This window comes from Capsicum annuum, chromosome 11 (assembly GCF_002878395.1).
Source record: "Capsicum annuum cultivar UCD-10X-F1 chromosome 11, UCD10Xv1.1, whole genome shotgun sequence".
Taxonomy (NCBI): domain Eukaryota; kingdom Viridiplantae; phylum Streptophyta; class Magnoliopsida; order Solanales; family Solanaceae; genus Capsicum; species Capsicum annuum.
The window spans coordinates 21,291,064-21,363,152 of record NC_061121.1 but is presented as its reverse complement, the minus strand read 5'-3'; positions in this window follow the sequence as shown (position 1 = coordinate 21,363,152).

Sequence of the window (72,089 nt, the reverse complement as noted above, 5' to 3'; positions counted from 1 at the left end):
CTTTTTTTTTATTAACCCTTATCTTTGAAGGTTCTTTAATTTTCTTAGATTCCATATCAATATGAAGAAAGTTATCAAAAAATTATGTTTCCCATGACAAAATTGCAATAAATTTAGGTAAATGAAAGAAAATCTTGCTGGAATAAAATATTTTACCTTTCAAGTTTCTTTTTTTTGCTGGACTTAATATGGAAAAAGAAAGTAAAACGTCTTACAAATTTTCCCAAGACATATTTTTCCTTTCAAGTTTCTTTTTTTTTGCTGGACTTAATATGGAAAAAGAAAGTAAAAGTGTTACAAATTTTCCCAAAACTTTCTTGTCGTGAAACACATAAAAAGAGATTATTATTTTTTTAACCAATTTTAGATACTTACCTTTTCTTTCATTTCAAACAAATAGTACCTTACTGATATATTAATTCATTTTTTAGTTAACTAGAATTAGTACCCGCGCAATGCACGGTCGATATTAAATGAAATTAATTATAGAAATTATTATTTTATTAATTTTCTATAATAAAAAAATTATTCAATATCGTTCACATATTTAAAATTAATAAATTTATGACATACAAAAAATAACTATTAAAATATTGAACTTAATATCATTAATTATATAAAATTTAAAAAAAAAATCGAAAGTTAGTATCCGCATGCAAATAATATTATATTATAATATAATTATTTGAGAATATTAGATAATATTGTGATCTAAATTGATTTATTTTGTAAAAAAATCATATAATTACAAAAAAAATGCATATTTAACATAATTATTATTAGTTAAGTGACTTCAAAATTCAGTTAGAAAAACAAAGAACTAATGAAAGATATGTTTTAGAGTTATGCACATGAGGCTTCTCTATAAAATTTTAACTTGAAATTTAAATTCTTTTATATTAAATATTTTAATTTGCACCCTCTTATCAAAAGGAAGAAAGGAGTTTCCCCTTCTCTTTTCTTGTCTTAATAGATTTTTCCTTCAAAGTAAATTTGTATTCCTTTGCATGATCTTAGTCATAGTATATTTTTTATAAATTTAAAACATTACGTTAAGGCAAATATTTTGAGCAAAATCTCCATAATAGTCAATTTTCCCTCTCTCATATTTTCTTATTACGATTTTTTCAACAAATAACTTATAACATTATCTAAAGTCCTAACATGTTTGCACGATTTCACTATGTTCACTTATTCTCTTATGATAATGGACCAACAAATATTAATGAATCGTATTGTATATTATTTTTTTGAATAAATGATTTAGTCCTCCAGAGGTTTGAATATTCACTTTTCAACTCTATTTTCGATCAACCCTATCATACTTTCTCAATTTACTCAATTTGAATGAAATTATAAATATTAATCACTATCGAAATTGAATTTCCTCCCATCTTAGAACATTCAACATATATTTAACCCCTCATGTTCATCAGTACAATAAGATATTAATCCGTTATATTGTACAAAGTAGATCAAAATAATTATTGCACCAAAAGATCTACAATATTCTAAAATTAGAGTTACAAATTTAAATATAAACATGATTGAACTCGTTGTTTGTTTATATCAACTAAAATAAAAAAATAAGAAAGTTTGTAGCATAATGTTTACAAATAACAAATGATAAAAACTTTCTCATTAGTACAATATGCTACGTAAAAGTACAATAATATTTGCAGTAAGAATTTAAATATAATGAATTTAAGAAAATTAATATTCATAAGTATTTGATTTATTGAATTTGAGCATTGCCCATTGAGTATCATCCACGAGATACTCACCCAAATTTTGATCTTCGATATATAGCTTTTGAGATAGTAATCGTAGTGTCGGGTAAATTTCATAGATAGTTATACAACTATCATTTTTTTACTAAGGTCACTTAACTATCATTCCTAATACAATATCATAAAATTTTTAATATATTATTAAAATCGCACATTTAATTTATAAATTAATTGTTAATCATAACATATAGAAATATAGTATAGACAAATCAAGTGTTTATTCTAATATATAGAAATATAATGGATTAGTAATTTAGTATCATAGTTTATTAATTTTTGAAATCATATTATTATCTCACTAAAATCTAAAGCAACAATATTTGCAATGCAAAAAAATCAACTATCTAATATCAATATTAGTTTCTTCATATTTAATGTATAACTTGTAAATTTTTATGTTATTGCTAAACTTCTCCTTGCACATTTTGACCAAGATAAAATTTTATATATTTTTAAAAATGTATGACATATTAAAAGATCACTAACTTAAATTTTCAAAGAGTACAAATTATATTTTTTATAAAACATAAAGTACATGAATACTGGCTTATAAAATTTTCACCAAACATGTAGAAGATAAAATGAATATGCAACATAGCCTGTATATTTAGTTGACTTGATAAATCAAGAAAAATCTATTCTAAAACAATACTCACGGTAAATTGAGATTCTAGCGATTATCACGACAAGATAAGTTATGGCAGAAATCAATTGCACAATTCATCTTCTCCAACATGTTATGACAGATATTAATTAGCTTTTACTGAATGTAGCCTTATTATATAGTGAAAAATCGTTATGACATTAAAACTTCTAGATTAGTTGCAATTGGTAAAATATCCTTTTCCATATATATGTATAGAATTGTTAATTGATTATTCATTTTCTATTTATATTTCTCAATCAATTTTGTCATGCTTCCTTAATTGACTTACATTGAATGAAATCATAAATACTTTTTGTCATATAAATATTCATTTTATAGTAATACTTTAATTGCATATATTCTAATTTATTAGTAACTCGCACCTATATTTCATCATATAAAACTTATCATAAAATTTTATTGATATTTTTATTATTAAGAAATATTTATTTCTAACTCATTTTATTGATCTACACATTTAAATTTTTATATAAGATAATTTAATTTTTTTAATTAATTTTTATTCATCAAAATTAGGTATCTTTTTCAAATTCAATTATTTTAAAATCCAAAATTATTCTTACAGACATATATAAGATTATATAACTGATCAATAATTTTGTAAAGCAAAATTTTATTTGACTTCGAATATTAATATGGACTATACAATTTTAGTAGTTATTTTTTATAAACATTATGCAATCTTTTATGTATAGTTATATTCATTTTAATTTTTTTTAATATTTATTTATTTTCAATCTACCCTCTTTTTAAATTCAAGATTATCATTTATTCATTTCCTAATATAGAATGATAGTGTAATTACTCATTGATAGTTATTCTTAATTATGAAAATCCTTTCATTAAATATGAATACATATTGTTTTAAACATAGATTACTTAAAATATATCGAATGAAAATTCTTTCAATAAATATGAATGGATATTTTTTAAACAAAATTTCTTGAAATATATTGAAATTAAATCTCTTCCATTTTCAAAGTTACCATTTAAGTGATTATATCTTTTTCATAATATTTTTAATTTTGAAATAACTCTTTGATTATTATATTTTTTTCCATATAAATTCTTTGGTTCCTAATTGGTTATTCTCTTAATTGATATTTCTTGATTTAGTCAATTGTAATCAAATCATAAATGTTTTTTTTATATAGTATTGTTACTTAAATTAATTAAATACACATTTTGAGTGATGACATCTTTTTCATAATATTTTTAATTTTGGGAGGACTCATTTATCATAATAATCTTTTTTATATAAGTTACTTGATTATTAATTAGTTATTATCTAATTGATTTTTTTTGTAATACTTTCTTGATTTACTAAATTGTAGTAAACTCATAAATATTTTTTAAATAATATTATTATTTAAATTAATTTTGTATATTTTTTGACGGGTAACTTTTTTTTCATAATTTTTTTTTATTTTGAAATGACTTTTTGATTATTATAATCTTATTCATATAAATTACATGATTACTATTTACTAATTGACTTTTTGTAATAGTTTCTTGATTTACTCAATTGTGGTAAAATCATAAATATTTACTTTTTATAATATTATTATTTATGTTGTTTAAATTAATTGTTCACATATTTTAAGGAATGACATCTCTATTGAAATATTTTTTATTTTGGAATGACTTGTTGGTCATAGTAATTTTTTTCATATAAGTTGCTTGATTACTAATTGATTATTCACCAAAATAAATTTTATTGCCAACAAAATAGATTCTTGTTGTCAAATATCAAGTAGCTAGTTTTTAAATGCCACTTGGCATAATTCTAGGTTAGACTATTTTGCTTTATTATATATATAGATAGATTGTTTCATCATTATAAATATTATGATATTTGTTGAAGTCATTTAGTTCTTTTTTGTAAGTTTATTTTAACATTTATATTTTTAAAAGAATTCTATTTGAACTTTTACTAAGGCATATATACCTTTGTTTTTAATTAATTCTAAACTAAATAAAAATGAAACATGCATATTCAAAGAATAGTATAGTTACTCCACCTTTATATTTCTTTAATAATCATATAAAATTTCTATTATTGACACAATCATAGATTCATACACCAAATAAATTTGTATAAATAAATGAAAACTCAATTATACTGATAATTTTCTCAAATTCATGTCTGTTTCCTGCACTTTTTCTATTATTTATTGTAAATGGAAATGATAATATACAATATTGCTATCAAAATTCAAGCTCATAAGGAGTTAGTATTAGAAATATTCAACTCGTCAAGATTTACGTTAGAGAGCATTAATACTTTAGTTGCAACTCAAGACATTTGTTCATGTTTGAACTATTTCATTCAAACTGAAAACACATTATCAGTAATCAGCTCTTACTTTATATTTTTTCTATGCGCTTTTTAGTGTCACTTGATAGATAATGAAAGCATCTCAAATCAAGCTCCAAATTCTCATGGATAATTTACTGATTTCTATTATTTTACCCTTAGCACTAAATACGATTGATTATTTAATACATTTTTCAAAGCATTAAATTTATTATATTCAAAGGAAAATATGGTAAAAGCATTAAATTTATTATATTCAAATGATAATATGGTAAAAATATCTCTATCATTTACTTTTTCTTAATCTCTATGCCAATAGAATGGACGAACAAGTAACGATGGAGGAAGAAAGTATACTCTATCAAATTCCAAAATATAAACTCTTGATTTTAGATGAGCACTTTTTTTTTATTTAGTTCTCTTCAAATGTGAGTATATTTGCTATTTTTTTTATATGGATAATTTTCATCAATTTTAGGAATTTGTTAAATATTTGTAAGATATTAAAGATGTTATTTTTGACAAGCTTAAAAGACCAAGACAGTGTAGAAATATATATTTAAGAGACTATTTCGATCCTACTCTAACATAAGAAATCAGTTTTTTTTTTTCAAAATAAACTGACATATATAGTTGCCTATTAAAATAATAGTCAACAAATATATATTTTTTATAGATTAATGAAAGATATATAAAATATACTTTTTTTTATATATATAAAATAGTACTCCTATCATACATTTTCTGTATATTTAACTTATGTAATTAATTGAGAAAATGCACTATTTTCATCCTAAACTATAAACGAAATTGTTGAGACACACTCCAACATAAAGAGGGTCTTATTACCCCTGAACTAATTAAAATTATATTTTTGGCAACCAGAAGGCCTACGTGGCACACTGCGTGAATCAACATACTGAAGGTCCACGTAGGCACACATATGTGCTGCGTAGGCACTTAAGGTTGCTAAAATATGGTTTTAATTAGTCCAGGGGTTAATAGGACCCCCTTTAAATTGGGGAGTGTCTCAGCAATTTCATTTATAGTTCAGGATGGAAACAATACATTTGCTATAATTAATTTTTAGCGAATAGATAATAACTTGCCCTTTTCTCAAACCATTATCCTACCAATTGAAGCTTCACTAAGTAAATAAATCTCACTCTTTTCGATCTTTTTTTTTATTAACCCTTATCTTTGAAGGTTCTCTAATTTTCTTAGATTCCATATCAATATGAAGAAAGTTACCTAAAAATTTTGTTTCCCACGTCAAAATTGTTAGGTAAATGAAAGAAAATCTTGCTGGAATAAAATATTTTTCCTTTCAAGTTTCTTTTTTTTGCTGGACTTAATATGGAAAAAGAAAGTAAAACGTCTTACAAATTTTCCCAAAACTTTCTTGCTGTGAAACACATAAAAAGAGATTATTATTTTTTTAACCAATTTTAGATACTTACCTTTTCTTTCATTTCAAACAAATAGAACCTTTCTGACATATCAATTCATTTTTTACTTAATATATTTGCTATTTGTGATATGATAGTGAATGCATGAGGTAAAGAAAAGATTACCTAATAAATTCGTTACATGTTAACTAATTAGAGATCTCGAACGTAAGTCTTGAAAATGAAATTCTTTTTGGTAGAGGATATTTTACATCTAGGACTTTTTGATTAGAGATCAAATTCATTGTTTATCTTCTAGTAGAAGCAGAGTCGGAATCTGAATGTTGTGAACCAAGTTGACTTTGAATTGGGATATGAATTAGAAGTGGTGAATTGGGCTGATTCAGTTGAGATTATTGGACCTATTGAAATGTTGGAGAGTTTTGTTTGGGATCCAGGCCCAATTGTCAATTGATTAAATAGGACTTAGCATTCAACAGAACATTATGCGTATTATGTGAAGCCTTGGCTTGTCTGTTGTTCTCTCATCTCCATTCTATGTCTAGTATCTAATCTCCTTCTTATTACTTACTCACTATGTTATCCCATCTTAGTTAGCGTGACTATTACTTCTTGTTCGGATTCTAAGTTGTAATTTGTGTTGAGTGATTATAAATACATTTCGTGTTTGTGTTAAAAATTGGGATCGTTACACTAAAACTTAGGAATTCTAAATTCTAATCTTTTAACTATTGAAATGTAAATTAATAATTTAAGACTAGTACAATTGAATCAAATCTAGTAGGTTAGGTTCGTTTGAACCCGTAGCGGACATTCTAACTTTGTTCTTGTCTTTCAGGCGCGATTTTCACATACACGGCTAAATTAGTCGTTTATCTCTAAGGTGAAATTTTCCGACAAGTTCAAAGAATCATTTAGCCTTTTAAGTAAACTTTTCAGCGAATTTGAATTAATTTAATCTAAAAGTGGTTACCGACTTATCGTGAAATGTTAACACAAACAAAATATTACGTGTCAGTGTCATGCCATTGAGTGGTGCAAAATGTACAACAAAGATGATGCATTAGGAAACCGCCCCCGTGACCCCATCTATCTTTGCCCCAAATAAAAAGCCATTGGCATGCTTGTGACATGCATAAATTTGTAACGGAAAAACGGCATGAATAGAAACAACAAGTACTTACATATGCTCATGTCTTACATTTTCACTTAAAAAACTAATTGATACCATTTAATTCTGAAAATATTATTTCCCTCTATCAATTTGTAAGTGGTTATAAGAAATCTGAAAATGTGATTTTCTTTGATTCAATTGGCGAATGACTATAAGAGATCCTTTTCACTTAGAATGATCATTAAAATAGAGGGTCAAATTGATGGGTTGAACTTAACATATTTTCATAGAATTTTCAATTTGTTCAAAAGGAATTGTTAAATCGTGATCTAAATGATCTATAAATTGTTAGAAAAATAAAACAAGGGTCATTTAAATCCAAGTAATCGTTTGGCAGATTAGACTTTACTAGTGGTGAATCAGGATTTAGGGGTCGTGGGCACTTAGGAGGTTTGAACACACATATTGACACCCAAAACTTTAAAATTCCTTTTGGAAATCAAAACATTCATCTATCTTCTTGGTTTCAAAGATACTTTATTATATCTTATACCAATTTTTATATATTTCTTATATAATTATACCTAATCTGTGTTGGATTTATAAGTGTCGGAGTACCACAAATTCGTACATAGTTCTGCCCGTGAACTTTACAAATAAAGCATGAGGATTGGCATTCCACGATCCACGACTCATTTTTTTTTTATAATGACCTCTCATTTATTAACTAAGTCCATTTTAACTTTTTTAAGTTCAATTAACTCGTCTATTTGACGCCTCAATCATAGCGGTGACCGCATAAACTAGTTACCCTCCCCCCCCCCTCATTTTTTGGCACTTTCTTTTTTACCATCACTAAGTAAATAGATCTTTAGTAATGCGCTACTCCACGTCTCTATATCGTATGGAATTTGGAGTCGAAACTGATACTTTTTCAACTCAATATATTAAAACAGATAGTCCGCAACATATGTAATAAAACGGGTAGTTTGCCCATTTTGGGCGAACTGTGTGTTTCTTTTGTTAACGAATGTTTGCTTATTTAAAAAATAAAATAGAACTTTAGGGGTTCGCCCAAAAATTGGCGAATCCCATTTCGATTTTTTTATTCAATAGGAGAACTTTGAAAAATAGAATTTAGGAGGGGTTCACCCATTTAGGGGCTAACTCCATTCCTTAAAAAAATTATTCAATAAGAACTACAAAATAAAAAATTGAGGGAGTCCGCCCATTTGTGGCTAAATTGTGGCAACTAATTTTTATTAATCACAAAGTAAGGAATTACAAACTGCAGAAAATTTAGACTCAACCTGCTACTACTCAACTATGCCAACTTTATACTGCCTAGGAACATAAAACCACACTGTTTGCTAAGACTTTCAGCCTAGGTGGTGCCCTAACACAACAAGAATACACAACATCTCTGACCACTTGATCGCTCGTTCTTATCTTTTTCTCGAAGACTCTTTCATTGCCCTCCAAACACACACAACATACAGACTTAGTAAAGTTATCTTGAAAAGGGGCGCTTGAACTATTTTCCCTTTTGCTTCCTTGATAATCCACTCGTGATGCATGGTCCATGTTGCCAACATAGGTTCTTTCATCTGCAGCCAAACTAGAATGCTGGTCCATATGGTCTTGACACAACAACAGGTGTTGAACAAATGAAAGTTAATCTCATTTTCTTGCTAGCAAATACATATTTCTTATCAACTTCAACACCCCATTTAGCTAGCCTGTCATTAGTTAACTATCACGATCCGAACTAGGGTCTGGCCGTGACGGACATCCCGAACCAAGAAGGCCCGGGCGTCCTACTCTATCTGGTAATCATGCACAACATTCACATAATAAAAGAAGATGCAGAAATATAATCTGATACGGAAACATGGTCATACTCTGGATTAAGTTTAACAATAAGGAATGAAATTCGAAAATCACTAACAACATCTGAAACAGTCTGCGAAATCTCTACTACATGAAAATCTGACAACTATCTGAAAACTGGGACAAGGTCCCTAGTAGACTAAAACTGTAATAGATGACAAAGTCTGAAAGGGGAAGGCCTTTTGGAATAGAAAAGGCTCACCACTGCACAATCTGATTTGCTGTCTGAATTACCTACTGCTTATCTAGACCCCTGGACTGAGCCTCAGAGCCTGAGATGGTAGGGGAGGGGGGTTAATACAGATGTACTGGTACACAGAGTAAATCCAAAATAATAATTTATATTCAACATATATGAGAGCAATTTAAAGCAATTCATAAACATATCATATAGTAAGAAATCACATGGGCATTTTAAAAGACTCTGCGAAAACATCTGAAATCTGTGACACTCTTTGTCTTACTTCTGCACTAGGTAGTGTACCATACAATCTGTAATCCCACGGGCTATATGGGATCTGCCATTAACTCGGCAGCCAAGCCCCCAACCCAAGTGTGCCGCAAGGGTCGGAGTCTCTGAATCTACTACGCCACACAGTCGTCGCCCGCATACAATAATAATCTACCCGTATCGGCAAATACGGTTTCAGGCTAAGAGTTTTTTGAACTCATGCCTTATTCGGGTAACCACCTAACCTTCTTTATGCCCATTTTTAGTTCTTTAAACATGTATGCTCTGAAAACATACTCTGAAATCTTTAACTCTGTCATGGCATATACACACATATATGGTATCGTCATACCATTGACTTGCAAGTCACATTCTCTGAGCCATTTATAGCAATTCATATCTCTGTTTTTAGATCATGAAGTTTAGGACCACCATATCAACAATTCTTTCAAGAATCTCATGTAAAATCATGCAGTTAATTCTCTTTATTAATGATTCAGTAAACAAAGGCGGTCATGTTAAAAGTCTCAATCTCATGCAATTCTTTCTCTTTAACATCACATAGTTGTATGAAGAAACATCCTCTCAACAATTTGAAATCATATTCAAGTACAAGGACATTGAGAAAACATCTTTCAAATCATAAAACATGTATTTCAACTCTGTTCCAACAAAACCATAAGCTTTAATTCAATACAAGAGAGGGAGTTCATAATTTATGCTCTCAAACAATCTTAAATTTCAAATTCCATACATATACGTATACATGTAAATCAATTTGGGGATAGGACCACAAGGTCAAAACAATAGTAACATTAAAACATTCGGAGTACGTAATTTAGAACATAGTTTCCAAAACCCCTTTGAAATTCAAGCATAAAATCTTAAAAATCATGCTCTAATGGTTTTAAGCCCATGTAGTTTTTTAGGATAAATCTCATGTACCTCTATTTAGGAAATTAAATGATGATTCTTGATGTCCACGGCTTGGGGATTCCAAATATTCAATCAATTTCAAAAACCCACGGTTGAATCTTGAGTTGTTTGAGTTTTCTTGTTTGAAACCCTAAGGAGTGTTCTTGATGGTTTTTGATGAACATATCAATAATGAGGTCATTTGGGATTAAAATCCCGTGTTTAAGCTGATAAGAGGGTGGAAAATACCTAATGTACCCTTAATGAGAAGGAATAAAAATATAACTGGGAGCCCAATTTTATGGGTCACCGCGATGTGCCACAATCTCGGTGGCTCACTGGAAATTGACGAATGGGATTCTTAGGGTCACCGCGACGCGGAGCCATCGCGTTGTCTCACTGGTTGGGAACTGGAGCTTCAGTGCGACGCACCATAATCGTGCTAGGCTACTGGAATTTGACAATTGCTAAATAGACCCACTCCGCAATGCGCCAAGTACCAAAATGATGGTGTTTTACGATTAGGACTTAAATTAGCCATAACTTCTTGTCCGGGTATCGGATTTGGGCGAATCTTATATCGAAGGAAAGCTTATTCAATTTCCCACATGATAAAAAGTCGAAATTAGGGAAATTATATATATGGTTTAAACTTTACTCATTTTGGAAGCCGAAAATAAGGTTAAGTCTCTTTGACACTATTCTAGTCATTTAACTCTAAGAGCATATTACCACGAGCTAACGCATGGATGATTTTGGGGGTGTTACATTAACAACCTTTCTTGTACATATAACCAAAAGGTAAAGATAGTTTTTGGTCTAGCATGTTTTTCGTCTAGCATGATTATGGAACATCAGTCCCTTCTAGCTCACTCTATTTTTGTTCTCCAGCATCAAGTAGTATAATTGTCTTGGGATCTTTTTCTTAGGGTTCAACCTCTCTGAAATGCTAGTTTATTACCCTTCGTATCAACGATTTGCCTGACTAACCAAGCTGCTAGCTTAGGTGTAGCAACCTGGTGGAAAAGAGCTCCGTTAATGTAATACGTATATACCCGTTTGATCCACAAAGTGTTTTTCTTGGTGTCCAGATCCCAACATAGCTTAGTAATTACAACTTTGTTCCACTTAGCCATGTTAAGGACGTTGAGACCCCCTACATATTTTGGAGAACAAATCTTATCCCAAGCTATTAAGGCTTTTTTGGTGACTAAATTAACCGCTGACCAAAGGTAACTTCTACAATAGCTTTCAATGACTAAGAACTTTTGAGGGTATAGTGAAGAGTTGAGCCCAATATGATTTAATACCAAACAAGACAAATTGAATTAGTTTTAGTCTTCCTGCATATGATAAATATTTTGTTGTCCATGAAGAGATTTTTGCAAGAATCTTATTAATCAAGGGGCACCACTGGACTAATGACATCTTCTTAGTAGAGAGGGGTATACCAAGGTACTTAAATGGGAGTTCACCTTTGGAATAGCCTAACATCGGCAAGATCTGGTCTTATTATTGTTGAGCAACTCCTCCAAAATACACAAAGCTCTTCCCAAGATTTGCTTTTAATTCAGAGGCTTGAGAGAATTTCCTGTTGTAGCCTCTGAGAAAGTTATGTGCCATGATAATACTATTACCAATCTTTCTACCAGGGCTAAAACTAGATTGTTCCTCATTTATAATGTTAGCATGACATGTCAAAGTCTACTATTTAGTATCTTAGCTATCAGTTTGTAAACAATAGAGCAGCAAGTAATAGGTTTATAGTCTTTAACTGTGCTAGGAGCTTGAATTTTTGGTACTACTGTCACAACTGCACAATTAAGAGGCTTGAACAACTTACCAATATCAAAAAAGTGCTTCACTCTGGATATGACCTCATGCTTGATAATATGCCAAGACTTCTTAAAAAATACTACATTATAGTCATCTAAACCAGGTGCTTTCTCATCTCGTATGGCTTTCAGACTTTAAATTTTAGTTTCAGTAATAGCCTCACATAGCCATAGCTTTTGCCTCTGCTGCAATCTAGGGCCTTCCTTCATAATTGAGGTGACAATTTGTAATACCCCGTATTTCCTTAGCTTAAGATTAATTCTCAGTCAATGAGTGATTCAATATAAATTTTTTGAAAAATTTTCAGTTTAGAGCCTGCCATTGTGTAGGAAATTGAATTAGCTTTCCAACGATATAAAATTTTCCTAAATCCGATAACCAGATAGGAAGTTATGGCTATGTAAGTTTTAGTCGTTAAACACCATTATTCAGGCCAATAGCGCATCGCGGAGTATGCTAAAATGGCAATTGTCAGTCTCCAGTGAGGTACCGCGATATTGACGCATCGTGTCAAGGACCCAATCCATAATTGTCAATTTCCAGTAAAGCAACGCGATTGTACCGCGTCGCGCCAAGCTTCCAGGTCCCATCCAGTATTGCAACGGGATTCCAATGCGTCGCGTCACTAACCACATCATTTTCCAGTGGCTTGGCGCGATAGTGGCACGTCGCGCCAGGTGCCCAAATTGAAAAATTTTCAGGAACGATTTTAAATCATTCCCAGGGGTAATTGGGTATTTTTCATGACCCAAGTCAGCCTTTAAAATGTAAATTACCCCAAATTAACCTAGTTACATCATTATTATTCAATTTTAACCAATAATCAAAGCATTCTCTCTCAAGAAAACAAACCCTAGCTTTAAGAATCAAGCTCAAAACTCAAGAATTTCTTCAAACACCTTCAAGAATTAACTTTTCAAGGTATGTTAGGTGTTCATCTATGGGTTCCTTTCACCCATAGAGTCCACGAATCTATTTTCAAACTTCAAGATTTATGATTTATAATTTTCATGCTTGAAATTGAATGTATTCATGTTCATGATAGTAATTGGGATCCAATGCATATTTAATTATAAGTTTCCATGAAATTAAGATAGTTATGTGGTGAATTATATGAATTGCATGCTTAACCCTTGAATTTGAAATTGAATGTTGTATTCATGATTACATGTGTTGACCATGATTATGCGAAATACTCCATGCTCCCCAAGTGTTTACTAAAATGTCTATGTGGAGTAGATAGTGGAATCTTGACATGTCATTATGTGGTCCCAATTATGTACAAGCTTATGCCTTACAAGTGTTGGATAAAATGCCTTTATGAATGAATTATGGACAAGTGTAAATTGTTGTGTATCTCAAGATCATGCTTTGTTTATTTTACATGCTATCGAGTCCTGGGGGTATTTAATACCCAACAATTTAGCTGTTTGCCTTAAGCCAGTGTCAGTTACAGAATAGGCTCAGGCTTGTCACGATCAGTAGTACTCTCAGTCAGTTACAGAATTCAGTAGAACCCAGTCAGTTACAAAACTCAAGAAAATTCAGTAAGCTCAGTATCATTTCAGTCCAGTTCAGTATACTCAGTTCAGTGTCTTTTAGTTGGGAGTAGGATTCAGCACCGAGTGAACCTAAGGATGGGGGCTCACCTGCCAGTAGAGACTGTGATCCTTAGAAGCAATCCTTGCATTCTGAAACTACGTAGCCAGCATAAGTTGATACATCAAACCTGCCAGTTGAAGGTTGATGAGGTGTTTTAACCTGTCAGATGAAGGTTCCACTATTCTTGTTAAAGTACCTACCAGATGAGGGTAACTCTCATCTTGTCCTTACCCGTGACACGGTATTGACACCCTTCTAATTGGGGTTATATATTGGTCCCTAACTCAGTTATCTTATTTAGGGCATGCCGATTAGATGATTACCTCCCACGGTCTTAGTTTCAGTCTTTAGAATAGAAATTAATTCAGTTCTATAGAATCAGGACTGTCAAAAATAGTCAACCAGTATCAGTAACTTCAGATGTCAGTTACTCAGTATCAGAACTCAGGACTTAACTTTAGATAAGCTTAGTCACAGTATTTATTTATATGTACAGTTGTGCATACTCAGTAGTTACAGCAGTATCAGATTAGCCGTATACTCTCATGTTCAGTTTCTCTATATTATTCAGTCAGTTATTGCTTATGCATATAAACCCTTGCATTCAGTCTTACCTCATCTAGCATACCAGTACATTCCACGTACTAACACATACTCTTTCTTTGCGCTATGATATCTCATATCATAGGTTCAGAAGTTTAGGTTCCTGACCACGCATAGACAGATTAAGATTCAGCCAACAATATCAGAGTTAGTTGTGAGTCCATACCTATTGAGGATGTTTTATTATTTCAGTTTCTCAGTAGATGCAGTATTTTAGTAGATAGGGTTAGTTGGGGAATTATTCCATCAACTCCATTTTCAGACAGTTCAGTTAGAGGCTTTTCAGACTAGTTTTCAGACAGTGTTTAGTTTTATAGATTTATATTTTAGTTGATACACTTTATTAGTATTTACAGATTTTGAACCTTATGGTATTTCAGCATATTTTTCCACATTTATTACAGTATCATGTTTTAGTGCTCACAGCAAATATCAGTCACAGGTTAGCTTGTGGTCCTTCGGGGTCGTAAGCAGTGTGTAGCGTTCCGGGTATAAACTCAAGGCGTTACAAACTTGGTATCAGAGCCTAAGGTTCAGCAGTATCCTAGGAAGTCTGAAAGTCACATCTAGTAGATTCTTGTGCATAGGTGTGTAGTGCACCACACTTATGGACAAGAGGCTATGAGATATTTTAGGAAATAATTTACCTTATTTCAGTATTCATGTCGTGCGAGTGAGTATGAGCTCAAGTTAAAACTCTTAGTCTAATTTGCTTCTTCCTTTTGTTTACAGAATATGCCTCCCAAAAAGACTAACAAAATAAGAACCAAAAATCAATCAACACCTCAGCCCGTTTAGGAAGATCCTCTAGACGAGTATATCTCCTATGCAGAATTCAGAGCTGCATTCACTACTCTAGCCAATTTCATATCAGCTTAAAATGAACGACCAATTGCTGTTCAGGATAACCCAGTGGCCAATACTGGTGCAGCCAGGATTCGGGACTTCACCCGAATAAATCCTTCCCTATTCTCAGGATCTAAGCTAGAAGAGGATCCACAGGAGTTTCTCGATCAGGTTCAGAAAGTCACAGATATTATGGGAGTGACTTCCAGTGAGAGTGTCGAGTTAACTGCCTATCAGCTATAAGATATAGCTCATATATGGTTTAAGCAGTGAAAGGTAGAAAGGGGCACAAATGTAGTGCCTATAGAGTGGAAAGAGTTTGCTACTGCTTTCTTAGAGAGATTATTTCCCTTAGAGGTAAGAGAAGCCAAGGTATTAGAGTTCATCAACCTCAGGCAAGGTAGTATGAGCATGAAAAAGTATTCCTCAAGTTTAATCAGTTATCCAGGTATGCTCCCTATGTAGTGGCAGACAGTAGGTCCAAAATGAGCAAGTTTGTAGCGGGGGTATCAGATAGTATGGTTAAGAAGTACAGAACAACAATGTTGATTAAGGAGATGGACATATTCTGGCTCATGGTCCATGCTCAGTAGATAGAAGAGGCTAAGATCAAAGAGAAAGAGACATAAACAAGAAAGCTAGAATAGGTAGCTTTAATTTCAATTAACCTAAGTCTGAGGGCAGTAACCGTTCCCAGTTTTACCCAAAGTCTTCGATTCCAACTCCGTCCTCAGCCAATGCTCTATTTCCTAAGTTCAAAAATGGTAACTAAAATAGAGAACCAGGCTCTAAGTCTCAGGGTAGTGTCAGCAGTGTTCGAACAAATCCTCTATGTCAGCAATGTGGCAAGAACCACAAAGGTATCTGCAGAGCTGGCAGTGATGTTTGTTTTGGGTGTGGCAAGCCAGGCCACAGAGTCAGAGTTTGTCCTTAGTCAGGTTCTCAGGGCCAGTATAATCGTCATTCAGCTCAGTTTGATCGGCCGAATCAGCAGGGTGCCGCTTCCAGTGCCACCAGTGAGCAACGCCCAAATAGGATCTATACACTTCAGTCCCGACAAGATCAGGAAAATTCTCCTGATGTGTTCACTGGTACATTATAGATCTTCTATTCACATGTTTATGCCTTGTTAGATCCAGGGGCTTCTTTTTCTTTTGTAACTCCTTATATAGCCGTTAACTTCGGAGTCAGTCTAGAAATCCTAGCAGAGCCTTTCTCAGTTTCTACCCCAGTGGGTAAATATATCATAGCTTAACGGGTATACAGGAACTATCCGGTTATGATATCTCAGAAAATTACTTCGGTAGACTTAGTAGAGCTAGAGATGGCAGATTTTAATGTCATTCTTGGCATAGATTGGCTTCACTCATGTTATGCCTCAATTGATTATAGAAATAGAATAGTTCATTTTTAGTTTCCAAATGAACCAATCCTTGAATAGAGGGGTAGCATTATATCGCTTAAGGGTCAATTGATTTCATACCTTAGAGCGAGAAAAAATGACATCCAAGGGGTGCATCTATCATTTTGTGTGAGTCAAGGACTCTAATGTAAAAACTCCCAGTCTTGAGTCAATTTCAGTAGTAAATGAATTATCAGATGTATTTCCTGAAGATCTTCCTAGAGTTCCTCCCGAAAGGGAAATAGACTTCAGAATAGACCTTCTTCTAGTTACTCAGCCCATATCTATTCCGCTATACAGAATGGCCCCAATAGAACTTAGAGAGTTAAAGGAACTCCTAGATAAGGAATTCATCAGGCCCAGTATTTCCCCGTAGGGCACATCAGTTTTATTCGTGCATAAAAAAGATGGTTCTCTCAGAATGTGTATACACTATCGTCAGTTGAACAAAGTCACAGTCAAGAACAGACACTTCCTAGAATCGATGACTTGTTTGACCAACTTCAGGGTGCTAGTTACTTTTCTAAGATAGACCTCAGATCAAGCTATCATTAGCTCGTAGTTAGAGAATATGACATTCTAAAGACAGCTTTTTGAACCCAGTATGGTCACTTCGAGTTCCTAGTCATATCCTTTGGTCTTACTAATGCCCCAGTAACTTTCATAGACTTAATGAATCGTGTGTTCAAATAGTACTTGGACATGTTTGTTATAGTCTTCATCGATGACATTCTTTTCTATTCTTGTAGTGAGAATAATCACGCAGATCACCTTAAAATGGTACTTTAGACTCTCAGAACTCATCAGTTGTTAGCAAAATTCAGTAAGTGCGAATTTTGGCTAAGGTCGGAAGAATTCCTAGGTCATATTATTTCTGATGATGGCATTAGAGTTGATCCTCAAAAAATCAAAATGGTGAGAAACTGGCCTAGACTTATCTCTCTATTAGATATTAGGAGATTCCTGGGTTTATGGCTATTACCGTTGGTTTGTTGAAGGATTTTCATCTATTGCATCCCTCATGTCTAGATTGACTCAGAAAAAAGTCCAATTTCAGTGGTCAGATTCTTGTGAGAAGAGTTTTCAGAAGCTAAAGACTCGACTCACCTCAACCCCAGTTTTGATTCTACCAGATAGTTTATATAGGTGTATTGTGTACTGTGATGTATCCATATTAGGTTTGGGTTGTGTCCTCATGCATAGAGGTAAGGTCATAGCCTATGCCTCTAGACAACTTAAGCCCAATGAGAAGAATTATCCGATTCATGATCTTGAGTTAACAACTGTAGTGTTTGCCTTAAAGATTTGGAGGCACTATTTATATGGGTGCATATCGATGTGTTCACAGATCACAAGAGCTTTTAGTGTGTCTTTTATCAAAAAGATTTAAATTTGCGCCAAAGAAGGTTGTATGAGCTATTGAAAGATTATGACATGAGTGTTCTTTATCAACCGGACGAGGCCAATGTAGTGGCTGGTGCTCTCAGTAGATTGTCTATGGGTAGTGTTGCTCATGTTGAGAACGATAAAAAATAAGTTAGTTCAGGAAGTTCACCAGCTTGCCCGACTAGGTGTTTGCTTAGTCGATTCAGCAGAGGGCAGTGTGTGGATACAAAATAGTTTTGAATCCTCTCTAGTTTCTGAAGTGACGGAAAAGTAGGATAGAGATCCTAGTCTAGTTAAGTTGAAAGAGTCAGTCAGAGATCAGAAAATAGAGGTTTTCTCCCAAGGGGGAGATGGTATTTTGTGTTGCCAGGGTCGGCTATGTGTGCCAAGAGTAGATGATTGAGGCAATGAATTCTTACAGAAGCACATAGTGCGCGTTACCCTATTCATCTAGGAGCCACTAAAGTGTATCATGATTTGTGGGAGATCTATTGATGGAGTGGGATGAAGAGGGATATTACCAAATTTATAGCTAAATATTTTACATGTCAGCAAGTTAAGATTGAGCACCAGAAGCCTAGTGGGTCCATGCATAAGTTTAGTATTCCCACATGGAAATGGGAAGAAGTGAACATGGACTTTGTGATAGGTTTGCCTCGTACTCGAAATTAGTATGATTCTATATGGGTTATCATAGACAAGATGACCAAATCTGCTCATTTCTTGCCTGTCCATACCTCCTATACAGCCAAGGACTATGCCAAACTCTATATCAGAGAGTTGGTCAGGTTACATGGAGTCCCAGTATCTATTATCTTAGATAGAGGTACCTATTTTACCTCTTATTTCTGGAAGGCATTCCAAAAGGGTCTTGGGACCCAAGTTCATCTCAGTACAGCCTTCCACCCTCAGACAGATGGTCAAGCAGAAAGGATCGTTTAGACTCTAAAAAATATGCTAAGAGCATGCGTTGTCAATTTTAAGGGTAGTTGGGATGACCACTTGCCTTTGATCGAGTTTGCAGACAATAACAACTATCATTCCAGTATTCAGATGGCTCCATTTGAAACTCTATAAAGTAGAAATGCAGATCTCCAATTAGTTGGTTTGAGGAAGGTGAGGCGACAGTAGTAGGGCCTAACCTAGTGTTTGATGACTTAGAGAAGGTTCAGTTGATCAGAGAAAGACTTAGGGCTGCCTAGAGCCGACAAAAATTGTATGCAGATATGAGGAGAAAGGATCTCGAGTTTGAGATCGATAATTTTGTGTACTTGAAGGTCTCTTCCATGAAAGGAGTAAAGAGGTTTGGCAAGAAGGTAAAGCTCAGTCCTCGATATGTCGATCCTTACAAGATTCTCAGTTATTTTGGAAAGGTAGCTTATGAGCTTGAGTTGCCTTCGGATCTAGCTTCAGTACATCCAGTATTCCATGTCTCCTTGCTAAAGAAATGCATTGGTGACCCAGTAGTCAAAGTTCCCTTAGAGGGCGTAGATATTCCGAATGATCTCTCTTTCAAATAGGTTCCAGTCTAGATCCTCGATCATCAGATTTGCAGACTGAGAAAAAAACAAGTTCTCTTAGTCAAAGTTCTTTGGAAGAATTATTCAGTAGAGGGAGGCTACTTGGAAAGCAGAAGTAGATATACGGACCAAGTATCCTCATCTCTTCTCTAAAACCTCAGATCTAGCTTAAGTAACAGTCTTCCTTAGCTTTACTCAGTTCCATGTTCAGTTACAGTTATAAACTTGGTATCCATTACCATTGCATATTCAGGCATTCATTCATGAATCAATCCAGTCATGTACTCATGCATCAAATATGCATGTTCAGTATGAAGACCCAGCTTATCAGTAGCTTTAGTCATGTATTCCATGTATCAGATATGCATGTTCAGTGTAAAAGCTCAGTTTGTCAGTAGTTCAGTCATATAGTCATGCATCAGATATGTATGTTCAGTGTGTAAACTCAGTCTATCAATGTCTCATCTTAATCAGTCTTGTTCGGGGATGAATGTTTTCAAGGGGGAGATATTGTAATACCTTGTATTTACTTAGATTAAGATTAACTCTTAGTCTATTATTTATCCACTATAAAATTTTTGAAATACTTAGTATTTTTTTAGTTTAGATCCTGGCATTACGTGGGAAATTGAATTAGCTTTCCAACGATACAAAATTTGCCTAAATACGATAATCAGGTAAGAAGTTATGACTATTTTAAGTTTCAGTCGTTAAACACCGTTATTTAGGCCAGTAGTGCATCATGGAGTATGTCAAAATGACAATTGTCAGTTTTCAGTGAGGTACCCGATATTAACGCATCGAGTCAAGGACCCAATCCACAAATGTCAATTTCCAGTAAAGCAACGCTGTTGTACCGCATTGCGCCAAACTTTCAGGTCCCATCCAGTATTGCAACGCGATTCCACTGCGTTGCGCCATCCACCACATTCCCAGTTGTCATTTTCCAGTGGCTTGGAGTATAGTGGCGTGTCGCGCTAGGTGCTCAAATCGGGAATTTTTTAGTAACGATTTTAAATCATTCCCAGGGGTAATTAGGTATTTTTTTGTGACCCAAGTCAGCCTTTAAAATGTAAATTACCCCAAATTAACCTAGTTACATCATTATTATTCAATTTTAACCAATAATCAAAGCATTCTCTCTCAAGAAAACAAACCCTAGCTTTAAGAATCAAGCTCAAAACTCAAGAATTTCTTCAAACACCTTCAAGAATTAACTTTTCAAGTTATGTTAGGTGTTCATCTATGGGTTCCTTTCACCCATAGAGTCCACGAATCTGCTTTCAAACTTCAAGATTTATGATGTATAATTTCCATTCTTGGAATTGAATGTATTCATGTTCATGATAGTAATTGGGATCCAATGCATATTTAATTATAAGTTTTCATGAAATTAAGATTGCTACGTGGTGAATTATATGAATTGCATGCTTAACCCTTGAATTTGAAATTGAATGTTGTATTCATGATTACATGTGTTGACCATCATCATGTGAAATACTCCATGCTCCCTAAGTGTTTACTAAAATGTCTATGTGAAGTAGATAGGGGAATCTTGACATGTCATTATGTGGTCCCAATTATGTACAAGCTTATGCCTTACAAGTGTTGGATGAAATTCCTTTATGAATGAATTATGGACAAATGTACATTATTGTGTATCTCAAGATCATGCTATGCTTTATTTTACATGCTATCGAGTCCTGGGAGTATTTAATACCCAAAAATTTAGTTGTTTTCCTAGAGCCTATGTTAGTTACAGAGTAGTCTCAATCATGTCACGATTAGTAGTACTCTCAGTTAGTTACAGAATTTAGTAGAACTCAGTCAGTTACAAAACTCAGGAAAATTTAGTAAATTCAGTATCAGTTCAGTCCAGTTCAGTATACTCAGTTCAGTGTCTTTCAGTTGGGAGTAGGATTCAGCACCGAGTGAACCCAAGGATGAGGGCTTGCCTGCCAGTAGAAGGTGTGATCCTTAGAAGCAATCCTTGCGTTCTAGAACTACATAGCCAACATAGATTGAGACATCATACCTGCTAGTTGAGGGTTGATGAGGTGTTTTAACCTGTCAGATGAGGCTTCCACCGTTCTCGTTAGAGTACCTGCCAGATAAGGGTAACTCTTAGCTTGTCCTTACCCATGGCACGGTATTGACACCCTTCTAATTGGGGTTATATATTGGTCCCTAACTCAGTTATCTTATTTAGGGCATATCGGTTAGATGATTACCTTTCACAGTCTCAGTTTCAGTCTTCAGAATAGAACTCAGTTAAGTTCTACAGAATTAGGACTGTCAGATACAGTCAACTAGTAACAGTAACTTCAGATGTCAGTTACTCAGTATCAGAACTCAGGACTTAACTTCAGATAAGCTTAGTCACAGTATTTATTTATATGCATAGCAGTGCATATTCAGTATTTACGATAGTATCAGATTATTCGTGTACTCTCATATTCAGTTTCTCTATATCATTTAGTCAGTTATTGTTCATGCATATGAATCCTTGCATTTAGACTTACCTCATCTAGCATACCAGTACATTCCACGTACTGACGCATACTCTTTCTTTGCGCTATGATGTCTTATATCATAGGTTCGGACGCTCAGGTTCCCGACTGCGCATAGACAAATTCAAATTCAGCCAACAGTGTTAGAGTTAGTTGTGAGTCCTCATCTATCGAAGATGTTATATTATTTCAGTTTCTCAGTAGATGCAGTATTTCAGTAGATGGAGTTAGTTGGGGGATTGCCCCATCAACTTCGTTTTACGATAGTTCAGTTAGAGGCTTTTCAGACTAGGTTTCAGACAGTGTTCCATTTTACAGATTGATATTTTAGTTGATACACTTTATCAGTATTTACAAATTTTGAACCTTATGGCGTTTCAGCCTATTTTCAACATTTATTACAGTATCATATTTCAGTGCTCACAGCAGATATCAGTCATGGGTTAACTTGTGGTCCTTCGGGGTCGTAAGCACCGTGTAGCGTCCGGGATACAGACTCGGGCGTTACATAATTGCAGGCAGTGAATGAGCAACAAAACCTATAAGGACCTTATAAAAGGAGATAATCTCCTATTTAATGGCCTTAGGAACGGTTAATAATTCTCCAGTATATGTTTTTTTTAGCTGTCTTTAACAACTGGTGAAAAATACTTTATATTTGAGTCTCCTAATTTAATCCACTGTGCCCTAGACTTCTGCTTCTTAAGACTCTTCTTTACTGAAGACTATTTTTCAAGAGTTTGTAAAGTTATTTTCTCTTGAGATTGGAGGGTATCAGATGGACAATGTAGCATATTTTCTTTTATGATAATTAGATCAATCCTAGGTTGTTCAATCCTCTAAGTTGTGGCTTTGAATTCCATATTACTGAGAGTCTTCAAGTCTGCATATAAAGCTTTCAGTTTCATCCATAAGTTTTTTTCAATGTTGTGGTCCTTTGTACATTGCCAGTTATGCTCAACAATCTGTAAGAAATCTTTACGTTCTACCTAAATATTGATGAACTTAAAATATATTTTGATATTCAGTTGTGAACTAGTAAGGGTAATAAATATTGGAGAGTGATCTGATATATATGCGACATTCGCCATTGCACAAAGTTCTATATATTGTGCTTCTAGTTCTATCTGCCCCAAGTTGTTTGTTGGACCAAGTATAATAGTTTTCTTTCTAAAGCATCACATAAAGTGAACAATCATGGAGGCATTTAGCAAAATCTTTCAGCTTACTGTATTGCACTGGATTTTCTACATATCTGTCCTGAGGGTACAATAATACACTAAAGTCACCACTGATCATTCAAGGTAACTGATTACCTTGAGCAGTTCTTCTCTTTATAGGTATTGTTTGGAAGCTAGTCTCACTGGTTGTGCAGGTTGTGAAAATATAGGGACATTAGGCTCAAGTGTTGCGTTCTGCACATCTACTATGTCATTCATGCTCCAATGGCTCTATGATACCAAACGGTATCTAAAAGAGCTCAAAACAGTCCACAATTTCACAAAATAGTCCACACGTACAAGACACCAAACGGAAACAACAAACACAAACTAACTTAAGAGATAAAGGATAAATAACTTGACATTGAGAGAACATGTAAGGTAAGAACTAGAGAGTATATTAAACTCTAAAACCCCTACAAACATGTAAACTAACACCAAGTTCTTACGTAAACCCAAGAGGAACTCGGTTCACTCAAGAACTCACGTTTCTAGCCAATACACAACACAAGAACCTTCACTTGTGATGTTAGGTTCGGGTGGTCTACTCTCTCTTGAGAGGATAATGTTTCAAGATATTACAACTTTAAAAATGAACTAACTACCAACAAAAGACTAAGAGAATCCTTTATATAGTCTAGTACAAAAAGTAATGCAAAAGACTCCTCCACCCTTAATGAGGAGTGGCGGGTTTGGAGTGCAACTTGGGCAGCCTTGGGTGTATTTTAGAGCACCTAAGGCAAGCCCTCACATGTCAATGCATATACTCCTTTGGGCAGGTTCACAACATGCTCAAAAACATCCATTTTCATAAACGTGCTTTGAAGGCTTTGTAGTTCCTGAGCTTGGCTCCTAGCGATTGGTCTAGAGCCCATGATACCCGTATTATCCTCTCCATCTTGAGAGGAGTTTGACCTCAAACTCACGGGTTCTTCATCTTCAATAGCATCAATCCGTGAGATATTACACACGTTGAGCGTGTTATGCACTTGGTATTCTCGAGGTAAGTCTATCTTGTAAGCATTATCATTGATCCTTTCAAGCATTTGTAATGGACATAACTCTCGGCAGCAACTTGACCTTTCTTTTGGTGGGAAATTGATCTTTTCTAAGGTGTACCCACATCCAATCTCCCGGCTCAAGCATAAGCTTTCTCCTCCCTTTGTTGAGTCTTTTAGAAACCTCTTGCTTTTACTTCTCAAATCGAAACCTCACCTTCTCATGCAATCTTTTCATAGATTTGGCCCTCTTGTTTCTATCTAAGCTGACAATAACATCACTTGGAAAAAGAGTTAGATCCAAGTGGGTTAGGGGATTGAAGTCGTATACACATTTAAAGGGTGTTATGCCAGTGCTTGAATGGATCCCTCGATTGTAAGAAAACTCAATTAGAGGTAGGTGATCTTCCCAAGATGACAACTTAATTTTAACCATGAAACGTAGCATAGAACCCAAGGTCCTATTCACTACTTCCGTTTGGCCATCGGTTTGTGGGTGGCAAGACGTGGAAAACAACTTGGTACCAAGCCTACCCCACATTGACTTCCAAATGTGAATAAGAAACTTGGAGTCCCTACCACTCACAATGGTTCTTGGGATGCCATGCAACTTAACAACATTTTCAATAAACAAAGAAGCTACCTTAGTTGCATCTTCACTATTGGAGCAAGGAATGAAGTATGTCATTTTGGAGAAATGGTCAACAACAACATAGATACTATCCCTACCTCTTTTAGTCCTTGGCATCCCCAACACAAAATCCATAGAATATGAAACCAAGGACATAAAAGAGTGGGAATTGGGGTGTACAACCCGTGAGGAAGGAGCCTAGACTTAGCACTATACAATCCATGTATTGGCCGAAAACTTTTACAACATCCTTGCGCATTCTTGGCCAATAGAATTGTTCCTCCAATATCCCTAGGGCATTGTCAACTCCAAAATGACCCATGAGACCGCCATCATGTACCTCCCTCACAAATAACTCTTTCCATGAGTTAGAGGGTATATACAACTGTCTTCCCCGAAACAAGTAACTATCAAACTTAGTATAGGAATTAGAATCCCTAGACAAATGCCACCTCTCCCTATCCAAAGCATCACTTTACCTATAGATAGGAGAGAAGCAAGGGTTCTCGAGATACAATGATTTTAAGCTCTCAAAACCCATCAATTTTGAAGATAAAGTAGATACAAGAACATGTTTTCTAGACAAAACATCGGCTACCACATTATCCTTACCCTTTTTATATTGAATAACATAAGGGAAGGTTTCAAGAAACTCAATCCATTAGGCATGCCATTTTTTAAGTTTTTCTTGTGCCCGAAGGTGCTTCAAGGATTCATGGTCCATTCGGATCACGAATTCTTTGGGTCGCAAATAGTGTTTCCAATTGCCCAATGCTCTAATCAAGGCATACAACTCTAAATCATACATGGAGTAGTTTAGAGTGGCACCTTTGAGCTTTTCACTAAAATAAGCAATGGGTTTTGAATCTTGCATCAAAACAGACCTTATGCCTACTTTACTAGCATCACATTTAATTTCGAATATCTTATCAAAATTAGGCAATTGCAACAAAGGTGCCGAGACGAGCATAGCTTTTAAGGCCTCAAAAGCCTTAGCTTGTTCATCACCCTATTAGAAGGGTTGGTCCTTTCGGATTATCTTGGTCAAGGGGGCGGTAATGGTTCTAAACCTTTTGACAAACCTCCTATACAAACTTGCCAACCTATGGAATCTTTGTACTTCACCAACAGTTTGAGGGGTTGGCCAATTTTAATGTTAGTTATGTTGGAGTCATCAACCTCTACCTTTGAAATTACAACAAATCCCAAAAACACAACTTTATCAATACCAAAAGAGAATTTTTCAATATTAGCATATAACTTCTCTTTCCTAAGTACTTCAAACACACTCTTTAGATGCAATACATATTCGTTAAGGGACTTACTATAAACCAAAACATCATCGAAGTACATAACTACAAACTTTCTAATAAACAACTTCATCATATAATTCATTAGCCACATAAAGATACTAGGAGCGTTGGTAAGACCGAATGGCATGACCATCCATTCATATAAACCGAACTTGGTCTTGAATGTGGTATTCCATTCATCACCCGATTGCATTTGGATTTGGTGATAACCACTCCTAAGATCAAACTTAGAAAATACACAAGAGCCATTTAATTCATCAAGCATATCATCTAATCTAGGGATAGGATGATGATACTTTACCGTAATCTTATTTATGGCTCAACAATCCATACATATACGCCATGTTCCATCCTTTTTCGGAACTAGAAACATCAGAACCGCGCATAGACTCATGCTTTTCTTGATATACCCTTTGTTGAGAAGATCCTCAACTTGCCGTTACAGTTCTTTTGTATCTGTGGGGTTGCTCCTATAAGCCGGCTTGTTTAGTAATATAGACCCTGGAATAAAGTCTATTTGGTGCTCAATACCTTAAAGTGGAGGTAGTCCTTGCGGCAACTCACTAGGCAACACATCTTCAAATTCCCGTAAAACACTAGAAATAAAAGAAGGGATAGGGAAAGTGGACGGGTTAGTGTCAAAAACATGAGCCAAAAGTAACATAAGAGCGGTATCATCATACTCTAGAGGTCTCTTTTCCGAGCCAACATTACCATAGAATCCCTACCCTTCAAGGCCTGAACTCCCTCTTCTCCCTCACTCCTTCCACTCTCGGGTTCAATACCCCTACCTTGGGTTCCTTCTCCTTTCTTTCCTTTTCTTTCAAGCGGTTCAATTATTGGTAAGCCTCATATACTTGTGATGTTGAAAGTGGTATGAGGTTGTACTTCTGACCCTTGAACTCAAAAGAATAGTAATTAGTTCAGCCATCATGCTTGGTCGACCTATTATATTGCCATTGCCGACCTAACAAGAGATGACAAGCTTTCATTGGAATGATGTCACAAAGTACCTCATTTTCATAGTTTTGAACTTTGAACCGAATCACTATTTGATGGGTTAGTTTTAATTCTCCATATTCGTTCAACCATTAGAGCTTATATGGACTTACATATGGAGTAGTTGGCAACTTCAAGTATTCCACCAATGCGGCAGTAGCCACATTGGCACAACTTCCACTATCAACAATCAAGGAATGCACACTTCCCTTAATGAGACACTTAGTATAAAAGAGGTTTTCCTGTTGGCTTGGACCATCCAACGCCTTGCTAATCATAACTCTCCATACCACATAATCAGGTACTTAAAGTTCACCCTCTTGAGGCTAAAATTCTTCCTCATTATCATCATTAGGCCCCTCGGCCTCTCCTCCCTCTCCATATTGAGAGGCTTCATCATTCTCAACTACTTTAAGTCCCATTTCTTCCCCCAAGAAATATAATTTTCCCTCTCTTAGGATCACATTTCTCTGATTATGACACTGACTAGCCTTGTGTCCCCACCAGTGGTGTTTGAAACATTGGAATCTCTTGGAATTGGATGTAGTACCCGTTTTACCTTCATGTCTTAGAGGTGGATGTTGGGCAGCCTTGTGCATGGGTTGAGGAGCATTTGATAGAGGAGGCTTGGACTTGTTCCACCCTGTAGTTGATGAAATCACTACTTTGTTCTAGGTCCAACCCGTGGATCCTTGGTAACTCTTGGTCTTGTATGTATACCTCTCTTTATTCTCTCTTTCAATCTCTAACGTCGCTTGAAATATCCCTTCAATAGTTTCAAACTTATGAAATGTCATGTGCGTAAAGATTTCTTTATTTAGGCCGACCTTAAACCGAATGATGTCGTGGCTCACTTGCTCCCCTCTATGATCAAGTTTCAAAATAAGTTGTTGAAATTCATCATAGTAAGCCGCTACAATCTTGTTTCCTATTTTTCAAATTATACAATTTAGCAAGGAGTTCATGTTGATAACTTTCGAAAAGATATCTTTGCCTCATAAGATACCTTAGTCGAAACCAAAGAGGGGGTTGCCCTTCAATCAAGACATTGCCAAAACGTTTAACATACTCCCACCATGTGGTAACATATCCATCAAAACGAGCAATTGCATAACAACTCTTTTTTTTCCCCGTGAGATCATTAACTTGGAAGATCCTCTCACATGCGGATTCACATATAAGAAACTCTTTGGGATCACTTTCTCATTAAAGATTGGAAGTCCCATTTTGATAGTGTTAAGGCCTATACCCCTATCTCTATCACCTTGGCCAACTCTACCTTCAATCCCATAGTTTTCTTTAGGCTCCATCCTTTTACCTCCAATCCCATCTTCCATCAAGTAAGGATCATCATACACTCCATACCCTTCCCTATGGTTCTCTCTATCGTACCCCTCTTCTTAAATAGGTAGATTTTGGACAAGTGGAATTTGGTAAGGTGGGTTTGCATTTAGTGGAGGAGGTATTTAAATTGGAGGATTTTGGAGTGGGTAATTTGGGTTTAAGGGTGGCATTTAGGTTCCAAGTCCTTCTTGTGGGACTTGGTAAAGTGAGGAATGGATAGGTACATCTTGTTCATGGCTTTGGGAGTATAGGTTGACTTGGTTTGTAGTATTTAATGGGTATAAACTTTGGTGCAAGGCTTCGGGAGTAATAGTAGGTGAGGAGTTTTGAGGGGTAGATAGTCGAGAGCTTCTTTGGATTTCCACCCTCTCCAACCTCCCACTTATGGAGACCACATCCGATCCCAACTTCTCAATATTTGCACTAACCCTAGCCAAGTCTAGAGACAAGGTTTCAAGACTAGCCAAGACAACATTTATGACATTATTGTCCATGGTTGGAGCATTGGAAGTTTCGGATTCCATTTTCACCTGTACCTACAAAACAAATAAACGTTAGTTCAAATTACTCTCACACACTCTTCACACTCGGCGTCCTTACACTTGGTTCTTCAAGTGTTGTAAACCGGCTATCAACTTGTGAGAACTTGGTAATAATTCTACTCTTAGGTTGGAATAGATTTTTGGTTTGAAGACTTAACGAAGTTTTGTACGTACTTGAATAAAAAACAACTACGAGTTATAAACGAACAAAGCACCACAAGTAAAGCTAACACGAAAGAAGTACTCAAAAAACTAGTTCCCAACTTAGTAGATTATTACTAGCTGCCAACTAGTATAGGAGTCAATAAAAATGAAACTATTGGAGACAAGGAAAGAAACTAGGAATTTCCAAAAACTTAAGTCTTGTTATTGATATGGCCTACAATGTTTGGCCGTTAATTATTGTTGTTAAAGTTTAAGTGTGTTAGTTCAAGATGTGAGTTGTTCAATCTTACTCCTTTGATGATGAATTTTTGGATTTTGGTATAGGTGGACAAGACTTTGGACTCTCTTTTCAAGAGTCAAAAGGCTCCTATCAACTTTTCACCAACTTACACCTTTTTGGTAAAACAACTTTTTGAGGTAGCTTTGTCTCTTTCTTCTTTTGGCTATCCTTAAAAAGTGTTTTACTCCTTTTTGGTATGTTTGCTTTTTGAGCACCTTTTTTTTATTTTACCACTTTGGTGTTGTCTTGAAAGTGTTTCCAATACAAACACAAAGTCATGTCGTCTTTTTCTCTTTTCAAAATCAAACAACAACTTTTTTCTTGAACACCACTTCAAGAACAAGATGAACTAAAACAACTTCTAGCCGTCCAACCTTCCAACAACACTTTGTCATGAGCTTAAATCTTGGACTTAGACTCAAGGGGTGTTAGTGAATAATAATCTAACACAATAAACCACTAAGACAAACAAAAGCACACCTAAATCTAGACATTATTCTCAGCCAAACAACAACAACAATACCAAGAACACTCGGCCAAGAACAAGAACACTTCAACTTTTTTATTTTTATTTTTCGACTTAGAGAGACCAAGATTGGTAGTGTAGGAACACAACCAGCCTTAGCTTTGATACCAAATGATACCAAACGGTATCTAAAAGAGGTCAAAACAGTCCACAATCTCACAAAAACAGTCCACACGTACAAGACACCAAACGGAAACAACAAACACAAAATAACTTAAGAGATAAAGAATAAATAACTTGACATTGAGAGAACATGTAAGGTAAGAATTAGAGAGTATATTAAACTCTAAAACCCTACAAACAGTAAACTAACACCAAGTTCTTACGTAAACCCAAGAGAAACTCGATTCACTCAAGAACTCACGTTTCTAGCCAATCCACAACACAAGAGGAACCTTCACTTGTGATGTTAGGTTCGGGTGGTCTACTCTCTCTTGAGAGGATGATGTTTCAAGATATTACAACTTTAAAAATGAACTAATTACCAACAAAAGACTAAGAGAATTCTTTATATAGTCTAGTACAAAAAGTGATGCAAAAGACTCCTCTACCCTTAACGAGGATTGGCGGGTTTGGAGTGCAACTTGGGAAGCCTTGGGTGTATTTTAGAGAAGGCAAGCCCTCACATGTCAATGCATATACTCCTTTGGCCGGGTTCACAACATGCTCAAACACGTCCATTTTCATAAACGTGCCTTGAAGCCTTTGTAGTTCCTGGGCTTGGCTCCTAGTGATTGGTCTCGAGTCCATGATACCCATATCACTCTACCTCTTTTATCTTTATATCTTCTCAGGCCCCTTATCTTGTTCTATGGTTAATCTTTTGTATTGCCAAGTCTGAATAAATCTCTTTGGCACTTCTTTCTTATGTCTGGGAATTGGTGGAGGCTCACATAGACAAATATGACCAATAACTTGACATTTTTGACAAAATACAAGCTTCCAATCATGTGTGACTACTTGTGGAAAATTATGACCATCAGAAGCTCGAACAGTGACTGAATCTGGCAATAGTAGAGTAATGTTGACTTAAATTAGTATCTTGGCATACGATACCCAATTTTGCTTAGTTGTACATTTATCAGTGTATATTGGAGTGCCTATTGAACTAGCAATTATTCTCAACAAGTCACAGCTCTTCACCCATAATGGAATCTCAGTAGGGTATTCTTCATTAAAGTCAAATTGAGTTGATCAAGGCTGGAGTATAAATGGTCTATTATTGATAGTGTAAGGTCCTAAACATAATACTTCTTGTTGATCAGCTTGTGATTTAAATTTAGCAATGAAATAACCTTCTTCATGCAGAAATAACTCCGGCTATAACCTTCTCCATGCACAAACAACTCCGGTTGAGCAACTTCTTTCCAATTTTGATTGACATAATGTATCATCGCATTATAGCCAGGGTTTGCCCATTAACACCCACTTCCATTTTTGAGTTCCCTTCTCAACGTCTGCCTTATCTGGTTGGATTACATTTTGTCCATTAACAATTAGTAGGGGTATATAGTTCAAAGACATACCATGCATTACAAGTCTATTCTTCTCAAATAGGTTGGTTCACCCATGGTGCAGCAGGTGCCTTTCCTTTTTCTCTCTTCTTAAGCTCCCCCTCTGTCAGATCTGGTAGTATTGTTACATTGACTTGGTGAACAATAGCTTGATTCACAGTTCCATTGAGATCTGCACATTGAACCCTCAATGAAGCACTAGATTAATCAATTTTACTATAGGTAGGGGGTCTCAATAGAATCTTCTTAGTTGCATTAGTTGTTCTATCCCTATCTCCTACTAGATTTTGATCCGTAAACTCAATCACTATTGGAGGTATAATCAAGTCAGAATCAAACGGTTTTCGAGTTCTAGTAGCTACAAAGATACCAAATATAGCAATAGTGGTCTTGGGTGGCCTTCCTCGACCTCGTCCCCTCCTCGCCCTCTCCCTCTAACCATGGCTATTAAGCTCAGTGTACGTTAGGTAACATGTGCCGAGAGCATTTTTAGAGAGAAAATTTAAATCCTAATTGTTTATTTTTCATTTGTGGCTAACTACCTTTCCCTTTTTTACAAAAATAATAACAATAAGCATTAATACTTAAACAACATGCACATTTCATTTTAAAATTGGAGTTCCCCCATTATATTTAGTTGTAATTTGGCTCGCTCCTCCCCATTTTATTTCCCATTTTAAATAGCATGCATTTGTATTTTAACATGCATTAATATTTTACATACATACATATTTACTCGATATTTAATAAATTATAAATAAGATGAATAATTTTAATAAATAAATTTTAACTTGACATATGAAACAAGGTAAAGTTCACATGAAAACACAAAATAAATAGTAAAATCATTTCATGAAAAAGTTAAATAATTATTTAAATTTATTCGTCGTCATCTCATCCTTCGATTGATAAAGTTCATTCGCTAAAACACTTTTTCTTTCAAATTTTGTCATTGTTTGATTTGTTGATCCAACTTATTCTCGAGCAAGCTTTACGAGATAATACCAACAACGTCTTACAAGCGCCCTATTGTTCTCCTTCCAGATTAGATAAAAATTTTATTAAAAATAAAATATGCATGTTATTAAAATGTTTATGTTTATTGAATAAAAAAAATTATAAGGAAAGGTAGCTAGCCCACAAATGAGCGAACTCCAACGTTATATTTTTTAAAAGTTTTTATTGAATAATTTTTTTAAAAAAAGAAAATGGAGTTAGCCCATAAATAGGTGAACCTCTACTAAATTTTTATTCTAAATTTACTATTGAATAAAAAGAACTTATCGAAATAGGGTTCGCCAGTTTTTGGGCGAACTCTATTTTTTTTAAAATCAGCAATGTCTATTAACAGAAGAAACATATAATTCGCCCAAAAAATGAACGAACTGCCTGTTTTGATACATATGCAAGCAGGGCACTGTCCGTTTTGGTGTATTGTGTTGAAAAAATGTTCATTTTGACTCCGGACTCTATCTTTTGTCTGGAGTGTCTAAACAAATTCTAGGATGAAGTTAAGGCTATGCAATAGGTAGGTAAAGTGAAAATAGGAAAGCTAAAGCTATTAAGGAACCTTACTATACAACTGTGTGGATCAAATTAACACCTATAGTAAAAAGTGTACCAAATAGCACAAACTTCTATAGTTCTATTGATTTGAAGCTATTACTGTTACTGGTGAGAAGAAGTACCTCTTGTTCTAAATTAGTTTGGGAAAAGTCATGATATATCATTATGAACTTGTGACCACGCAAGGACAATCGACCATCACGATGAACAAGAAGATTTTATATAATGGTCGTTTATACGTAAAAATTGTGAAATTTGATAAAGCATACTACAAAGACGTGCTCTAGAGCTTTGTCTCAACTAAAATCCATTTCATCTCATTTTGAACGTGTACAAGTAGACACTTATAATATCATAAAGTTGAACAAGTAGGCACACGCATCCTGCATGACAAATCATGTGATGCACGTGTTCTACATGTCAAATGGATTGAGATTTGTCACGTATAGAACACATGTGTTTACTTGTTCAACTTTATGATAATTTAAGTGTCTACTTGTGTACATTTAAAGTTGGAGGGCATAGATGCAAGTTGAGGTCAAATTAAAGGGCACATTTATGTATTATGCCATTTGAAAAATATAACATTTGTTTTCAAGGAAAAGTAGAGTTATATTTGAATATGAATACAAATTAGAATTGTTTTGAGATTTTGTGAGTGATTATTGGAGTTTTAAGTTGTGAATGGTAAATGAGAAAAAATATCTTTTGGACTGCACCTAAAAGACACCTTTTAGATTGCATCTCTCTGTCTCACTCTTTCATCGTCTATAAATTCATCATAGGTCTTGCCTGAGATTTTTTATACACTGAAATACCAAAATTGAATTCTTCCCCTCTAAACTGTTCTCCGCATTTGTTTTCCTAATAATAGCCGATCATGTGTATAAAAATATGTAGATTTTCAACTATACATACTTTTAGATGCACGATCGAATAAAGTGGTCTGAAGGAAGTAGCGAATATAATTATTTTTAGCTGCACGATCAAATATGTATCGTACGTTCTATTTGTTAGAGAGTAATGGGCCTTATTCCTGAGGAGTTTTAGCACTTGTTATTTGTTCTGCAACCCATTATTGAAAGATGAAAAGATTAGCCCATTCTGAATTGTAGAGGCCTTCTGAATCATTTTCATGTGATATATGCACATCTTATCGAGAAATGATAGAAATGGTCCTTAATAAATGGGTCTGGGGTTGGAATATTTTGGTCTTTCATATATACTATCACATCGTTATGGTCTTTAATGGATGATAAAGATAATTATTTTAATTTATTTATTTTTTGAAAAAATAACATAAACATACATTTTAACTTATCATAGTTATACAAATCTCCACCCTTACAAAGTAATTACAAAACTTTCAACTAATTAATTATGTATCTTCGTTGAATGTATCGGGAACTAATTATGTATCTCGATAGATCTGAAATCGAAAAAAATATAACGGAAGCTAATTATGTATCTCTACAAAGGATTTTTTTTTATCTTTGTTGAATGTATTATGTATCTCGCGAAAGACCTAAAATCGAAAAAAAATGTATCGAAAGCTAATTATATCCTTATAAAGGAAAAAATATATCTTCATTGGATGTATTGAGAGCTAATTATGTATCTTAACAGATCTAAAATCGAGATTTTCAATAATTATGCAAAATGTCAAAAGAATTTATATTTAAGCTCCAAACTGTCAAAATTTATATTGTGTATATATATACATATATCACGTAATTGAAATAATCCTTAATGTATGGAAAAAATGATTATTGTAGTTCTAAACGTTAAAAATAATGGTGTAGGTAAAAAAAATCTGTTAAGTTCAACCAACCAGTCACGTAAGAAAAAAAAAAAAATACCTTTCCCTTCCACCATCGCGTGCGACTACAATACTGGAGTATTATATTTTTCTTACTTTTTTTATAACATATTTTCGCTCTCGTCTTGAGAGATATAATTTGGTTATGATTTCAAAGGCAAAAATATACGTTGATCATTCGTACAAGAATTTCCATTAAAAATAGCAAAAGTTGACCTCTTTTCTTGTTAGCAAGATTTTATTATGACTGAAAGATTTCGCTCTCATTAGCTCAAGTAAATCCTAGTTAAAGACTATTTCAATTACATCGTATATATGAAGAATTAAAATAAATTATTTTTTCATAAAAACCATTTCAGCTCCATGATAGATATAAATGGAATAAAATATTCCAAGCCCATACATTATGACCTTTTTGATCATTTTCTCCATTATTATCATTCTGAATTGCTTTAAGACCTTTTCTTCTTCCTGTTGTGGTAATTTCGTTTTTCTTTTGTAAAAAAAAACCGCTTTTGTTCTGTATCTATAGGAGATTAATTTGCACATGGGTAATAACAACATATCTGGCATAATCACACAGTGGGGTCTGAGAAGGGTTGGGAATGTGCAATCTGTATAATAAGGAGTAACACAAGAAAATTGAAGGAAAGGTGTCTTTTAAGTCTTGAATGAAGGATTGGTGATATTGACCAACAGATAGGGTCAAACATTATTAGGAAACTTGATCAAGTTAATTGTGGACTTGATTAATATTTTCAAAACTTTTTAATCTTTTCAAAAATATAAATCAACCCAACCCACACCCTTCTTCAATCCAAATCAACCACTTTCTCCTCTCTCTCGACAGCTTCTCTCAACTCTCTCCCAACCAACAGTTCTGCAAAATTTCTCCCTTCAACTCCCGACGACTTCAACCTCCGACAACAAATAGTTGGGCTTCGAGTTCCCCTCTTCAATTCAATCAACCTATCTCTTATCCCTCTCTCGACTGTTTCTCTCAACTCTCTCCCAACCAACTGTTCTGCAAATTTCTCACTTTAATCCTCGGCGACTTCAACGTCCGACTATAAATAGTTGGGCTTCAAGTTCCTTTTCGATTTCAATCGACGTGACAGCCTTGCTCTCCGACCACAACAGTTTCGAATTCTTCATCATTCTTTTTCTTCTTTCACAGGTAAAAATTTATGGCCTTTTTAGTTTTGAAAAAAACGAGGAACTTGAGCCAACTTCTCTTATAGTATTGGTTAGCAATTTCAATATTTGTTGCACTAATTTGACATGCGGTCTGAATAAAACCCCAATTTCTGGTATTTCTGCTCTTCTCTTTTCGAAGTGAATTATGATATTTTGTTGTTTGTTGCATTTTTTTTAAGTTTGATTTTTATTGTTTGTGTTTATAAAAACAAAAATAAAATTTGGTTTGATTTATTCTGTTCTTGTTCTTGGTAAAAATGGTGAAATTGTTGTTTTTTGTTTAACAAAATCGTGCTACTGTTTCCTCCGATAGATTACCTACCTGGTGCAACATATTAACCATCTGATGCAACAGATTTATCATATAATGCAACAAATCAACCATCTGATGCACCAGAGAAACCATCAGATTACAATTCTGATGTAACAGATTAAATATCTGATGTAACAGCTCTACCATATGTTGCAATAGATTAAGCATCGGATAAAAAATTTGATGCAACTAACTAACCATCTGGTGCAATGGAAGAGCTATCATATTAATGATCTGATGCAACAGATGAACCAGCTGTTGAATAAAATCCTACCAACTTTCCTACAGGAAAAGTTTAAGACTTGATTTTTCCAACTGATCATTCATCTGCTGCGATAGACGACCCTATGTTGGAAGAAATCTAAACAATATTAACCGTTGATAATTGTTCCAACAGATCACTCATGTGTTGCAACAAATGTGTGACCTGTTGCACAGACCATTTATTTTTCTCAACAGATGAGTGATATATTTTGTATTGTCACAACAGATTACTCAGTCGTTGCTATGGATTATTTAACTTTTCCAACAGATCACTCATATATTACAACAGATGATGTTGCAATAGTTGTGTGATTTGTTGAACAAACCATTCATCTATCTTAAAAGATGAGTGATATGTTTTGTATTGTTGCAACAGATTACCCATCCGCTACAACAGTTTGGCTATATGTTGCAACAGATATACTACCTGGTGCAACAGATCGGTGATCTTTTGTAACTGTTATTTTACTGTTTTGCTTGTTTGATTTACTGTTATCCTTTTTTAATGATGCATTAATCAACAATAATATATTATTTTATGTTCTTGTTAGTTTTAGATAATATGGTTTCCAAAAGAACAGAAACTGAATCAAGTCCAAGTAAAGAAACAAGTGAAGCAGCTTGGCTACATCCACCACTCTATGAGCTTGCTTTACAAGCGTTATCTTAATCGGGAGCAGAATATGATGAACACGAGGAGGAGGAATATTTCAAAAGAGATGATGTAGATGCTAATAGCCCTTCCACCAAAGAACTGGTCAAAGCCTTCAGCATTAATCATTATCCTGTGAGAATGCAGTACGATGGTGCCGCAGATTTAACGGGTGATTTCGTGGTTAAGTTAGCCATGGGAAAATCTTTCGACGCCTTCAGAAAAATACTTCGAGAACAAAAATTAGATGCTTATTTCAGGGACAGCTTCTTTGGAAAATATCTTGATTTGTCGGAGGACAACAATGCTCGTTTCCAAATAAAAATGGTATATGAATTTCTCAACCGTAGGTTTATGTATGAAAACAATGATAAGATGGACAAGGTGTGGATAAATTATTGTGGCATGCCTGTTTGTTTTGGTTGGAAGGAGTTTGCCATAGTTACTGGACTAAAATGTTATCCTCCTTCTCAATTTATACCTATTTTAACCCAAAAAAGGCACCCCGCACACTCAAAAAAGGCAAAGGGAAGTCGTATGATCGTGATGACCTGGTGTCCATTATTGGTCCAAGCTTCAAAAATAAAAAATTGATAGAAACGTTGAAAGGTAAAGGACTTTCAAAGAAGCACAAGCAGTCATTGTGCTTGGTTTGGTTTGTACATAATATTCTTTGGGCGAGAGACATTAACAACAACATAAGCCTCGATTTAATAAATCTCTCCGAGGATATTGAGGCGTTTAGCAGCTATCCATGGGGGTATGAAAGCTTCAAAATAACTGTCAAATATTTGTTGACTTCGTTAGCGCCAAAGCCAGTCAACTTATATGGCTTCCCATGGGCTTTCATGGTAAATGTTTCTTTCTTGTATTATGATATCATTCATTTTTTCGCTCAATAATGGTTTTGATTTATTGGCGTTATTTTATAGGCTTGGGCATTTGAAGCCATTTCTTATTTGAGACAATAAGTGAACTACTAGGAAGGAGTTTTCTGTCCAAGAATTTTGAGATGTTTGTCGGCCAAAACTGATAAAACTACAAAATTTCTTGATCTCTTCAACCCCCCGAAGGATGCAGTAAGTATAATTATAATTAATTTTTTCTTTTAATTAATATTTTTTTGAATGATCTATTCATCATTCTAATATATGTAATGATTTATGTTAGAATGTGCATCCGTCGCTAGTGCCGACTAATCTAGAGTTGAATATGCCATTTTTCTTACTTTACGGCCTGTGCAAACTTTATTGGACCCTAAGGTCATCGATAGAATAAAAATAGAATTGTTTGGTGCAACAACCATTACAAGAAAAATAATTTTGGAGGGCGGGCTTGTTGTTGTTGATAGAGCTGTTGGTAGTGGTAGTGGTGCTGCTGTTGGTGCTAATGATGCTCCTCTTACTGTATTTAAAGCAAACCATTATGAGTATGATCATACTAGTTATACAGATTTTGCCTCTCCCAGCGAATGTTCTGCATGTAAATGTCAAGACTGCAGGGCGAAACATGATATAGTGATTAATGCTATTAATGCATTAACTATTTCTGTTAAGAAATTGACATCTAAGAGGGGTCTCATTTTATCAAAGAGGATTTTATTTCATCCGCTCCATTAGAGATTAGGGCCAAGAGGAGAAGGAGAGTGATTTCCAGGGCATTATCAGGCATCCAAAAAAGCAAAATTGCAACTCCTCTATCTGTGTGCTACACTGAGCAACGTACAATGTCCAAAGAAGAGCAGCACGAGCTGAAGAAGGTGAATATATTATATGTCTTCCAACTGACAAAACAAACAGACACATATTTGTTTCAACAGATGACACATCTGCTAAAAATTATCAAACAGATATATACATCTGTTGCAACAGTTGACTAACCTGTTGCACCAGACACTTTATCTGGTGCAACATATATCTCATCTGTTTTAGCAAATCAGACAGCTCTTCGTACCGCTTTTATTTGTACCAACAGACGACCTATCTACTACAATATATGATTCATATGTTGCAACAAATGGTTCATCCATTACAAATTATCACACAGGGTCTTCCTCATATAGAAATTTGTCCCAACAGTTGATTCATTGTTGCAACAGATATATAATCTGTTTGAGACAATTTAAAAAGGAAGGAAGACCTGTTTGATTTGCTAGAAGAGATGAGTTATCCTTTTCCATTTTATTGAATCTCCGTGATTAGCATTGACCAATTTTGGCTTTCCAGGTGGATGTAGAAGAAGCTACTACTGAACAGCATTGATAATATGCTACTTTTTTATGCAAATACGGAGAACAGAAAGCGCAAAAATCATACGCAAGTGACAATAAAGATCCACGACGAGCAAAACCGAATTTCATAGCACCGGATGAAGAACAAATTCATACTGAGTAGATCTTTATAGCTTGAGCCTGTCAAAGCAATCCTTGGCAGTATACATAAATTGTTGTTGATGCATTTGTTGAGATCTGTATCCATAATAATTTTTATATTTCATTTATTCATTGACTTATTTCAGCTAATTAATGAAGGCTTTGATTAATTTTATTTTGTCTACGAATTTTATTTATTTCTTAGATTTGAACTTATTAATTGAAAAGGAATATTAGATTCAAATATTGTAACAGATAATGTATCTGTTGCAACAGAGGACACATCTATTAGAAAAATCAAACATATTTAGACATATGTTGCAACTGGAATTTATCAAACAGGTCTTCCCACTGTTGCAATAGATGAACTTTAGATAAAAACATCAAGATAATGCAACAGATGATACATCTATTGGGAAAAAGAACAGATTTAGACATATGTTGCAACAAATAGACTTTATCTGTTGTAACAGATGACACATCTATTGGAATAATCAAATAGATTTATACATATGTTGCAACAGGTAGATTATCTGTTGGAATTTATCAAACAGGTCTTCCCACTATTGCAACAGATGGACTTTAGATAAAAACATTGAGATAATGCAACAGATGACCAACCTATTGCAACAGATAAACTATATGTCAGAACAGGTAGGATAACTGTTACAACGGACGGAGAATCTGTTGCATTATAAATAGTCAACTTTCGTTGGACATAAAAAATTATCACTACGTGTAAAAAGATTAAAGTGAATTGAATTGAAATAAAAAAGGCGCAACCAATCGATGGTGTTCAGTTCAAACACCTAAAATAAAATAGGCACCAAGTAGACATGTTTATTTTAAACACGTAAAATAAAATAGGCATCAAATGTGTCAGTGTCAATCTGACACATTTCATTGACTTGCCATCACTTGGCCCCCAGCAGTCATTTCCCCCCCCAGTGTCTTATATATTCATAGTCCTGCTAAAATTTAACCCTAAATTCCAAATCTTCTTCTTCATCGTCATCTTCTTTTATCTGTCCAAATTCTTCAAATTATTACTTTCATATTTTTCAACTGACCTTGACAATGTCGAGCGCATCTTCCACTGTTTTTTGTGATAAAGATTTTCGATATTGTAAGTGCGGTCATGAAGCTCTGGTAAAGACTTTTTGGACTCAACAAAATCAGGGTTGTAGGTTTTTTACTTGTAAGATTTCAAAGGTAATATTTTTTTATTTAATTAGTTTATTAATTATTGACTTGTAATTGTTTTGTAATTGTGTTCTCTTTTTTATAGAAATTGGGTGGATGCGATTACTTTGATTGGTATGAAGAATGACACCCTTCACAAGCAAATCGTGTAATCTGGGATTTGTTGAACAAAGTCAAGGCTTCTGGAAAGAAAGAAAATCAAGAAAGAAGATACTACATTATTGTCATTATTGCTACTGGTTTGGTGTTGTTGGAAACATAGATATTGAAGCCTAAGTGCTGAAATTTTTATGGTGGTGTGTGTATTTTCTACTGGTTTGTTGTCGACGAACACATAGATATTCAAGCGTAACTGTTGGAAAATATCAAAAAGATTTAGGCATATGTTAAAAAATTTAGGTCATTTGTTGGAAATTATCAAACAGGTCTTCCCACCGTTGCAACAGATTAGACTTAGATTTTTAGATTTTTCATAGAAATAACATCGACATAATACAATAGATGACCAACTTATTGCAACAGATAAACTATCTGCCAGAACGGATTAAATATATTTTACAACAGATTGACAATCAAATCTATTACAATATAAAAAACTCAACTTTCAACAGAAAAAAATTATTGCCACTACATGCACATGTAATAAAGTGAAGGGTGACTTGAAATTAAAAATTTCTATTTCACAGGCTCTTCTTTATATACAGGCTTCAAGCGTCCAGTTTGTACCCCATAATCCCAGATCTCTTGCAGGTTTGCCACAACGTTGTCGCACAGAAAAGTCATTGGCTCAACCATTTCTGTGTCGGTTAGCAAATATTAGATATGTGCAAGATTGTGCGAGCCGCTCTCTTTAGCGGCATCCCTGTTTTATCCTTCAAAATCTCATGATTTCTTCATCAACACTTTCTTTGGCAAATGATTCATCAGTTTACTCTCCCTCAACAAGATGGGCAATAACACTATTAGTGGCTCCAAGAGGAGAAAAAGATTGAAATCATCGACGAGAGGTACGTTGGAGTCATAAACATTGATCTTTCCCTCCTTGAGTAGTATCTCAGCAGCTCGATAATGCATCCATTCACGCTAATGATTGCAAGAATCCTTTTTGCCTCAGTCCAGCTCTTGGCGTGTGGATTTGGCCTATCCCCTCTAACATATCTTAACGTTTCTTCTTCATTCAAGACCAACGTTGGAACTAAGAAATCAAGTTCCATGCCAAGGGCTGACGCCTCTCCATTGAGTTGATCGTACCTATCCTTGAGCTTCTTATAGAAGTCGAGCTCCATTATTCTATCAGTAGCGTCACAAGCTTCCCGGTACATTAATTGCCTTTTTCTCATGAGGCAGAGAATTCTGTCAACATATTGTGAGATAAGAAGTCAATTTTTAAATAGGTTAGTAATTGTAAAGATGCACTGGATGGTCCATCTGTTGCATAGGGTTCTCTGAATCAATAATCCAACGCAACTTATGCAATATATGGATAATAAGTTGCAACAGAACCACAACCAGTAGCACCAGTATACCCAGCTGTTGCAATAGATATGAAATTTATTGCGTAGCTTCTTCTTGATGGAGTAGATTAGAAGGGCTAGGTTAGGAAAAGTAAACTTGCCTTATCCTCGTATGGCATACGTATATCAGTCATAGTCTAGAAATCTTGGGGGAAAAGGGAGGACTGGGTAATCTGGTGCGCCCGGCTTGGCATTCTTGGCCTGTCATAGATCTCTCTTCTCTTCGGCGCCAAGTTCCGCGTATATGTCCACCTTCTTGACTGACCCCTGAACTTCAACAGCTTTTGGAGAGGGAGAAATTGCAGTTTCTTTTGATTTTCATGCGAAGAGTACGTCTCTAATTGCTCTTTTCTTTCTTCTAACCAACGTTGTAGGAGTGTGTGACTCCCTCACCTTCTTGGATGGTATGACACACCTCTTGGATTTGAATTCCTTGATATCTTTAGAGATAGCCTCTACTTTTTCAAAGAGGTTACCCTATCCATCCTTGCACTCATCGCATTCGCAACGAGAACACGAGGGTGGAGAGGGGTGAGAGGGGCCTGTGTAAGGGCAAAAAAGTATGTCTTCAAACAAATTTATTCTTTCTTGTGCATCAACATGCTCATTATCACGAGTGGTAGCAGCATCATCATGCCTTCTACCAACACCAACAACTCCACCAGAAGAAGCACCCAGATCTGCCTTAGTAAAAGGTTGGTCATGAAGAGCCTCAATATTAGGTTGACCTTGCCTAACTGCTCTTCTTATGGCTGTTGCTCCAGCCAATTCCTTCTTTATTAACTCCACCGTTGGGTCTGCAATAGTATCAACATGACCTACAGTAATATAAGAAGTCATCACCGACTCCTCCTCAGTAGGCACGATCCATGGATGCACAAACTATAAAAAAGAAAAAAAAGACAAATACATTTAAATTATATAATATAATAATTTTCACAGTTGGGCTACATTTTGAAAAAAAAAGACCCATTTATTGCATAGCTTGCAGTATATGGTTAAAATTCGTTTGAATCTGGTTCAGAGAAACAGAGCAACACATGGATAATTTGATGCAAAATATCAATCATCCGTTGCAACAGCTGCACAAGATGGGTAATCTGTTATGCAACAGATGATCTGTACATCATAACAGCTGAATGATATGTTATCAGATTAAACATCTGTTGCGTAATTTACAGTAGATGGTTAATCTTTTAGGAGTTGGGTTCAGATAACCAAAGCAACAGATGGGTAATCTAATGCATGATATACCCCGTCGCAACAGATGTCCCATCTGGTGCATCAGATATAACATCTGTTGCACCAGATATAATATCTGTTCAATATCTTTCTTATCTTTGAGTAGAATTATTTTACTTGAAGAAGACGTACTGCATCATCCAGAGGGTTAAAGAGATCATCCTCCTTAATAGTGGTGTTGCTCTTTGTAGTGAACCACCTAAACATCCTTGGATGAGAAACCTCATCCGGGTAATCCATTAACTGCTTTTGGAGGGGAGGAATGGCTTCAAATGTCAAGCCTAAAAAATATAAACAGGAAACAAGCAAAAAAAATCATAATAACTATATTCAATATAAATTAATGAATGAGTAAAATTAGTGATTAATTTTACCATCAAAGCCCAAGAAAAGCCGTATAATGTGGTCGTCCCTGAGGATAGCTTTGTCAATAAATATTAGATAGTCAAGTAGAAGTTGTCATATCCCCAGGGATAAATATTGAATTTATAAAAATCCTCAGTACGCGCCAACAAATCATCTTCTATGACCTTGTTGACGTCTCTTGCAAATATAACCGAATGGGCAAACCAAACTACGCACAATTACTCCTTGTACTGCTCTGGTATAATTTTATCCTCGAGATTTGTCAACAAATCCGATGCTTTCTAGCCATGTCGAGAAATGTCAAATAACCCATCTATTTTTCCCTTGCATTTACTTGCCTTGGATCTTTTGCGGGGTGGTGGTCCTTCTGGACGATGGCACTCAAGCCCGGCACTATGGCAAACTCTGGTAAGCTAAAACAAACAGGCATCCCATAGTAGTTGATCTAGATTTTATCCATCTTCTTTTTGCCCCCTCCTCCGGATCTCCCACATACTTGATCCTGCGCTTGAGAATACCATATACCATCGTCATAGGGAAACGGATACGGGCAAAGGGGTCCTCAAGCAACTCAAGAAAGCGTCCAAAGTAGCTCTTCTTAAAAAGTCCGCCTATGTTTTCGTTCTTCATAATTTTCATAAAATGTTTAAAAATTTTCCCCACCTGATATTTAAGTACAGTTTGACTAGTTAGTTATTTTTCTTCTGGGTCATTCATCGACATCACAACATAAAACCTGTCAATACTAAAAGTTTTGACAGGTTCATGCTGGAATGTCGATATTAACTCACGCCCTGTCGGTGATCCATAATCATCATGTTGATGATCATCCGCTTTCTCTTTCTGACTCTCCAATTCCTCTGCTTTCTCACTTTCATTTTCTTCATCACCATCTACGAACCCTTGTCCACCTCCCTCAACATTGTTTTCACATGTCTCCCAAGCTTCTCTTTTCCCTAACTGAGATTGTTCAGGAAGCTCCTCCAAATCTCTCTGTACTGTAGCCTTTTTTTTGAGTGGTCAGACGTTGATCCACTTTCACTTTCTTTTTTTTTTGGGGAGACATGTTTTATCTATAGACAAAGAAAAAAAATTATATTATAGTTAATGTATGCATAGATTTTAAAAAATATATTACAAATACCACGAATACCGACACACCAACAGCCACCACCAAAAACACCACCAACCAATGCCAATAAATAAACAAACACCACGAATACCGATACCACCACAAAAATCACCAACCAATTCCACCACCGGTGCCACCACGACGACTACAAACACCACCACCACCACCACCACCAATACCATAAACACCATCCAACTATACCACGACAGTTAACGGAACACTGCGACGAAAATTAGGGATTTCTTAAGTTCTTCCAATGATTTTACCATCAAAACTCAAAATTGTAAACCCATTCTCGAAGATAATATAACTAAAAGTTTTATTTTTCATCATTAACTTAAAAGTCCTTATTTTTTAGAAAAATAAATAAATATAGAGCCCTTCTCAAACTCTGTTGCCTATGAAGACAAAGAAAATGACTGATACAAGCAAGAATGAAGTCGAAAATAACACCTATGTGGTTGAAAATGAGAAAAAATGATCTGTTATGGAGGGTTAAGCAAATTTGTTGAGTAGTTGTTGTCTGTACTGTATTGTTGAGTGAGAATGAGAGAGAAAGAGCCAGATCTCGAGATTTGAAATGATGAAACGTTTTGTATGGGTTGATTTGTATTTCAGAAAAGAATGACATATAGTTTTGAAAATGTTAATTTGGTCCGAAATGATCTTAATTATTTTTAAAATCATAAAATATATGCGTAATTTTTAACCCTTTCATCATGCAATTTCCGAAAGGGTAATTCAATTGAAATTGTATAAAAACAATTGAAGTTATAGTTGACCGAGTACTCTAGGAGGTGATCCTGTGAAAACTTACCCCTGGTCCTAAATTAATCAATTTAGGTACTATTAGTCTAACATATGAACTCAATTGAAATTGTAAAAAATAAATGTTCAACATGTTGCATCAGATTTCTCATCTGTTATAAATTATCAATCACATTAGGTAACAACAGATTACGAATCTGATATTAATTATCTACCAGATTAAGTCATCTATTGCGACAGATTACCCATCTGTTGTAAATTATCAAATGGATTGTCATATATCACAACAGATTACCCATATGTTGTAAATTATCAAATAGGCGCAGCCATCTGTTGTGGCTGACCCTATGAGAACTCACCCCTAGTTCTAGATTAATCGATAGTTTACCCTATGAGAACTCACCCCTAGTCCTAAATCATTCAATTAAGGTATTAGTACCCCAGTCCTAGATTAATCAATTAAGGTATTAGTCTAACATATGAGGTAGTAAGGAACGTAGTACCGTTTCATCATGCAATTCACAAAAGACTCAATTGAAGTTGTAGTTGACCCTATGAGAACTCACATTCAATTAAGGTATTAGTCTAATATATGAACTCAATTGAATTATATATAAACAAATGTTCAACCTGTTGCAACATATGTCTTTTCTGTTGGATCAAATCAAATAGATTATGTAATTTGTTGCAACATATTATGCATGTGTTGTAAACTATCAAACAGATTAAGCCATTTATTGCGACAGATCATAAATCTATTGTAAACTATCAAATAGATTAAGTCATCTGTTGTAAATTATCAAATGGATTAAGTCATATGTTATAATAGATTACCCATTTGTTGTAAATTATCAAATAGGCGTTGTCATCTATTGTAGTTTACATTACGAGAACTCACCCCTAATACTAGATTAATCAATTAAGGTATTAGTTGAACATATGAGGTAGTAAGAATCGGTTTAGCTCAGAGTAATCGATCAACAACTCTTGTCGGGAGGAACGCATTACCGTTTCATCATGAAATTGACAAAAGACTCAATTGAAGTTCTAGTTGACCCTATAATTAATTAGGGTATTAGTACCCCAGTCCTAGATTAATTAATTAAGGTATTAGTCTAACATATGAGGTAGTAAGAATCGGTTCGACTTAGAGTTATCGATCGACGACTCCAGTCGGGAGGAACGCAGTACTGTCTTATATGGAATTGCCATAAGACTCAATTGAAGTTGTAGTTAACCGTATGAGAACTCACCCCTAGTCCCAGATTATTCAATCAAGGTATTAGTACCCTAGTCCTAGATTAATCAATTAAGGTAATAGTCTAACATATGAGGTTGTAAGAATCGGCTCAGCTTGCCTCAGAGTGATCGATCGACGACTCTGGTCGAGGAACGCAGTACCATGTCATCATAAAATTGCCAAAAGACTTAATTAAAGTTGTATTTGACCCTATGAGAACTCACATTCAATTAAGGTTTTAGTCTAACATTAAAATTATATATAAACAAATGTTCAACCTATTACAATAGATGTCTTTTTTGTTGGATCAAATCAAACAGATTAGGTAATATGTTGCTTCATATTACGCATCTGTTGTAAACTATCAAATAAATTACGCCATTTGTTGTGACAGATCACGAATCTATTGTAAACTATAAAACAGATTAAGTTATCTGTTGCACTTAAATATTTTTAGATATTTTTTCTTATAAATCAATTTAGGTATTTTCTGTCCGAGATAAAATAGTTAAAATACAAAGGCGGTAAAAAATATTACTCGGTACTACTTGGATAACTCAAAAATCTCCTGAGTGAGTAGTCTTATCTGGTCTTTTCAATGTCACCATCTCCTCGTGCCCCTCAAAAGTTATTAATGAATATTTAAAAACCCCCATATCTAGAACTCTCTCTCTTTCAGCCATAAAGTAGTCTAGACTCAACTCATAACTTTTCTTTATTCTTTATTCTCAATTATCTTTGTTGATTCCTTTTTTTCTCTCTTTTCTCTCTTCTTTCAGATGAGGATCCTTTGGGATCTCAACCAATCAATATCTTTTCTCGACTGAACTGGATGTTCTGATCTGTTTATTTTTTTGACATTGCAGCTATGGTTCAAAGTTGCTCTTTTCATCTCGTGTTCTTCTTTGCATGTCATTTAATTAGATATTTACATATGTTGCTATTAATGATTTACCCATTACCAGTTTGCTATTTATTGAGAAAATTGAAGGAAAGGTGACTTTTAAGTCTTGAATGAACAGACCATTATTTTTATTAAAATATACAAAAAAGTCATCTGTTGAGAGAACTTAAAAAGCCTTGTTATTAATATAGTTTTTTTTATGTCTTTTGTTTGATACTTTGGTGGTGCTGTTGTTGGGGGGGGGGGTTGTGTTGGAAAATGTGATATTTGTGTTGTGGATAGTGTTGGAACATATGGTGTTGTCTTATTTGTTTCTTTGTTGTTGATGCTGGTGGTGGTGGTGTTGCAACAGTTTCCTCAGCTGTTGGAACAGACTGAACAACTTTTTAAAGCAATCAAACTAGTAGCAAAGCTAGTTTGATTTATTCCAACAGATGGCCCATATGTTGTAACATGTCATCCATCCTTTGCAAACGATGCCTCATCGGTTGAACAGATAGGTAATCTGTTGCATTATATTGGTCATCTTTTGATTCTCTAAATTTTGTGTTACCCTTTTGTAATGTTCTTTTTGTTCTTCTCTTGTTTGACATCAAATGTATTTCTCTTGTTTGCAGACAAAAGGAAGTGAAATTGGATCCACTTTTGCCCGGCCAGTATTAAAGGCTAGAGTAAAGATGGGTTCAAAGGAATAAGCTGCTTGCATATGGAACCACTTCATATGTGGGAGGTATGTATTACTGATCAACCTATCATGAAAACACACATCCAGTACAATGATTTTGTGAATGTTTGTTCTTTACCTATTAGGCATTAATTCTTCAAACAAGATATGGCATTTTACAGTTAAGATTGTTAACTGGTAAGGCTGAGGGACCAAGACGGTGGCGTCGATACCCCATTACAATTTAATGACGGTTTATTCTCATGTTTTTGTGTCAAGTTTGGGGAAGGGTTCAAGTTTTTTGCGGCAGTGTAAATATCCAATAGTGATTGAACCAGTTTTAATGGCATAATGGACTTATTGAAAGGCCTTCAAAGCCTTGCACTGCAACAAATAATGATGGATCTAATAAAAATTTCCCTGGTCATTTATATGGATGGGTTATTGGAGGAGACTATTATACAGCAGAAGGTGTTTGGGAGAAAACCTGTGTGGGAAGAGGGAGGTTGAGAAGGCCATATATCATCTTAGTACTTGTTTAAGAGGATACACAGGGTCGGAAGAAAAGTGTAGTGAAATTAGCTTATGAAATTGACATGAAAAATGAAAAAAATGGATGAGATGCGTATGTGAAAGTGTATCCAAACATGAAAATCCATCAGTAGTTGAAGAAAAAAAAGAATGGTCAAGAGGAATTGAGCTGGTCACTTTGCTAGAGACTACAACTAGCGAGTGTGGCCTCAATAAAGACCCACAAAATACAGGACTATAACTCTAAGAAAGCATCTTCGCGAGCATGGAAGGTGGTAAGATTGTCGGTCTGAATTGACATGTAGGTTTCAATTTTGACCGACAATCTTACCACCTTCCGTGCTCGCGAAGCTTTTCCTTGGAGTTCTTGTCCTGGACTTTGTGAGAGTCTTCATTGAGGCCACACTCACTAGTTTCATTCTTGAGCAAAATGCATTGTCCAGCTCCAGTCCTGTTGACCATTCTTTTTTTTCATCGACTAATGAATTTTTATATTTTGATGCACTTTCAGATTTGAAGCCCATCTAGTTTTTTCGTTTCTAATGTGAATTTCATTGGCCAATTTCACTACACGTTCCTTTTTACCCTGTGTTTTCTCTTAAACATGGTCTGAAATGATATATGGCCTTCTCCACCTCCCCCTTCGTGCATAGGTATTCTCCCAAGCACCTTCTACTGTAAAAAAGTCTCCTCCACCAATCCATCCATATAAATTTGGATCAGGGGAATTTCTATTCGTTCTATCATTTTTTGCTGTATTGTGAGGCTTCGAAGGCCTTTCAATAAGTCCATTATGCCATTAAAACCGGTCCAATCACTATTAGATATTTACACTGCCGCTAAAAATTTGAACCCTTCTCCAAACTTGACACAAAAACATGTGCATGAATCGTGTCATTAAATTATAACGGGGTATTGACACCACCGTCTTGGAACCCTTCGGCCTTATCAGTTCGCACCTATCAAACTAAACTGTACAATTTAGGATCTTGTTTGAAGGATCAATGTCTAATCGGCAAAAAACTACATTCACAAAATCATTGCACTTTTTGTGTGTTTTCACGGTAGCCTGATCAATAATATACATAACTCGCATGTATGAAAATGGGATCCATTACACGCATCTTATTCTTCCTACCCCATCAGGACATGTCAGTGTTGTTTATTCATCTGCACGAATGTGATGACTATTAAAATGGAGATGTGAAGAGTCCTGGCTTTTTATCTTAACATGTTCAAAATAGCTGATGAATCAAAATCTCCATCTGTTGCAACTGACGAATCAGCTGTTGGAAGAAATCAAAGCATCTCCTCCAACATATGGTCCATCTGTCGCAACAGATAATCTATATGTTGTAACAAATGGTAAATCTACGATAGACCTGACTTTTTTTTTAATTAATCTGCACGCATGTGATTACTTCTTTCTAAAAATATTTTTTTCAATTTAGTTTTCCTATTTATAAAATCAAGAGAATTTTATTATATTCTTCCAAGATTACCCCTATTATTAAATGACTACATAAAGTATATTATTCACATTTATACTTTCTAATCATAATTAATAAGGCCAATTTGGTAAAATAATCACCTAATTTATATTTTTATTAATTGGTGTGCCAAGCCCATAGGGCCCAACTAATACGTAACGAAGGGACTATTAAAAAGAGGTGAAGACTTTTTATCTAACACATTCAAAACAGCTAATGAACTGAATCCTCCATCTGTTGAAACTGAAACTGATGAATCAGCTGTCAAAAGATATCAAAACATCTCCTCCAACTTATACATATTATCCATCTATTGCAACAGATAATACATAAGTTGCATCGATGTCTTATTTGTTGCATATACAAATCATCTATTGCAATAGATGGTAAATCTATTTTGACAGTCGTCTGTTGCATATTCAATCCATCCATCTATTGCAACAGATACTAAATCTGTTAAAAATGTTGGACGATCCATTGCAACATCTCAATAATAACGGCTTTTATCGAACCTCAAATCGCTATAAAAAGGTAAGAAGTAATTAGTGTAAAAGAAAAAGTCGCGAATTTTCACAGAAAATAAAATGCCATCAGTTTGAATGTAATTAATACAATGGAGCTGAACAATCCTGTCTTTTGGCCTGACACGTCCAGATTATATTATAGGTCCCTCCTTAATCTTCATTCAACTCTATTTATTTCTTGCATTTTTTCCTTTCGTGTGACATCTTCAACCACTTCTCTTCAAAGAGCATATTTCTTTCTTGTTGAGGTAAGTTTTTTTCTGGCGTAAATTTACCAGTTGGTCGTACACGTTGTATTATATTGTGAATATTTTTCTTTACATTTGTCAATTCATGCGTGTTCTAGATATGGCTAATTCTTTTTCGGACATTGCTATTCTACGAGACACAGTGCGGAAACTTCAAAGGAAGGTTAATGACCTGCAGAGCGAGTTGGTCGCTGTGAGAGCGACAATGTTCAGAGAGATACAGAGTCTGATGAGAGCCCAGCTGCGGCGAGTTGATTGGCCGGCTGTCATTAATGATGATGATGATGATAATAATTAGAATGTATTTTTTCTTTTAGCGTATGTATTTTAATTTTTCTATATCGTATCTATACCTAATGTATTTTATTTTTCATTTAATGAAAAATTTAATTGTAGTCAGACTTTGGCGTTTTAATTCTTATTCAATTTTCATTCTGTCTATTTCTTCTAATCTAATACATGTTAACATGTCGACGGTTGGAGAAAATGTTGAATACAGTAGCACTAGCAATTTTGGCTTTTGAGTTCTTTCAACAGATGGACCATGTGTTGGAACCGATTGGTCATCTGTTGGGTTTCAACAGATTATCCATCTGTTTCAAAAGATTTTCATCTGTTGGAGGAAAGCGTTTCAGTTGTTTGGGCAACTGTTGAGAATAATTGTGGTCTGCTGTATTATTTAGTTCAGGTTTTGTCTCATTTTATTGATGCACAAGTTATTTTTAAAAAAAGGACATTTTATATATAATAAATGATAACATTAGGTTCACAACAATGAGTTAAATATATAAAAGTCCACAACAAACAAACAAACAATAACATAAGTTTCTGCAATTACAACGATCATGGTGGATTACGATTCGGGCGTGTAGTTCTTTTGTGGCCAGCGCACTTACATATGGAGCACTTGTTTCTTCTTGATGAAAATGATTCTCCAACTCCACGCCTCCTTTTACATGACTTTCTTCCCGATTTGATAGTGCTTGGGTCAATATATGGAGGAGGTATTAATCTCCCCATAAGATCTACAGGAACAACCCAAGATTTTTCGGGAGGTACCGAAGTAATATGCCCACTATATGCCATTGCATATTTTTTCACCGAATAATATTGAGAGGAGTGCTCGTAAACTTTAGATCCATATTTATGATCGTATTGAGCTCGAAGGGCTGCCATAGCATGTGGAGAAGGTATTTTGTCCAAGTCAAAAACTCTACACGTACAAGATCTTATTTGAAGATCGACCGTGGTAGCATCACCATGACCGGTGATACGGAATTTATAATCTGCTATTTTAGGAGAGAATAACCAATTCCCCAAACTAATGTTCGTTGATATTTTCTTTTCGATTTTGAGAACAAATCAGGTTCCTTTTTCTGGGCACTTGGACTGCACACGCCTTTCATTAAAAAAATTGTTATATTTCTCGCTTATTTTTTCAAACATAGCCTTGAAGAGAAATTCTCTTTCATCACCAAACAATGAATTCACCGATTCAGCTATGTTTGATGTCATAATATTGTACCTATAGTAAAGAATCACTTAGTACGACATCAATCTAAACTTGTAAATCAAACAAGACATTAAATTCATAAGAATGTACCTATTTGCTGGACAGAATGCCCGGCTCCATCTCTCGAAACTGACATGTACAAGAAATTCTGCTACCTTGGGATTCACATCCGCTATTTGATTGAAATGGTCTAAAAACTTCTCTCTACTGTATGCTTTAGCTGCTCTATCAAAAAGGGTGAAGACCCTTTCGTTGTGATAGTTGTTTCGAATATTCTCTCCAAGATGCCTAATGCAACAACCAAAGTAAGCTGAAGTGAAGAAAAGTGAACCCATCTTTGAAATACTTGGATGCCTATCCGATACAAAACACAACTCTTCGGTATCTTCGATGCAGCGTCGCAGTTGTTCAAAAAAAATTCATAAGAGACATCACATTCCTTGTCCGCTACACAAAAAGCGACAGAAAAGATGTGATTCTCCACATCCTGTGCCACCGCCGCTAGCAGAACTCCATTATACCTGCTTTTTAAGAAGGTACCGTCGAAGGCTATACCTTTTCTCAAATATCAAAAACCTTGAATCCAAGCACCATAGGATATAAAAAAGTTCTTAAACCTTTCATTTTCATCCAGATGCAATGCCGTCTTACTTCCGGGATTTGTGGACTCAATCATGTAACGGTAAGCATCCAAGATTTCTTACCCATGCTCGAGTGTCCCCCGAACCAGGTCCTTGACAATCTTCATGGCCGTAGATACCTTCCAATAACTGACCAAGACACCCAAATTTGTAAGGAATTGATTGGCCATGAGCCTTGTTGAAGGGCCTTTGCCATCGGAGAAACTATTCCTGAAATATTCACTGAGAACCTTTGCCGTAGCGTGAGGATTTTGGCTTGAGATGTGCTTCGAACCACATGTGTGATGCTTTTCATGTTTATGAATGATGAATCTGTCAGAACTTGCATACTTCACCGCTCTCAACCACCACTTGCAGTTCGAATTAGCACATTTGAAGCAAAAGACACTGCTTGAATTAATCACCTTCTTTATTCTGAAAGCTTTTTTCAAGCAAGAAATAAACAAAGTGTTAGATAGTTCCTTCTTGTCCTTGAATGACATTCCAATAAAAAAAGTTGGTCCCGTCGTCTTGAAGATTTTCAGATTGTGTCGATTGAGAAGAATTGCATATCGTATTGGTCGCATCAATGGGCGTAGGTGTTTGATCATCATCTGGAACATTTATGTCTAGATAATCCAACCTATCATCAAAGAAGCCTTCTTTTTCTTCTTCTTTTTTTACGTTCTGGTTCTCATTCTCTCTCGTCTTTTCAACCATGTACACCCTTAACACCGGCCTGGTTGAATCACTTAGATAAGAACGCAACCAAACCTGATCGGTTATCTTGAAAGGCAGTACCCTCTGATTTTCAAAAGAGCTGTGCATGTAGCTGATGGCGAATTCTTTCGGTTGACAATTCAGTCCACAAAAGCTGATGATTAAGTTCACAAAATCATCATACGAAATATCACTTTGAACTGTCATAGTTATCGTCTCTAGCATTTCACCCTCCTTCCAACGCCATATATATCGATTGCTCTTCTCGACCCATTGACCATGACAATCCACCCCTATTATTATTAATCTCTCCATTAGTGGTACCTAAATAAAGTCATTTGTTAAAAAAAGTTGATAGTGATTTCATAGTGCTGTGAATGAATCTCAATAGGTGTGTTATCTATTGCAACAGGTAAGTGATGAGTCGCAACAACTTTTTACCTGTTGGAATTTATGTTACGGGTCTGAATATCTGTTGTAACAGATAAATCGCCTGTTGGAATTGATGTTATAACTAAATCACCTTTGAAGCGGATTCCAACAGATGAGTGACAGTTACAACAGATAATTAACCTATTGCGAAAGATGACTTACCTGTTGCAACAAGTTATTAATCTGTTGTAACCTATGTTAGAATCGTGTTCAGGTTCGGTTGCAACAGGTAACTAATTTGTTGCAACATATATGTCAAATGTTGCAATAGATAACCCATATGTTTAAACATGAATCCAACATATCAGTTTTCTATTGAAACAGATGTCTCATTTGTCGAAACAGATGATTTATCTGTTTAAACAGATGGATTTTATGTTGGATTCATGATTGGGTTCTATCCATTGTTGGAAAACAACAACACAATAGCAGTTACCCAGATGACAAATTCAACTAAAAATCATAATTTGACTTACCAACGTCTCCTATGAACTAATGTCAAAGTAGAAAGTGATGTTAGAAATAAAATTTGACCTAAGAAATTGGTAACATAGAAACAGTAGCGGTAACATCAACAACAACAAATGGTCAACAAGAACAAGATAAAGATGATAATGAAGTAGAAGATGATGATAATGAAGCAGAAGATGATGAATGAAGCAGCAACAATGAATAACAAAAATCGCTAAGAGAGAGAAAACAACAATGGGTGACAAGAAAGAGAAAGACGCCTTTTTTTTCCTCTATTTTTTGTTATATAGGCTAACATTTGGATCAAAGTATAAATTTTAAAACTTGTGGGTTATTTTCAAACTTCTCCAACTTTCTTAATCAATAATAAAGTAATTGTCACCTCCACCTAATAATTAAGACTTGTGTCACCTACACCTCATTTTAAAACTCTTTTGTCACCTGTGGCCCAAACCCCCGAGTAACACAATAACAAATAGTAATAGAATAGTTCTGCCACAAAATATATAATACAATTTGCACATGCTTCAATATTTTTTTCTTTTATATATTGAACTTACTATTTACAATGCAACAAATTAAATTAATGTTGTCTTATATTCAGATGTTAGAAACATATTTCATAAAAAAATTATTAGTACCACAAATTTATATGACTCCTAAATATCGATATTTCTTTGGAGTGTCAAGGTTAAATAATTTTAGTTTGGTTTTGGCTAAATACATATACAGACCCCTTAATTATTTGATTTTTTCCGTATAGGCACCTCAATTAAGTCATGTACCTATTGAACACTTTACTTCTTCACAAAATATTTCAATTAAACACAATTACTGACATGGCATTGATGTGGCATAGTGCGTGCATTACACTCAATTTAGGAGCGTGAAATATTAAATTTTTAACTTTTTTTTTTACTTAAATCTCTTTATCTTTTTTTATTTTTGTTAATTCTCTCCTTTCTCATTATCTAATCTACTGAAAGCTTTCATTAATGGACCTATTTCGCCATTAGTTTCTTCTTTTTTTTTTCAATAATTTTAATCAATCTGAACAACAATGTTGGCTATCAAAATTCAAATTTTAACTTGAAGTTAGTATTTCAAAGAAGTTGTTTATTGTCGAAGGAAATCATTTATGAAGTTTTGACAAGTTTCTTTGAATTTATGCTGTTTTGGAAACTTAAAATTTAGACGATGTTCTTGCTTTTCTGATGGAAACTCAACCTTGATGATGATGTTCATACTTTTCTGTTTGGAGAAGATGTTGTCCATGTTTAATGGACTGTTTGGCTGTCAAAAAAAAATTTGAAAAATGCATTTCAACATCGATTGAACTTCAATCAACCAAAAATTTCAATTTCTTTCTCCTTACGTTGCCGGTGTTCATCCACCCATTTCCGATGTGTTATTCTTTTATTTTTGGTCATGCTATTGAATTTTAATCTTTTCATTCGGCCTATTTCTCATCTTTTAAGTGGTGAAGATTATTCAATTTAAGTTTTGACTACAAGATTGCTTCGATGAATAGAAGAAGAGGGAGATGATGACCGAAAAAAATGGTGATTTTCAGAAAAGGAAATGGGGGTAGAGCTGGTTGGAAGACAACGGGGAAAGGGAAGGGAAGGGGGTGGGGATGGATAGGCTGCAGTGGGAGTGGGTGGTATTAATATTTTTTTTTTTAAAATTTTATTTATAATTAATTTAAATTAAAATGTCATATGTCGTTATTTAATTCGTTACTTTGCCACATCATCAGCGTGTGTATTACACGCATTTTGTATTTTTGCCACATCATCAAATTAGGCACAATTGAAACCATTTGAGAAGGAGTAAAGGGTTCAATAGGTAACTGACTTAATTGAGGTACCTATACGGAAAAAGTGAAATAATTTAGGGGCCTGTATATGTATCCCGTCTTTGATTTTTGAAACGGGTGCTCTTTATAGTATGGTAGAAGTATGCTCATGAATGAATTCAAGTTTAAATCATGTCATAATTGATGACCCTAAGTTTATCCATGCATAAGTCTTCTTTAAGACGTGTGATTTTAATTTTAAAAGTAATATAGATTATATTTTATAACAAGTAAAAATAATTTGAGAGTGTAAAATATTTATTTATACTAACGAGGTATATAAATATGAGCATGAATTTGAACTTTACACTAAGCCCCCAAGGTTGGTTCAATTAGCAAAGTTTGAGGAACTTGTGCCTAATTAGATCACAAGTTTAAGCTCTGTATTAAATGAATTAAATTGAGAGCCTCGTATTTTAGGTCACAAGTATAAGCTCTACATTACGAACTAAATTTCCTAATTATGCGAAAAAGGATAAATATCATCGTTATGAAGTTTCAAAGCCCTTGAATCTTTAAGTATTTCGTGTATAAATATCATCGTTATGAAGTATTTTTAAGTAAAGTATTTCGTGTATATTATTGGTTGGTTTAATTTTCATTTTTATCCTCTTGACTTAAGATGTTTTATTAATTCATGTTCTAAATTAGATATTATCGTAATTAAATTATCTAGTGTTTTAGGATCTTCGTTAGTATTATATAATCTTTTGTATTCTAGGTATAAACTATATAGTTTAGTTTCAATATCATTTAATGATTTATTCTTTTCGTAAGATGTATTCATTAATTTGTGTAGTTTATTATTTTATCCTATTGAAATTTTATCAATTTCTGTGTAGTATTTTATTCTAACTTTTCTATATTCAATGCGTAGGTTTATGATCTTTATCTGATTAACTAGTATTTGTTGTTCATGTATAGGTAATTTTCCACCTGTATTAAATAATTTTTCGTATGTATTAAATATATCATTATCTGTATCTTCTTTTTCTAAGGTTAATTTCATTTTAAGTAATTTTTCTTCTAGTTGTCTTTTTTCTATTCCAAGTTGATTTCAGTAATTAACTTCTTCATATATCCAATTTTACCTTTCTCTAATTTTTTTTTTATATATTCTAACATTTATTTATTCTGAATAATATCCATCTGGGTAATTATCCAGGTATAACTGTGCTATCCAATTCATAGTTTCAATTTCATAGTCTAATACTTTTTCTAATATTATTTTCTTAGTATCTATAATTTCTATATCTCTAAGTATATATAAGATTAAGACTTTAAGACTATCTATCATTTAAAATTGATTAAATATTTTATTATAATATTTTGTAGTTGTTTGTTTTAGTCTTAGTAGTTCTTGCATATTTTCATTAAGAAATTCTATATATTTTATATCTTTAGTTTCCATGTATTTGTCTAAATTTACTTTCATCTGTTTTTCTATTAACTGTATGTTTCTCATAACTTTTTCCAAAAATTCTAGATATATGTAATTTATCATGGTAAGTATTTGTAAGAGTAGTTAGGTAGGTATGGTATGTAATTTATTCTAGTCATATAATATTTACCAAATGCTTTTTCTAATATGATTTTTCTTATATCTACTACTTTTATATCCTTAAGTGCATACAAAATAAGTATTTTAAATTTATCTACCATTACATCAGATAAATAATTATTCATTTTCATAAAATTGGTATTTTCAAAATATTCCCTTCAATCATGTACATAACAAAATATGGTCATCTTAGATTACTATACACTAGATTATTCTTAAATAGCATGTTCTTCGGTCACTATTAGCATGGTAATCTGGATATTTTTTCCTTAAACAGCGCCTCTACTCTGGTTACTCCCCACCACAGCTTCTTGCCTCATTGGTTTCACCTTTAGGATGACATAGTTCTTAGGGATTTTTCTCCTTTTCCACTTTGCTAATAAACTTCTTAACATATTATTCTTCTAATAATTCTACTATAAAGTAACTAACATAAATTTATTTTATCATACCATGATTGTTGGGAATTATGAGTTTAACTATTCATAATCATAAATAAATATACCTGTTCGGGTAGCTTTGATATTTCTAAGGTTTGTTCCTCCATAGCTTTTTCCATTGAAATATACCTGGTTTTTAATAACTAAGCAAAATATTTGTTGTGGATAAGAGAGAGTACTTGCTTCAATACATGAAGGCTTGCTTTGCAATGCCTTCAGTTTATCTTATTTATAGACGGAATCTTTACAAGAGTATTCACGTTTCTAAAATTAGTCTACCAAAAAGTCTCCTAATAAGACAAAAAATATTAATGCCTAGAATAATAGTCAAAAAGCCTAAAGCCTAAAAGTTTAACCTATACAAAAGTTTTCAATATTTTACGTAAAGTAAATTGTGAAAGTTTACATGTCGCTTTCACAATTTAATAGCTTGTCTTTTATTATTACTCCGTTGATATCTTCTCGTTGTCGTATCTGCTGCTTTTCCATATCTCCATTATTGCTTCTTATCTTGTATCTTGTATCTTTCAGCTGGCGTTCTTATCTACTTGGTTGATTTTTCTTCTATCCTTGCTGAACTTCTGGGATATCATTATCTCCTCCATTACATTTTGAACATTTATGATCTGGATATTTATGTCTAATTGTCTTGCAATATCTGGTTAATAATTTTCCTGAAATAAATTTTTCTCTGATAGCTCTGGCGATAGGTTTTGTCTCTGGTTTGAGTAACGTCAGAATCCATTGCCTAATAGTTTCCATATCTGTTTCTCGTAATTCCTTTGAATTTGAATATATTAGTACATGATTTCTTGAATAATAACTCCATATGGGATTTTGGTTGCGGTATGTGTTTGCTAGCCCTTGCAAAATTATAGATAGTCCGATAATCCTCTTATTCGCATAAAATTTTGGTATCTCAATTCTAAGTATTTCTGGTTGTGGAATAATATCTTGTGGTATAATCATGTCTCATGTCATTCCTATCTTTACAACTTGTATGGGTTTTTTAACTTCATCATATAATATCTCTGCTGGTGCCGTGTAAATTTTTATAAAAAATAGGGTACCTTTGGTTATTCTTTTAAAAATGCTAAATGTTTCATATATTTCCGGTATAGTGGATATCTCATTTCCGTCAGAGGTATATACAGTACTGAGTAGTCCATATTCATAGCAAGTTTTAACTAGACTTGATTTGGTTTGAGGTAAAGCAATTAGCTTATTATATCCGGTCAATTTTTGGGTTATATAATTTGTATCTGGTTCTTGGATGTTTATAGCTCTGGGTTAGTATTTAAAAAGATTTTTACATTGTAGATATTTTCTATATATGTCCGGACTGTGTAGTCGTAAGTCTTTTTGTCTTGGTTTAAACTATCTCGGTATATGGTAATTTGTGGGGGTATAAACATGGGATCTTTTAATGTATTTGGTATATATGGTTTATCAAATAGCTTGTTTAGGTTCATATTTGTGTTTTTTTTAATTCCTTTGCTTGTACCTACAGAAGTAGATTGATAAACGTTATGGGTTTTATGGAGTGTCCCATCGTCTCCTTCTAGCTCTGGAACTTTAATGTCTTCCGATTGACATAGCTCTGCACACTGCTGTGTTAGCTGATTTGTAGCTATAGACTTCAGTTTAACTTCATTAGTCTTTAGATTTTCTATTTCATTACTCATACTGTCCACTTTCATTGAAAGCGTAGTTAGGGTGTTGAATATTTTTTCTAGAGTATCCTCTTCTATTATATCAGTCTGTATAGCTTTGTCTTGATATGTAATCTGCAATAACATTTTTGTTAGTACTAATTACTTCAATTATAAATGTGAAATTTAATATATTCAAGACTAGTCTCCGAATCTCTTTTGTTGTAACTGAATTTTGTATTTTCTTTGTTAACCACCAACGTACCTGTATATTATCCGTTCATACAATAAACTTGTTATATACAATATATGACTCAAATGCTAACAAACATTTATATAATGAACATAATTCTTTCTTATTTATTTCCCATTTTATTTCTATTTCATTGAACGTACCTGAGTAGTACTACAATGGTGTTCTAATTTTTCTGCTTCATATCGGTATTTAAGTACTCCTCCATAACTACATTCACTAGCATCTGCTTCTACTATATATATAAATTTTCTATTTTCATCTAGAAATTGTAGTTTTGGTAATTCTTTACAAAGTAATTTTATTTTCTGAACTTGTTTTTTATCTTCTTCATTATAGTTATATTCTATATCCTTTTTTTAATTTTTTCTGTAGTGGTTTTAAAGTTTCTGCTAATTTTGGAATATATTCCCTTGGTTTACTAATCCTAAAAATGATTGTAATTTTTTTTTTTGTATCTAATTCTTCTTTCGAATTTATTATTTTTTGCACTATATGTTGTTGTATTTTTACTCCACTCTTATCTATTTGTATTCCTAAAAATTCTATCTGATTTTTCATAATTTCAGCTTTCTTTTCACTTAGACTTATTCCCGGTTTTTCTATTATATCTGTAAACTGCCCTAATAATTTTAAATGTTCTTCTTTAGTTTTTGTATATAGTAATACATCATCTGTGTATACTATACAATTAGATAATTGTTTAAAATAATTATCCATAAAATGTTGATATCTACCTGGTGCATTTTTATATCCAAATGGTAATACGTTTCATTCATAAAATCCTTGTGGTACCGTAAATGCGGTTAATTCTTTAGATTCTTCTTCTAACTTTAAATGGTAAAATCCTGATTTACAATCGAATATACTAAAGTAATTATATCCCTGTATTTGTCTTATTTTTAATATCTTATTTGGTATTGGATAATTATATGTCATAATCTTTGCATTTAAATTTCTATAGTCAATAACCATTCTACTTTTTCCTCTTTTTTGTTCACTATGTTTATTTACTATAAATGCTGGACTATTATGTTTACTATTACTTTTTTGTATATATTGTTTTTCTAATAATTCATCTATATGCATTTTAAATTCTTTTAAATCGTCAAAATTATATGTTAATGATTTCTGGGTTATTATGCTATTTTTATGTATTAATTTAATTTTTATAGTAGTTTTATGTTTTTCCCATCCTTTTAATGGATCTTCACTATATAATTGTTCTATTTTTTTCTTAATTATTTCTATCTTATTTATTGAAAATATAGTTATTTCTGTTTTATTTATCGAGAATACAACTAGTTCTATTGTATCTTCAGTATTTTTTATATTTTTTAACTTTTGTGTAATTTTTTCACTTCCTTTTATCCAATCAGTTTTCTTTCTTATTTTATTATTAACTCTTTTTGCTCTTACTTTCTGTTTACGTGGTGTTGTAAACCACCAATCTGTTCTAGTTATTATATGTGGGTATAATTTATCTAAAAACGGCATTCCTAAAAGTATATCTTTTGATGTTAGTTCATAATTATAAATTTCTTCTATTGTTAATATCTTATCCCATACTTGTATTTTTACATTCCTAGCTTTATAAGTAATTAAGCTTCCTTCATTATTAAATCATTTAACTATTATTGGTGTTTTTAATTTATCTCATTTGCTTTCTGGTAAGCAATTATATCTACATAAATTAGCTTCTGCTCCTGTATCTATCATAGGCGTATAATATCTACTGTAATATCCTTCTACTACTATCTTCATTAATACATATATTTTCATTTTATGTTAAGGCTTTTCTTAAGAATAATTTCTCTCTGTTATATGTTAATGTTAATTGTGTATGTTCTATATTATATGGTTTTACTTGTCCTAGCCATTTTATTCCTAATATTATGTCTGCTTTTTGCATTTCTTCCTTTATTTCAAATTCTATTTTTATTTTTCTAACTCCTATTATTATTTCTTTTTCTGCTATATTTTTACTATTTATTAAACTTCTTGGTAGATCTGGGCATATATCATTATCAGTTTTTATTTCTTCATTTTTTACTAGATATTTTGCTATATAATTTTTTTTTTGTCCTGTATTTAAGAGTATTAAATATTCTTTTTCATTTACCTTTCCTGTTATGTAATATTGGTTTAAATTATTTGTTGAATTTATTTCATAACTTGTTCTTTTTGATGAGCTTGATGATTCTGATTTTTTCATCAGCTATTCTTTTCGTTGTACTTACTCTATCATTTATTATTTCTAAATTTTCTTCTATATCTATGTCTCTATAGCTATAATCATTATAATCTATTGTTTTTACAATTTGTTCGAATGAACTTTCTATTCGTATTTTGTTAATCTTATTTTTTCCTGTTATTTTATGTTTTGTTGTTAATACATATAAATTTTTGCATCTTGCTGTAAATATTTTACTTCCTGGGATTAATTCTATTCCTGATATTTTCCAATATAATACTAATAATTTATCTATATTTTTATCTGTTATCGCTACTGAATAATTTGCACTTACTATAAATTTAAATTTTTGGTATATTAAGTTTCCTTTTATAGCAGTTATTATGCTTTTGTCTATAGGTTTTATAATTCTATCATCTGCTAAATATAATTCCATTGGTGTATCTATTCCTTCTCTAAAACATGCTTTTATTAATATCTCTGTACCTCCAAGGTATACATATTTTATTGGGTCTCTACTTTTTATATCATTTATCTCTTTATTAATTATTCTTTTTGTTACTAGTGGTCTACTAGCTTTACCTTTTACATATCTACAGTTTATTACATGTTCCTTTTGGCATACTACATAATATTCTTCTTTTTTCCTAGTAAACATATTTTTTATTGTTGGTATTTTAAATATTTTTTCTACTCTTAAGTCTAATTTTTTTCCTTTTATTTCATCAAATATGTTACTATCAAATATTATTTTTTGGTCTGTTCCTTCATCATTTAAATATTCTTCCTTTGTTATTATTTTTATATCTTCTTCAGTCATTTGATTCATCTATTTCACTATCTATTTCATTATCTGTTTCATTTTCTGAAATTTCATATATACTATCCTCACTTTCTAATTCATAATCTATATAATCTATCTGCATATATTCTGTATTTTCTATTTTTATTTATGATATTTATTTATTTTTTTGGATTTTTAGGTAATTTACAATCTCTAGCTAAATGTCCTAATTTTCCACAATTATAACAAGTACATTCTTTTATAGATTTCTTTTTTCTATATGGTCTTTTGTATTTATAATTTTTTACATAATATTTTTTTCTTGGTTTCTTGTATTTATATTTTGATTTTTTATATTTCTTATATTTCTTATGTCTTTTTCTTTTCTTATAATATTTTTCTTCACATTCGAATTGGGGTGCTGTTTTATTTTTGCAACATGCTAAATTTCTTATCAATGCTTTTTTCATTTTTAATTCTTCTCTATATTTTTCACATAAGTTTCTATACCACTGTTGTAAAAATTTTATTTTTGCTCCTAGAGTATCTACTATTTTTGCTTCTTCCCAATTCTTTATTATCTTTGAACTAAATGATTCGGGTAATTTATTAAAATATAATTTTCTTATTTCTTTACTTTCTTCTATATTATATGCTTCTTTATAATAATATTCTTTAAATGCAAGTATATTCATCTATATAACATATATTACATATTGTTAATTTTAACATTAAATTCCTATTTGTATATTTTTCTTCATTTTGTTCTTCTTCTATTGTTGTCATACTACCAAATTCATCTTTTATAGTTGTTTCATATTTTTTTAATAATTGTATAGGTGTTAGTTTAGTTGTTGTTGATGATGTTCCTTCTATAGGTTTATTAGTTCTTAATATCTTCTTGCTATTTTTAGTTAAATTTGAAAACCATAATTTCACTATTCCTATTAGTGTTCTTTCTATATATTCTGGTGCATCTGTTATGTTTATATTATTATCTAATAATTATTTTGTCATATATCTTATCCATAATTGTATTATTTTTTCTGTATCTATTACACAGTCTAAGTCTAAAAAGTTATAATTTTTATTAACTATTTGTTTTGTTGTCCATTTGTCATATTCATTCTTTAGATTATATCTTTTAAACTTATTCTTATAATATGTAGGTTTTCTTATTTCTGATGTTCTAGGTATTATATTTTCATTTTCTTTTTTATCAAGAGTATTTATTTCTGTGTTGATATTTTCTAAGTTTTCTTCATTAATTACTTCTTGTTTTTCATTGATTTCTAAATTTTTTGTATTTGTTAATATTTCTGTATATGTTTCACTATCTTCTGAATCATAATTATCTGTCTCTTCAACATCTATATTATTTATTTCTAATTCCTTGTTTTTTATTTCTTTATTGTTTATTTCATAATTTTTCTTTAAATTGATTTATCTCGTTTAGTAATTTTTGTTCTTTATCTTTTTCTTCCTTTTCCTTTTGTCTTTCTTCATACAAATCTTTTAACATTTGTAGTTCTTTTTCTAATTCAGCAATCCTACTATTTTTAGTTTCTTCTATTTTTCGTATTTCTTCTGTAGTTTGTTTTTTTATTTTTTCTATTTCTTTTTTCCTATCTATTTCTTCATTTTCTCTTTCTATTCTTACCATAGCTATCAATTTATCTTCTAATTCTAATTCTTCTTTTTCTAACATTAAGTATAAATATTCACCAATTTTTTTATATCTTCTTCCTAGATTAGAAAATACTATTTTTATTTTTAATCCTTCGTGATTTTCATATATTTTTTTATCTATTATAAATTCTTCTTTGTTCATTTTATTGTGAATAGTTCATGTTGATATATATATTCTAAACTATCAATTTGTGATTCTAATTTTGATATTTCATCTTTTTGGGTATTTATTGAGTTTTCATTAATTACGACAAATATATTATAATGTAGTCTTTCTATTCTTATTTTTAATTCTTTAGGTTTTTCAGAAATAATTTGTTTTAGTTCTTTGTATTTTTGTATTTTATTCATTTAATCCAATTCAATCTAAATTCAAACATAACTTTAATCATATATGCTACTGCTGTATTTTTTAAATAACTGATTTCTGATACTATTTGTAGGGAGTGCGAATTAAGCATGGTAACTTTACTAGACGATAAATTCTTATTAAAAAGGAGCTAATGAAAGAATATTATTACTTGATAAGACATATATTATATGTTCTGAAAAAGAAGCCGCAAATCTTTTGTTGAATTTTAACCAAAAAAAAACTTTTGTTGAAAATGTGACCGTCAATATAATTTCCTTTTTAGTCAAAACTTTAATAATAAGTGCACCTTTATTTTTAAATCAATAATACTAATCGTGATCAATAATATTTACTATATATATACATATATATAATGGATGTGATGTCTCAACGTTTAAGTTGAAAATTTTGGACAGCCATAAAAGGTTATCCATGAAAATTTTATTTGGTGTAACGAGAAAAATGAAGAAAATAGCTTACATTAAAGCTGAAGGATATCAAACCTCTGAAGTCACATGCCACATAGAAGAATCATGAAATTCTTTTTAGTAGTGTAACGATCCTAATTACTTAACACAACACTAAGTTATATCATATATTTATTGAATTTAAATTGGAATTGAAAATTGAAACTGTGAAATTATTAAAGTAGATTTTTTGGAAGAATAAATTTCTAGTTAAATTTCTAGAATGGTCAAGTGTAGATTCTAGAATGGTCAAGTGTAGTATCTGAATGAACATCTTGTAAAATTATTTAGATATTTTAAAATAGTGATAAAAGATAAAGATGACTAGATTTTTATCTTGAATAATCTAGATATTCTAGAGTAGTAAAAGATAAACATCACTAGATTTTTTCTTATAGATTATCTAGAATTTTTTCTAGATCCATCCATGAACAAGTATAAATAGGGATGATCATGTACATTTGTAACCATCCAAAAAAACAACCAAAAAAATAATCCAATTCAAGAAGGCTTCTTCCATAACAAAGATTCCATTTCATAGCTTTCTCTTCTTAGTTGAATCTTTCGATCTTAATTAAATGATCCGATCTTAGTTAAACGATCTTGGGAAGAATCTTTCGATCTTAATTATACAATCCGATCTTAGTTAAACGATCTTGGGCTAGCAGAAGGTTTCCCCAGCTACACCTTTCTTATGCTATTCTCTACAGAAACAGCATGGGCTAGCAGAAGGTTTCCCCAGCTACACCTTTCTTATGCTATTCTCTACAGAAACAGCATGGTACGTAATAGTGATTATATAATACTAAAAGAGAAATCATAGAATAATATGAGAAAAAATCATAGAATAATATGAGAAGAAGGTAACTGGAAAGAGATGAAATACTAATTAAGCCAAAGACTTCGACATAATTGCATTACCTATGTTGCTCCTACAATCACTATTTATCAATCCGAATTCCAAATATAACCACTTAATTTAGTGTTGCATGCTGTGTCAATAATGATCCAGGCCAATTCATAATAACTAGTGAGATAGTGTAATTAAATATTTTAGATGAATTATACCCCTATCATTTAAAATTATAATATAAAATCATAACTTATTGCATATTGTTCTTCGCATTTTCAAGAAATCTTTTCATAAGACTTCTTCACTGAAAATTTTAGAAACTCCTTGAGGGGAGAAGGTAGAATTTTCTATCAATTGAGAAGGGATCAAGGGAAAATAACTACACCAAAATTCTATAAAAGAACTCCTTTTATCGAACAATATCATGCAATTTTTTTTTAAAATATCTACTATTGTATATCTATTCTCAATTGTTTTATCTCATTGATTACATCCATCTTATATTGGGATTAAATTATTGGTCGAATTGGTTGACAATCTTTTAGGACCAATTAAATTAGAGAAAAGACATATTTCCCCCCGAACTTGTCCTCCAAATTCACTTTAGCACTTAAACTTAACTTTTATTTATTTACCCCTTAACATCTTTAAAGTGTATTTGTTTCACCCCTCAAAGCTGAATACCACTTTCTCAACGGAGAGTGGGTTACACACGCGCCATGTCAGTGCCAAATTAATGCCACATCAGTTCCAGGTCAATGCCACGTAGGAAATTAGGATTTAAAAAAAAAAATCCCACACATACTATTTTTATGTATTTTTGTTTTAAAAAGCAAAAAATATATATTTACTATTTATATATATATATATATATTAAATAATATATATATATATATATATAAATAATATATATATGTATATATTAAATAAAAAATGCCCCCACCCCCACCCCATTTTTATTTAAAAAATATATATTTTATATAATTATTTTTGTGCATTTATATTTTAAAAATAAAAAATATCCATGTACTATTTATATATATATATATATATATATATATATATATAATAAAAAATTCAACCCCCCACTCCCCCCACTCTTCTTCCCTTCCAGCCCCCCACCCCAACCCACCCCCCGTTTTTTCTCCCCTTCCAACCCCCCCTCCCGCCATTCTTTCTCCCCTTTCTTCCCTACCCCTACCCCACCCTTCCAGCCCCCCACCCTCCCCTCTTCTTTCTTATTCAAACACAAAAATACTTTCATCAAGTTAAAATTAATTTTTTTAAATTGTCTTACGAACAAAAAAATTCAAAAGTAAAAATCAAAAGAAATCTCATTAATGATAAGTGATTCAAAAATAAAATCATCAATATAATTTAATTTTTTTCTAAATTTTGAGGGAGTTGGATTGAAGGTTGGGATGGTGTTCAATGGAGAAAGTTATTTAATAGTGTTTTCATGTTTGTTCTTGAGTGGTGTTAATGGAGGAAAGTGAAAAAAATTAAAGGAAAGTGTTGTTCTTGGGTGGTGTTGTTAATGGAGGAAAGTGAAAAAAATTACAGAAAAGTGTTTGTAAATGGAGGAAAGTAAAAAAAATTTGAGGTTGTTAATGGAGGTTTGGGTGTTGTTGTTGATGATGATTTGAAGAAGAAAGAAGAAAAAAGTGTCCATTTTTTATTTTAATTTTAATTTTAATTTTTTTTTAAAAAATTTTAATTATATTTTAAATATAATATTATTGAAATTAATTTTTTTAATAAATAAACGCACCCCTTTTTTTAAAAAAATATCACGTCAGTTTTAGGAGTCAAACAAATACACTTTAAAGATGTTAAGGAGGTAAATAAACGTAAGTTAAGTTGAAGTGTTAAAGTGAGCTTGGAGGACAAGTTCATGTGGAAAAAGATGTCTTTTCTCATTAAATTACTTTAGTAAAGGCACATGATCTTTTTTCCAAACAAGCACCATTTTGAATAGTCACGTCCTGTTTCTGAACATGTATTTCTTTTTTGATGCTTGAGCTACCGCTACATACTTCGACAATATGTTTATCTATTTTATGTTAGAAGGAAATAATTCCACATCTTCAATACAAAATGATAAGGACCAAACTATGAAATGAAGAAACGGCGCAAAAAGGAAAACAAGAAATTAAAGAATGAAAAGAAAATCGATATAGATAGATACAAAGTAGGAAATTGAAAACAAATAAAGGGTATATCAAATCATAAATCCTCAATTCGATTACACTTAGTGAGCATCTAACTCCTATGTAGAACACAAGGAAATTGAACTCCCAAGTAACCAACATTTCAAATCGATTGTTCAACACAAGCTAATCCTAACTCTCACACTCTCAAGTGTATTCATAATAATATACAAAAACTACAAAAAAATAAAGAAGAAAACTATTCTTTATAGCCATGGGCTATTTATTACAATTATGGGCCAAAAAATGACCCATTTCAGCAAATTAGATATCTGCCCGCATAGATGGGACACATGTTGGTGCATTTCTGGGCCTAGGTGGCTCCAAATCATCAAATTAGGCACCTACTAGCGAAGACAGGTCACCTACTAGTGCATGTCAGGGTGCAGGTGGCTTCAGATCATCACTCAGCTCCTTTTGATTGCCCAATGACCTCCCCAATGGCTTCCTTAACTCCAAGCTACCCTCCTCACTTGGTATTATACTTTTGGGGATTTGAAAAGAGTCCTCCAAACATGTCTTTGTATCCTTAAAATATTCAAGTCTTGGACCCCTCTATGTTGGCCTTGAATTGTAGATATTAAAAGATTATTGCCGAGTTAGCTTATATCATTCTCTCCTTCCTGAAAAGGATTCATCCTCGAATTTGAATCCTGACAACACATGAGATAGACAAGCAACTAATATATCCTCAAAGCATGAGGGTTTGCACAAGGTTAGCAATAATATTTTCATGCCAAGAGGGCACACATTTGGTATACAACCAACTATCCTTCGTTTTTAATAAGAATAGCTTATTGTATATTGCACAAAGATGTTGGATATCATAGGCATCACGAGCAAAGAAACTACAAAGGTCTTAATGGAATCAAGAACTTCAAATGATGATATCACATTTAACTTTATTGTTTCACCTTCTCCCAAGAAGAGTACACCACAAAATGGTGCAAATAACACAAAAGATTCATTTGTGTCAACACGTTGAAAGACCCTTATACTTCTAGCTCTATAAGAAACAAATCCTATACCAACTTGGGTATCATCATAAGGAAAGAGATAGTACAGGAAGGAATCAAAATTACAAGTCTCATCCAAGTGATATCCATATGCAAGAGTACTAATTTGCTCAAGAAAGCTAGCAGGTAACTTACCACAAGTTGGGACAACCAAAGATGGAGCCAAGTCATTAGGGTGCAAATTACCATTCATTTCAAGAAAGCCCAAGCTCTCAAAAAATGCATTTTTAACTCAAGCATGACTATCATCATAGGTAAAGAGATATAAAAGAAAAGAGCTAAGAACGATATTGTCATCTAAAGTGCTCTCAAATATAAGCACACAAGAAGGTCAGAAGAGATAATTTACATACATCACATTTCTTTCCTTCAAGCAACTTCCCAAAAAAATGTGCATTCACTAATGGAGTCATGCTATTAGAAGAATTAGAGGATCGATAAGAAATCAATTCACTTCAAATTCATTATTATACCCAAGAAGTTAGGTTGCCTCTATTATCAAACTTTAGCAAATTCCTAAAAGTCATTCCTATTGCTTCAACTTGTCCAACCACATAAGTGTGACGAGGATTAGGAAATAAGAGTTAAGCACCAAGGACTCTTCGCAAAGCAATAACTAGATTGGGTAATTGCAAAGTCCATGCAATTTATGCATAGTTATCACAAATCACGAAAATGTTTGGGAGACGTTGATACTTTCATGATAGGACATAAAGTCATACAACTTTAAGAATTTTCCTACCAAAGGAAAAATATCATCATGACTCTAAGAATTACTTGGAATAAGAGGGTGTAGATAAATAACTTGGGAACAAGGCTTTGAGCTTGCTCTCTTGTCCTCCATACATGCATCACCCGTACTTTCCCTTTCGTGCAATGACTGGGACCATTCTTGGTCCTCTTGATTCTTTGTAGGAGGTAGAAAATTCCTTCTTTCGATCCTTGGGGTTAAATGTTTCACCCCTTGTCATCAAGTATCCATCAATCCTTAGAAGTTGTTTTAGAAACCTTTATTCATCAACTTCGGAGTTCTTAGATGGGAACGGATCTAGGCTTTCAATCCTATGCTCGTAATAGATTTTCTTTGAATTCTCATATTGGAGCATTTGCTCATGATCCTATAAAAGAGAAGTATTGATACAAGGTAAAATGTTAATACCATGGTTAGAATGTAACAAGGGCTTGGGATTGAAAAGTTTCATAGCT